At 47.1% G+C, this 71,585-nt stretch overlaps 1 protein-coding gene across 2 annotated transcripts; it reads right to left on the reverse strand.

The window, feature by feature from the left end:
- Positions 1-1,870: 1,870 nt before the first annotated feature.
- DUSP5 (dual specificity phosphatase 5) lies at positions 1,871-28,748 on the reverse strand. Of its 2 annotated transcripts, none has more exons than XM_088791862.1 (6): positions 28,131-28,748; positions 23,722-23,870; positions 20,645-20,864; positions 16,721-17,921; positions 11,591-11,684; positions 1,871-3,015 (listed from the first exon to the last, which is right to left on the reverse strand). In XM_088791862.1, exons 1-4 carry the CDS (start codon positions 28,507-28,509, stop codon positions 17,515-17,517), a joined length of 1,155 nt encoding a protein of 384 aa, XP_088647988.1. In that variant the 5' UTR covers positions 28,510-28,748; the 3' UTR covers positions 1,871-3,015; positions 11,591-11,684; positions 16,721-17,514. The 2 variants fall into 2 exon arrangements, with proteins under 2 accessions (XP_088647988.1, XP_019580670.2); XM_019725111.3 differs by having other exon boundaries at positions 15,040-17,921.
- Between the last annotated feature and the right edge of the window lie 42,837 nt (positions 28,749-71,585).

Consider the following 71,585-nt stretch of genomic DNA (forward strand, 5'->3'; position numbering starts at 1 on the left):
ACACGGGAAGTGATCACTGCCAGACGAAACTTCACTTCTAATTGGTATCAAAGCCTTCAAGTTAGAGGAAGTGAAGTGGGATTTCAAGTGCTGAGGAGTGGGAGGAGAATTTGGGGTCACTGAAATCGCATCCAGGAAGCAATGTCCTGGATACAGCTTTCAAAAGCTCCAGATGCTCTCATTTGGTCATTTCTTATAGAAACTTGGAGTAGAGCTATGCAGTTCTCCTTGGGCCTCCGTTTCCTCCCACAGAAATGAGAGAATTGGACAAGAAGACCTCTGAGATCGTCTGCTTTTTTCAGGTTCTAATGTTGCTTTGGAAGGGGGAGGAGGTGTGGGTGGCAGGGAAAAGGACCATTTCATTTCCCTTTGCCGTCCTCATACGCTCTGGTCACTTCACTCCCACACCCGTTGCCGAGGCAGAGACTGGCGGCTGGATGTGGGACCCTAGGCAGGACCAGGGTGGATTCAGGATCACGTGGGTGTCCCAGCCCCGGACACTGCGGAGTAAAGGTTAATGCTCCGCCCCTCCTGCCTATCCAAGCTTGTCAGGCTGGGGCACATCCTCTGCCTGCTCGCCCCACCCTCAGAGCCTGTGGGTGCCCATTGCACAATCGCTGCCTGGGGAATGCAACCGGGGCAGTTCCCACTGGGCTCCCAGCTCAGGGTGGGCCCCTCTCCTTTGCGGAGCGATCAGAATCACACTCGGCAAAATCTTAATTGTTGTTGCTTCCAAAGGCCCACCACCCATGCCTAGCCCTGCCCAGGAACTCCAAATAATCACCCGCGGTGGGGAGCTTGGTCACGTGATCCCCAGCTGCCCCCTAGGCATGAGCCACATCCTGGAACCCAGCCGGAGACAGAGACCCGCAAGTGCCATGGGGGTTGGGGGTGGGGAGTAAGGGAGAAGGAGAGGAGAGTACTCAAAGAAGAAGAAAGAAAGAAGAAAAACTTACTCTCCAGAAAAGGTGGAGAGATATAAGAAAATCGCCTAAGTCCCAAGCTGGCAAGAGGTAGAGCTGGGGAACTTTTCACTACACTAATGGCCGGAAATTTCACAGGCAGGATAAGCCACCCCAGTCTAACCAGCGCTTGAGCGTATTGAGAACGTGAGAAAGCAGTGGGCAGGCCAGCGGTGTCACAGTGACAGTGGGACTATGGGACTCTCATACTCTTGGTGGCAGTGAAAATGTACCATCAAAACACAGTGAGGTGATGTACAACCAGGCAGATTTGTGGGAATTTTAGGAAACAGCTTCTTGAATGTTCCTTGAAACAAAGTAATGGATGGATTTCAATTCAGCATCAATTGGGATTCCAAAGAAGCATTTTGGAATCAGAAGCGTTGTTTGAAAAAACACTCATAATTTATACATGCATGCCACTCCCTCTCCTCTCCCCCACCCCAAACAGTGGAAACAACACTTGGGGGATGATTCTATCCACTCCACAGGATATTTGTAGCTCTTAAGAATGACCACAACAAAGGGTCTTTGATAACACAAGGAAGTGCAAACGCTAAAAGAAAGGGTACACAACTGTACACACAGATGGTCACAACTGTTTGAAAGAAAATAAAAGAAGAAAGAATGAAAGAACCAAGATCAATATCCAATGAACAGATTGGTAGGAAACACCAACATATTGACAGTGGTTTTCTGGGGGTGGTCGGTGACTTCTTTTTCTTCTTTCAATTTTTCAGTATTTTTCAGCTTTTCTGTCTATGGCATACGTGTATATTACTTTATATGCCATATGTAACCATATACAAAAGTATATTTTATATTTAAAATACTGTTTGTATTTTACTTTAAAAGAGAGAAAGTGGCTAATAATAGTAACAAAAATAATAATTACAATAACAACAATAATGGTAAACTAACATCTATTGAGCACTTACTGGGTGTCTGGCATTGTGGTAAGTAAGCATTTAACTTGCTTTTTTTTTTTTTTTTAATTGGAGGAATATTGGGGAACAGTGTGTTTCTCCAGGGCCCATCAGCTCCAAGTCATTGTCCTTCAATCTAGTTGTGGAGGATGCAGCTCAGCTCCAAGAGCAGTTGCCGTTTTCAATCTTTAGTTGCAGGGGGCACAGCCCACTTCCCGGTAATCTTGCTGTTGAGAGCTCGCAGTCTAACCAACTGAGCCATCCAGCCGCCCCTCCAGCAGCTCAGCAGCAGCTCGTTGTCTTCAATCTAGTTGTGGAGGGTGCAGCTCATTGGCCCATGTGGGAATCGAACCGGCAACCCTGTTGTTTAGAACTTGCGCTCTAACCAACTGAGCCATTCGGCCACCCCTAACTTGCTTTTATAAAAAAATACTCGTAGCAATACTGTGAGGTAGCCAGTATTGACACCTCCATATTACAAAGACTCTGAGATGTTGGAGAATGACCTGGACATTGAGTGCTTGGCTGTCCAGGATCCGGAGCCCCCTGGATAGTGTGCAGGACTTGTCCTTGTGTGTCAGCGTGGAGAAAGGGAGCACCCTACCTTCTACCAATGAGGTCCATGGGCAAATCTTTCCCATTCCAGCTTCTTGGCACTGGGTATGGGTACATGATAAAGGCCCAGCCAGTTGGATGCTCCTGCTTGAGGCCTGGTCCTTGTCTCCCCGGGTGCTGGAGGATTAGAACTCCATTTGCTGGGATCTATCTGGCTGTAGTGGCATCAGTAACCTGATTAGATGCTTCCCTGACAAAGAATGGTTTTGTGCCTCCTGCTGCTTTGGGCCTTGAGGGCTGCCTTAATATCTGCTGCTTTCCTAAGATTGTCCCGTCTAGAAACCCTGTCAATTCTATTGCATTTGATTCCCTTCTTGGTTTAAGACAGTCAGGGTCCATTTCTGTGGCTTGTTACCAAGAGCTTTGACTGACATCAGTGATTTTCCAGCAGTCCAAGAGCAAGTGGGAAGCGAGACTCCAATCCAGCTCTGTTCATCCAGAGCCCAAGCATTTAACCAGTCTTGTTGTGCCGTCTCCTCTTCCCCAGAGTATGATAAACATTTCCTGACCTCCTAGAAAACAATCGGAAACATCGTCTTGAAAATATTCTCAGAAATTATGGGTTCATCACCCCACCCCACCACCGTGGGAGCCTGGCAATCCATTTTATGAAAGGCAGGAAGCTCAAGGAAAGAGCCAGGTCAGGGAGGAGCCAACCCCGGCTTTCAGGGACTGCGGAGCAGTGGGATCCGGGGAGGACAGGAAGCAGAGGTGGTTTAGGCCTCACTGGCACTTCCTGACTGATGCCAGAGGATTGACTCAGCATAGAGTCTCCTCCCGCTGGAAGCCTTCTTTGATCTTTAGAGGCTGGGAGAAGAACCACTGGTTTGACTCCCATGGCACCTTGTATTCCCTCTCCCACACCAGCTTATAGCTTATTTACACATCCATCCCTTGCAACTGAACTTCTAGAGGACAAGAACTGGGTCTTTTCCCCCTGAAGACCTCATGCCTGGAACATCAATATTATTGGAACAAATGAGAGAATGAATGAATGAAGGGGTCGCCTCATCACCATGCCAAGCAGTGGGAATTCTTAAACCCTGGGACTTTTCTAAGGCATCTTGGCAAAATAGAACTACCCTGGGCTTTGGAACTGACAAACCTCGCTTCAAACCCTGGCTCTCTTACCTACAGACAAATTCTTCCTTAACTGCTCTGAACCACAGTTGTTTCGTCTTCAGGATGGAGTTAACTCTCACACAGAGTGACGGGGAAGATAGCAAAAGTGGTTGGCACACAGTAGGCCCCCAGTCAGTCCTAGCTTGCTTCCTCCTCCCCACACTTCATTCTGACTCACTTCCTTCTCCTCTACCCCTCACTTGAGTAAATGCCCAACAACAGAGAAAATATTAAATAAACTGCAGCATACCAATCAGATAAAAACGTTAGGCAGTCAATAAAAATGTTGTTTAACCAGTAATTTTTTTTCCATTTTTTTCTTCTAGTTTTTCTTGTTATTTGTTTTTGCTTTCTTTAACCAGTAATTTTTAACAGAATCGAAAATGCTCATGTATTCAAGAGAAGCAAAGAAAAGGCTAAATTATTCATGCAATATGACCTCAGCCATGTAAAACGAGTATGCATATACATGCTTGTATGTACGGTAGGCAATTTCTGGAAAGATACATAAGAAACTCTAACAGTGTTTTTCTCTTGCGTGGGAATAGAAAGTTGGGATGGACTGTGACTTTTCACTTTATAACCTGTCCTATTGTGTGTGTGTGTGTGTGTGTGTGTGTGTGTATAAAATATTATAATATATATAATTTTTGCTATGATTATATATTAATTTTTAAATAAAACACACAAAAAACAGAAAAAATGGAAAGGAAATATAACCAGATTTCAACAGTGGTTATTTGGGGAGTGGTGGAATTATGCGCTTAACAAAATAATTCTCTGCTTTATATTTTTCTATATTTTCCAAGTGTTCTACAAGAGCTTCGAGTTCTTTGATAACCAGAATTAAGGCAAACGTCACTTCAAGTGGCTCCCTGGGGGAGGGGGAGGAGAGAGGAGGAGCAGGTGACTGGGTCCAAAGGGCCAAGGGAGCATGAGGTGGAACTGGGCAGAGGCAGTTGTATTTTGGGAGCCATGTGGTTCCTGCTGAGTCAACTAACTAGTTGTTTGGCCCTCGCCTGCCTGTGGAGGCCGGAAATGCTCCCACTCCTGCCCTGGTTCACTCTTAGTCATCCTCTGGGAAAGAGGGTAGGGGTGGGGAAAGGAGGCTGGTTGGGAGCCTTCTAAGCCCTGGAGCCTTCTAGGCAGAGAAGTCCTGGGAAGGAGTCTAAGACCGACGCGTCCTATCCACCTGGCATTGTCACCTTGGGGACAAGCAGCAGCTGGGAGTGAGCAGGAAGAATTGGGGGAGAGCTACTGGGAAAATGCCCCTCTGGCCTTTGGCAGGCAAGCACCCCATCCTCCTTGGAAGCTGCTATGAAAATTAATTATCATTTGTCCACGGCTTTCAGATTCCCCAGATGAAAGACATGGTAGGAGTGTCATGATGAATATGTGTTTACCGTATTGACTTTCATCCCAAACATCCCTCTTGAGGATCACATGTCCCTCCCCTAACCTCCCACGGCCCTGACATCCTGGCCTCAAAGCACTGAAGTTGAGCATCAGTATCAAATGCTACTGATGGGACGAGGGAAGGGCAGGGGACCCTGATCCCCATCGTCCTGCATTTCAGATGGGTAAACTGGAGTGCTCCATTTCCCCTCAAGTTAAAAGGAGGAACTATAACAAAGTCTAGGAAACAGAGGAAGGAAGCCTTGGAGAGAGGGGCTATGGATTACTCTAGGCCAGAGCCCAGGACTCTGCCTTTCTTGTGGATTGAGGGATGGGAGGAATTCCAGAACTCTTTGGCTCAGGCCACAAATTGCCAAGCAGATTCATCCCTAGATGCTCAAGGTAGATGGCGTTTACTCTAACTTCTAATTCCCCTAAAGAACTGACTCAATCCTTTGTTGATTGTTTCTGAACACTTGCTCATCGCTGAATCCTGTCATCTCCTGGCTCCATGAATTTGGGTGGGAAACTCTTTGGTTTTCTCGATTCTTCTCATTCTATTCTTTCCTTCTTCATTTTATACAAGAAGATAATTGATCTGTAAAGCTGCTGAATGTGTTTCTGGGCAGATGTACAGAGCAAATCCAATGCGGAGAGGATCGTGATGGGGCCAGCCCCTCCCTCAAGGAGACTGCATTCTTATTGGAGAGTCGGATCCTTGCTTGTAAGTCATTTAAACAATCAAAGAGGGCAGGCAGACAGAGAAAAGGCCTGAGCTCTGAGAAGAGTGGCACACTTGTGGACTAGAGAACTCAGAAGACTTTCTTAGGACCCAATTATGGAGGTGCAAAGGGACACAGCCTAAGTAGAGGCAGTGAAGAGCCCTCTGAGGCCAGAACGGAAGGTTCATGTGAAGATGGGGGCAGGTAGATGGGCAGGTTGGGAGAGATTGTGAAGGCCCTTGAATGGCAAGCTACAGAATTGGGATTTTGTCCAGAGGGCATAGAAACCCATCAAATGTTTCTGAGCCCGAAAATGATGCAATACTAAGTTTGAGAGGAAGTTGAAGTATTTTCACCAGGAGGTGAATCTTAGCATCTCTGTCTGAGTCAGCAGCCCTTACCATGAAATTCACCATCCTCCCCCTCGTTCAGCCCCTGACTTCTATTTCAGCTGATGACATGGAAGCACAAATGTTACCTCCACGGCTGCTTTCTGACACACTACCCAGTGTTATTTTCTTCATAGCACTTACCACCTTTGGAAATGATCTTTATGGACTTGTTTACTTCCTTTTTCTCTGTTGTCCCATAGAATGTAAGCAATATGGGGTAGGTGAGGGATGGTATCTGTTTTGTTTGCTGTTTCGTCTCTAGCACCTATGACAGTATTGGGCTGGTGGCAGACACTTGATGTGTATTTGTGGAATAAATGAACAGATGGTTTGATAAATGACTATTTTCTCAGCCATCCTGGCCCCAAACACCTTGGTGATTTTGACTTGTCCTTCTTTCTCTGCAGAATCCAATCATTCATTCCCATGTCTGTGGCTCCCTCCCTGCCCACCCCCTCCCCTTTGCATTTCAGCCTCGTCCCCACCCCTGCAAACAACTCCAAGCTCCTTGAAGGCAGAGGTTCCTCCTCACCATTCCCCCCTGGGGCTCAGCACAGGGCCTTGGCAATGACAGTTCCCACTGGTCCTGTCTTTACAGTTTTCCCATGATCCTGATATACCTAGGTCAGGTTCAGGCCTCGAACCTCAGTCCTCAACTCTAAACAACACACTTATTCCAATATTGTTCTGATTTACGCACAATTTATGACGGATGAATAAATGAATGAGTGAGTGAATGCTGGAAGTGCTCAAGACAGATTGTGGAGAAACTGGAAGTGGGAAGACCTGTTGGGGAAAATGTTGGTCCATATTGACACAAAAAGAGAAAAAAAGAATAGGAGACTGAGGGAATGGGGGTGGGGGATGTGAGGGTAGCCAAAAGCTGTGGCTGGAGAGGGCCGACTCCTAAGCGGTTAGATAGCTCTGTCCCATGGATCACGTACCCCTCTCCCCACTGTCTTGTTATTTATGAGAGAAAGACAAGTAGCCGACCTGGGAGAAGACACCAGAGACAAAGTTAAAGGGGCAGAGAGATACGAATTCCAAAGGAGACATTATTTATTGGTTTGTGATCGATTGTGTTTGTAAGTGATAAGTATTAAAAATATAAGCAATTTTATTGGACAAAAATTGCAAAGGACAAAAATGTATAAAGAAAAAATAAAATGAGAATCACCAGTGTTTTCACCATCCAGAAAAAGTCATTCTAACATTTTGATGTACATCCTTCTGGACTACATAACTGTAAACATTAACATAAATATAAGTATATATTTATATATACTTTGTATTATATTTATGTAATATAAATCTATTATACGTACATACATAGTTTAGTGTATATTTTATATAAAGTATACACACACATTTTAAAAAATAAAATGAAATACATACAGTTTTGTAAGCTGCTTTTTGTCCACTTAATAATATGTAGTGAACACAAAGCAGATTTTGTAAGCCCAAAGGGTGGTTTGAGAAGATAACCTTTGGAATAAACAGGAAGCCAGAGAAGATATATGAGCATAAAATGAGTGGCTAAGCTCTGTGGTTTTGATAAATATTATTAAAGTAAATAAATTTTAGCTGTCCTGCCAGGTTAGGTAATTATTAGCACTATCAGCAAGGCCACTAATTCATAGACTCATAGGATGTTGGTACTTGAAAGAGCCTTTGAGATGATCTAATTCGATCCCCTTCCCTTGGGTATTGAAAGACCACAACCCCAGAGACATTAACTAATGTGCCTAAAGAACCATGACTGGTAAGCCACAGAACTGGAATGAGAACAGAGCATCTCAACTCCCAGTCCAGTGTTCTTGTCACTAAACCACACAGATCAACATGTATGTGCTCTTCCACCAGGGGCACTGACATGCAGAATGGAACAGGGAGAGGTGATGCCCCAAACCCATTGGTTCCCTAGGTATATAACATCAATGGAGATGTGTTTGTTAAGAGGGCAGCAAAATGCCCTGGGCAGGTCCCTGGGCAGACACAGAGCACAGCAGTTGAGAGTGCTTGGCTCTGATGTCAGACCACTGAGAACCAAATCTTGGTTCCCTTATAGACCTTGCTGTATGACTTTGGGCAATTTATGTAAACCTTCTTTCCTTCATCTGTAAAAACGTAGCAGTATCTACCTCATCAGATTGCAGTGGGAATTAAGAGATAATGCACATAAAGGGCTTAACAAGGTGTTCGGCTTATAGAAAGAGATCACTTAGCGTGAGCCATCATGATTATTAACAGTCTGGCACGAAGGTCAACGTCCTCGTAAACTTTAAGAAGAGCTTAAGGGCACACCACAGCTGTTCTTGGCTGCAGGCATCTGTAGGAAAAGGAGACTTAGCAAGAAGCCCAACTATGGAGTTCTGTGAGCCCTGTCCACGAGGAGGGCAGTAACTAAGAGACACCGTTATCTAAAGGAGGACATGTGGCCTGGAGTGAAGCTGTAGGCAGCTGGGGACTCAGGGATTATCTAGTGTTCTTACTGGAAGTGGCCCCTAAGATGCAGTAGTGAGGCCATCTGCATACTCCATGCACTAGCCAATTATTGCACAAATCAAGGATCTAGACAATTTTCAATCTATTTGAAAGATAATCAACTACTTAAAGCAAAAGTAATAGCAAATTATTTATATTTTGAGGTTTATAAATTATATAGAACTAAATTCATTACAAGAGTACAAAGACTAGGATGGGGGACATGTAAAGATATTGTTACGCATTCTTTTACTACACATAAAGCTGTATAGTAGTACCATTTGAAGGCAGTGATAAGTTAAAGATGTGTGTTTAACCTTAACACAACCATTAACAGCAACAAAGTAAGTATAACCAATAAGTCAACAGAGGAAAAAAAATACGAAATTATAAAAAATACTCAATTTAACCAAACGAAGTCAGGAAAAAAAAAGGGGGAAAGGTACAAAGAACAGAGGGGACAAATAAAACACAAATAGTAAAATAGTAGATTTCAAATCAACAATATTAATGATCACACAAATGGTAATTTAAAAGACAGATTGGATAAGAAAAGCAAGACCCTACAATATGCCGTGTATAAGAAAACAACTCTAAACATACATTCACAGATAGGTTAAAAGTAATAATAAAAAGATATACCATGCAAACACTAATGAAAAAAAAAGCTAGAATAGCGGTATTAATATCAGGCAATATAGACAACAGAACAAGGAATAGTACTAGAGACAAAGAGGGACATTTCATAATGATAAAGGGTCAATTCATCAAGAGGACACACTAATCCTAAATATTGTTGCAACTACCAGAACTTCAGAATACATGAAGTAAAAACAGATGTGACTGGAAGGATAGGCAAATATCAATTTTAGTTGAAGACTTCAACACTTTTTTCTCAGTAACTGATAGCAGAGTAGACAGAAAATCAGTAAGAATATAAAAAACTTGAACAACATTATCAATCGACTTGACCTAATTGACATTTCATAACATTCCACCCCCAAACAGCAGAATACACATTTGTTTTCCAAGTGCACATGAAACATTCACCAAGGCAGACCATATTTTGGGCCATAAAATCAGTCTTAGTAAATTTAAGGAATTGAAATCACACAAAATATGTTCTCTGACCACCACAGAATTAAACTAGAAATCAATCAAAAAACGAAATATAGAAAATTCCCCAAATTTGGGAAATTAATCAAATAGATCAAAAAAGAAATTATAAGGGAAATTAGAACATATTTTGAAGTAAATGAAAATGAAAACACAACATATCAAAATCTGTAGGATGCTTAGAGGAAAATTCACAGCTTTAAATGCTTATGTTAGAAAAGAAGAAAGTATAAAATCAATGACAGATTTTCACCTTAAGAAACTAAACAAAAAGAGCAAATTGAACCCAAAGTAAACAGGAGGAAAGAAAAACAAAGATAAGAGTGGAAATCAAGGAAATAGAAAATGGACAAATAGAACAGAAAAATCAATGAAACTAAAAGCTAGTTCTTTGAAAATATAAACAAAATTGATAAAACCAAAACAAAAATTACTAATATCAGGAATGAGACAGAGAACACTACTACAGATCCTAAGACCTGCAAATGGCAATAATGGAGCATTATTAACAACTTTATGCTAAACAATTCAGCAACTTTGATGAAATGAACAAATTATTTGAAAGACACAAACTATCAAAGCTCACTCAAAAAGAAATAAGTAACTGGAATAGCTCTATATCTACGAAAGAAATGGAATTTATAGCAAAAAGCTTCACAAAAAGAAAACCACAGGCCCCCATGACTTCACTGGTAAGTTCTACTAAATATTTAAGGGAAAAATAAAAGCAATTCTATACAATCTCTTACAGAAGAGGAAGAAACTCTTCCCCAATTATTTCATGAAAACAGCATTACCCTGATATGAAAACCAGACAAATACATGACAATAAAAGACTACGGACCATATCTCTCATAAACACAGATGCAAAAATCTTTAACAAAATACTAGCAAGTCAAACCCAGCAATATATAAGAAAGATTATAATTCATGGTGAGTAGAGCTTATCCCAGAAATGCAAGGTTTGATAATTGATAAACACTCAAAAATCAATCCATACAATGAAATTAAGAAAATAGAACTGAAATGTGCTTTAAGAAAAGATAAAAATCTGTAAATAAACTGATTTATAAATTCAAAAAAGAAAGAAAATACCTCCATTTACATGGCATAAAAAACATACTTAGGAATACATTTAACAACAGAAATGCAAGACTCGTACAGTGAAAACTACAAAACATTATTGAAATAAAGAATATCTAAAGAAATGAAAAGACTTCCTATGTTCATGCCTCAGAAAACATAACATTGTTAAGATGGCGGTACTCCCCAAATTGATCTTCACAAGCCCTACCAAAATCCCAGCTGCCTTCTTGGCAGAAATTAGCAAGCGGATACTAAAATTCATATGAAAATTCAAGGGACCCAGAATAGCCAAAACAATCTTGAAAAAGAAGAATAAAGAGTTGAAGGACTCACACTTCCCGATTTTAAAACTTACTACAAAGCTACAGTAATCAAGATAGTGTGGTATTGGTAAAAGTATACACAACGGAATATATAAGTAACTCTTAAAACTCAGTAATAAAACAAACAGCTTATTTAAAGAAAATTTTCAACAGATACTTTACCAAAGAAGATATATGAATGGCCAATAAGTACATGAAATGATTCTCAACATCATTAATAATTATGGAAATACAAACTTAAAAATTCAGTGAGGCATCACTATATACTACTAGTGGCTAAATTCAAAAACAAAAAAAAAAACAACAACAAAAAAATGGACAACACCAAGTAGGAGCTAGGATATGAAGCAACTGGAACTCTCATTCATTAACGGTAGGAATGCAAATGGGTATAACCATTTTGAAAAACAGTTCGGCAGTGTTTCATAAAATTAGATATATACTTACCATATGACCAGAAATATGTCCATGAATGTCCATAGCAGCTTTATCCACAAGAGCCCAAAGCTGGGAACAATCCAAATATCCATCAAAGGGTAAACTGAAAAACAAATGTTGGCATATTCATATCATGCAATATTATTACAACAATAAAAAGGAATGAATTATTAGTACTCGTGACAATATGGATGAATCTCAAATGTATTATGCTAAGTGAAATCATCCAGACTCAAAAACCCACATACTGTATGATACCATTTATATGAAATTCTAGAAAAGGCACTATTATAATGAAGAAAAACAGATCAGTGATTGCCAGTGGCTGGGAAAAAGGAGTGAATGCAAAGGGACACAAGGAAATTGGAGGAGGGTGAATAAAATAGTCCATAGCTTGATTATGGTGGTGGTTACATGACTGAATATATACATTTGTCAAAACTCATTTAACTGTAAAATTAAAATGGGTGAATTTTATACTATGCAAATTATGCCGCAATAAAGCGGATCTTTAAAAATTATGAGCATCATTATTTAATTCCCATTGTGAGAGAGTTCTGAAGAGAAGGTACACGTGCCAGGAGAACATTTACGATAGAATCCTGAAATCTGAGACTTCCCTGAAGAAAAATCATGAGTGAGATAACAAGGAGGCTCATAAATGAGCAGGTGAAGGAGGGAGGGATGAAGCAGAGGGAGGGATGTGTGCAAAGGCCCTGAGGCTTGAATCCTCTCCACAGCAGCCTTTCCAATGGCAACCCCACTTCTGCTTGCCCAACCCTCATGCCAGTGGGTAGTTCACTGCCTAAATTATTATCATTAATAATCATCACCGCTATTCATTGAGGACTTATGTCTTTGACCTCATACTAGGCAATTATTTCTCATCACATTTAGTCTTCAAAATTGTACCCACGAGGTAAATTCAATTAGTGTTCCCCTTTTATAGATAATAACTGAGGTGTAAAGAGATGAATTAATTTGTCCATGTCCACACAGCTAGCAAGTAGCAGAGCCAGAATTCAAACTCAGTGTTTTGAAACTCCAGCCCCTGAGTTCCTAGACTATACAACTCAAGTTACACACTTCATTGGCTCTCCCTTCCAGGCCAGACATTACTGGCTTTCCCAAATCTTCTTCATACAACATAGTCTCTAATCCCTTCATTGCCCATTATCTGTAAACACATAGTTTGTCGACATCACACTTGAAATTCAGCTCTCAAATCTAAACTTAATGTTGGAAGAAAAGGCTTTATAAAGTTAATGAACTATTACAACCAGGTCACTTGAAATGCTGCTCCAAAAAGCAAATAGATTTCATAACCACATTTAGGGGATATAGACATGGAGATACATAACTAAGAAGCATTTGAATTTCCTCTCTGGAAAGCAGTGTAGTGTAGGGGAAAGAGTACGGCCTTGGGTATCCTGGCTTTGACATTTACAGGCTCTAGCTGTGGAACTTTGAGCTGGCTGTGTAACCTCTCAGTTTTTTTCACCTGTAAACAAGGCTAACAATATCCATCCTACAGGATTTTGTGGCTCTTCAATGAGAGAACATATGCAAAGCACCTAGCACATATAGCTTGCCCATAGTAAGTGCTTTTTTGAAAATCTTTTTAAAGGTCCTAAGCAATTAGGTTCCCTGAGGTCTGGTAGTTATGCTGCCCAATTCTAAGTCTACTGTTCTTTTCCTTGAAGGCTGGAAATAATTTTTTTTTCATCTTCCTACCATAGAGATATACTGGAGGCTTCACTATCTGGTAGGTTTGTTCCTCTCAAGCAGCACATTTTCTCCTGGCTGCTGGAGAAGCCTAGAACGAAACGTGTACAGATGCTTCAAAGGTTTATTTTTAAGCTCCCACCTAGTGGCTTGTAGGTTTCTGTAAACTTTATAAGTGGATGGGAGTGGGTGTATGCGTGAGAAGGGATCTGACCTGCCACTACAAATAAGTACTACCAGGATTTTAAATTGAGGAACCATAATCTATCACCTTAGGGTACTCACAAGAGGGGAAGGGTTAGGTTTTATTGTGGTCAGGCTATATGGCAGTCTTCTGGGCCTTCTGATCAAAGAGTCTGCTGGTGTTAATCGAACACTTTACATGGCAAGTTAACCAAGTGTGTGGCAGGATCCCCACGTCTTGTAGCTGAAACTGCTCCATCTACAGCCCCAGCTAGGGAGTCTGAGCTAGGCAGGTCCTTGAACGTAGAGGAAACCTATTGGTCTTGGGTAGACACCTGATGCAAGGGCCGCCCACCCATAGGCTGGCTGACTGGTGACCAATGAGATGATGTGGTGACATGAACTCTGACCAATAGGGTAGCACTAATTAAATCTAGGAAACCAGTTTCCTCTAGGACTGGGGAAGAATTGGCAAATGGCATAGGGTAAAGGCGCTCGGGTACAGAGGATAGCATGGACTTTAAGAGAGGAAGAACAGCTTCTGGTTCTGACAACTTTTTATTCCCAGTTTGTCATTCATTCCCTCCTTCATATGACCAATACCTATTGAACACCTACTATATCAGGCCCTGTGTTGGGTCCCTCTTTATTTGCAAGGTAATCTCTGATTTCCTGGTGTTTCTAGTCTGGAGAAGACAGACATTAATAGAATAATCAGATAAATGAATATTTTTTAAGCTTTGGTGAAATATGAAGAAAAGATATAGATAGGGAACTATGAGAGATGGAACAGGGACATCTGACCTACTGACCTAGTCTGGGAGTCTGGGAGGGCTTCCCTGGAGAGGTAAAGTATGAATTGAGATGTGACGGACCAGTAAGAGTTATTTAGTTGAAGAGTGAGATATAAGTATAATCTTAACATATAACATCCTATAAAATTGCCAGAAGTAGGCTAAAAATTTGCTTCTGAGCTGCCTAGTAGCCTGAGCAAGGAGGGAAATGGGCAATCATGAGCTTCATGGTGTTCAGAAGATAAACCACCAGAGATACAACCTTTTGGGGTATTGAGACCTGGGGGGCATTTTCCCCAGGTCATCACAGAAAGAACCATGGGAACACAGGGCTCCTGTCAGCGCATTTGTGTGAGGCTGCTCATACATTGCTTGTCCATCAGGCCCAGCTCAGGAGCTAGGGTGGGCCTGAGGCTCACCCACAGATCCAGCTGGGAAACAGAATGGGGGGAACTAACATTTCTACTCTCCCAGACACATCTCTTCCTGAAACGTTGCTGGAGACCAACAAGAGGTGTTTCTTCAAAACCTGGGGACGAAGAAACTGGAAAACACCAACTTCAATTCCCCACCCAGCACTGGAAGCCAGTGTAAAGTTGGTCTTGGCCACAATGGAGCTGTAATTAATGAGGAGACTATTAAAGGAGTGAGAGTTACAGAGCCATCCCCAGCTGTGGGGCTTCACTTGGCTTAGCCTCCAGTGACTCACTGGCTTATGAGCAATCCTCACAGGCCTGATTTAGAGGACTTACTCACCCTTCAGAGAAAGACTTCAATGCAATAAAGCAAATGTCAGCAAGTGGGTTGCAGCTTAGCACATCACCCCAGCCTGCACCCAGCTTCCCACTCTGGTTCTCCCTGCTTGAGGCCCCTCTTGCCACTCAGCACCTGGGCAGGCCCGAACAATGGGCAGGCTTCCAGGACATGTTTCAAGGCTGAGCACAGGCTCAGAGATGTGAAACCGAGGAGGGAAGCTCTGGAGAAGTTTGGTTCGAGAGGCAAAAGATTAGCTCCAAAGAACTGAAGGGCGGGGTGAGGGCGAGCAGCCTGGACCTCCCCTTCCCGGTCCAGTGCTCTTCACTCCTTTCCTTCCATAGAAGCCCGGCTTGAGTTATGCAGATGAAGGGCATGGGCTGAAGGAAATGCAGCTTCCCCGGTCTGGGTGGCATTCTTATCTGAGGACTTTCCAAGGAAACTGTGGAAAGGAATGTGGAGAGCAAGGTTTCATGCAGAGCTTTTGAGGTGAGACATTCAAAGCTGGGCTACCCCGGGCTTGGCTGCCCCCTTGCTATTTGCGGACATGGTGTCAGCTGGGGAAGCTGGAGGACTCTTTGGGCCCTCCACAATCTAGAGGTATGGTTGGAATCCCCACGTCAGGCACCAGCTGACTGGGATGGCATAAACCCCAGCCACGTCCTGGTCCCCTCTGATTAGGAAACAGGCCCCAAGAGTTAGGTTGGCAATATAGCTAGCTGTGAAGACTCTAATACTGCCTCGTCCTTCCTCCACAGAGGCAATGAACTCAGAAGGCAAGTTGATACAGCCTTAGATTTAAATCCACTCATTGAGGGATTTATCTGAGGACTCCGGAGGGAATTATCTGGAAGAATTAGTTCCAAGGGGAAAAACACCAGAAGCAGGCCCTTAGCGTGAGCCTTCATAGGTCACACCTCTGTCCCTTGGCGTTTTTCCAACCTTTTCTGAGTGTCTGCCATGTGCCAAGCAATGGAGGGAGGAGACTGACCACAACCCTTGCACTCAGGTTTGCTGGAATCCAGAGCCTTGAGCTTTAGGGACTTTCAGGATCATCTAGCTCAGTTCACTCATTTCATAGATGGAGAATCTGAGGTTCCAGATGAATTCCTTGCCTGGGCTAACTGGAGTGAAGAGCCCAGAGGGGGCAGACGCGCCCACCACGTCTCCATGTGGCCTGCACCCGAGGACTTCTCTTGTAAGTGAGCTTAGGGAAGCTTCTCAACTGGAAAGCAATATTCTGTGTTGTTAAGATCGGCTCGTGAGCAGGTGCACGTCCATCACCATCACCTCAGTTCCTTTGGAAATAAAACCCAGTGAAACAGGCTGGGCCCCCACCTAAGTGCATTCATTCCTTCCTCCCTTACCCCAACTCACCAACATCAAGAAGTGCTTTTTTTCTTTTTACTATTTTTATTTTACACTATAAAAAACAATGACGACAACTAGCAACATACTGCTTTTCTTCACATTCGAATGGATTTTAGGAAATTATTGCCTTTTCCCCTGGAGAAACAACCTATAGACGAGAAGTAGTAGTACCACAGTGAACTCTGCAAATCCCCGAAGTCAACAGCTTGAAGACAATCCCCAGGGGCAGGGAAGAAAACAAGTGTCACATGAGACAAGACACGCACACATAAGGACAGCAAGCTGAGGAAACGACCACGTCAATGCCACTGACCCAGACAGTAGGTACCCTTTTTCTTCTGGCACCCACTGCCACCACCTCAGAGGGGTGATTTGTGGTCTACGGTCTGAAGAACTCTTTTCAAAATGAAACAAGCTGCTCTGAGGAGAGGTGCGACAAGAAAGGTTCAAGTATGAATGAGAGTCATGCCAAAGTCCAAAGTCAGGGAAGAACCCACAGTGAAAAGGCAACCCAGAAGTCTCAACGTCTTGCTACTTCAACCAACTGTGTGCACTGGATCCAAGAGGGAGTCTCAAAAACACGAGGGTTCAAATCAGCATATCTATTGGGTCCCTACAAACCCTACACGGTGACTTTACTGACTCGATGATCAGCTTATTCCCTGAAGCAACAGAGACGAATATGGAGACTGCCACAGTTAAAAAAGTAAGGTGGAAATTGTGCTTCCTTCAGAATGAATTGGCTTCGTGACTGCCTTTTTTCCTGGTCTAGCAACTGCTTTCTCCCACGTTGCTGCCGGTATTTATTGCGTTACGCTTGAAATGAAAAGGTGAACTTTGAGGTGCCAGGACTGAGCGGTCCTGAGAGGGCAGGAGGTCTGGAATACAGTAGTCAGCACACACTGTGCTCTCATCATGGCTTGGCCTTCCTTCGGTCCCGAGAACCTGAAGTTCGTTTGCAAGCCTGGTGACCACTGGCTATCCCACGGGGGCAGCGGGACAGAATGCGGTCTTCAGTATTGCACAGGCATGAAATGTCCACGCGTTATTTTTAAAAAACAAAATCACAGTTGTTCTTGGGGCCGGGCTGCGTCCCCCATCCCCATTTTAGCAGGATGTGGCTGTGGCCATAGAGCTCCTGGTGAGCTCTGAGACTGTCGAGTGGGTGGGCACTGGTGCCAGCACGGAGGTAGGGAATGTGCAGTAGGAAGCCTGCACATCAGGGCTCAGTGTCTGCAAATGGGCTATGAATGAGGAGCTGGCGGCCTCCCCTTGGCAGGAGGGAGCCTGCGGGGTCGGCGTGGAAGGCAGGATCTCAGATTCATACTGCAGGAGCTGGCCCATGAAGCCAAAGTTGGGCGAGACCACACTCCTCTTCTGCTTGATGTAATCGAAGGCGTCCTTCAGGCGGAACTGCCTGGTCTTCATGAGGTAAGCCATGCAGATGGTGGGCGAACGGGAGATCCCAGCCTCACAGTGGACCAGGACCTTGCCTCCCTTTTCCCTGACACAGTCTGGAAGGAAGAAAAGATTGCAAATAAGCCGGGATTGGAACCCAAAGGCAATACCAAACATAAGAATTAAACACAAAAGTGAGCTAGTTATCAAACCATCATGCCTGCTCCATAGCTGTGATCCTACACCAGACTTCTGCCAGCCTTTAATCCCCACTGGTGAGGATAGAGCTTTCGGGGTCCACCAATGTCTTTCCCTTTCTAACCCTTAGAGCTGCTTCCTAGTTCTCCAGGATACTTGCACAGATTCTGCCACTGGAGATTCTAGATCTGGACTAATCGCTTCCTGGGGATGCCAGCTTAACATGGATAGGTTTCAAGAGACACTGGAAAAGCCTTGAAATTGCATGTAAATTTTCATTGGGTATGCACATTTTTCTCAGACTCTACTGACTTAGAGAAGCAATTCCTGCCTCTTGGGGTCTGAATCTTATGATGACGTAGTCCCCACCTTGGTAGAGGCCTTGCGGCCTCCCTAGGCACCCTGTTTGGCTGTGCCAGGGCGGGACGCTTGGCTTAGCTCCCAGGGTTCCCACTACCAAACATACAATATATAGTGCACAGCCACTAATTATAGCCCTGGCTAAGTGACGCTTACTAGGAGGGAGGATATAAATGGCTTTCGCAAAGTCCATCTTGCACAACAATGGGAGTCACTGCTATAAAGCTACCAGCATCAGTTAGCATTCTTTAGCTCAATATGGCAAAAGGGGGATGCCCTCCTTTTCCGCTCCATTCCTCCTCCCAAAAGAGCTACAACTGTTAAAAACTAGAAGGGGTAAAAGGTTAAACATATGTACACATTAAATAAGAACCACAAAAAATAAGTCTTTCCAATTCCCTTTCTTGCTACTAAGGAAACAATTACATCACAGGAAGTTAGAAGTAGGTGGCACTATGTAAAGCCACGGTATGCAAAAACATTTAAGATTGTGAAGGGCAAATAAAAAGTCAGCCTCTTTACCCACCTCCCTCTCAAGTTCAAGGACTTTGCAAATAAAACGGTAAGATCTAAAAGATCAAGTTTCTGAGGAGTTGGGGAGTTTCCCCACCTAAGGACACCCCTCTGTAGCCCATGAGAGGTGCCCCCAATCAGTCTGACTCAAAATGGAGGAAAAAAAATGTCCCTGTAAATTAGTTCAAAGGGGACCCCAAGTCCCTAGGATTCCAGGGTCATGACTCCGATTTTCCCTTGTTCCTCTGGTAGCCTCCTTGCAGTCTTTTAACGGGCCCAATGCCACATTCAGAAAAAGCGAAGTGCCGCGAGTGCATTGCTTCTGGATCCCACTCGACCCCTCGGGGCTTGCTCTCCACATGGCCCTCTGGTGGCCTTCCCCGCGGATGGGTCAGTGCACAGTTCAACCTCAGCCCCTCCTTCCATCAGCAGGGCAAGGAGTCTGGGGAAAAGCATCCTGTGCTTTCAAAACGCTGTGGGTTAAGTGTGGTTGTGTACATAAACAGACACAAGACACACACAGGATGGGGAGGGAGGTTTCTGAGAAATGGATAGGGGCAGGTTTCGTGACCTCACTGAGTAGCTATCTAGGTAATTAAATAACAGACTGAGAAGGGCAAGGCATTCCCAGGGACAGGGAGAACAAGTCAAGGCTTTCCCACCCTGAACCCATCATTTTGGCTGCCTCTCAGATACTCCAAAGGAACCATCTCAGCCAAGAGGCTCAGGGGACAAGGACAGAAGGACAGGCTCAGCCTTTTGCCTCTGGTGAGTTTCTCATTGGGTTTCCAGTGGAGCAGAAATCGTGGGTAATCAGCAGAGGGCCACCACATGGCTGAAAGGGGCCCTTTAATTGCTACCTGCACTAAGTAATTCCTGCTGTGCCAGACACCTGCCTTTCCCCTCCAACATCCCTCACAACAAGATCTAGGAAAATAACATCTCGTCTTCAACAACTATGCATGTTAATGGGAGCAGACTCTGGAAAGCAGGCAAGACCACAAGGTTGGGGAGTGGTGCTTGCAAATTTGAGACACAAAATAGTCAGCCCAGCCTCCAGGGAGAGGGAGAGGGGAAAGAAAAGGTGTCAAATGGGAGATCAAGTTACACCAAGGAGCTGGAAACCCAAGACCCAGAGCTCTTTCCAGACAGAGGGACCAGAGGTTTCCAGGCCTACACAACTGCTTCATGGAATAGAGAAAGGATGCAAAAGATGCCAACTTTTCTGTGCAAAGTATAGAACTCGAGTCTACTGCTATCTTTAATCCAAAATCAGCTGAAAATGCAAAACAAATTGCCCCCAAAGTGGTTTGCCAAAAACTGTGGAAAGCTGCTAGGGCCCTTGGGGCTTCGTGCCCAAGCAGTGCTCCCTCAAACCTTCTGTTTGCTTTTAAAAATATCCCAACCGACGTAGAAGCACAATTTAGGGTGATTCTTTCCCTAGGCCCTGCTTCCCTGGCATGGAACATGATTACACACGTACACTCTGCTTCCTGCCCAGCTAGAAACCACAACGAGAGCGAGCGGCAGTGAGGATTGCCATAAAATTATATTCATTTATCTTGCAAATTAAAGCTCCAGTTAATAGCAGCTCAAATCTTCCCGTCTTCTCAGTGGCTGCATCCCTTCTTGGCTCTAACTCTTGGTGGTTGCATATACAAGATACTTGTCTTCTTCACGTAGGCAGCCACCATCAGTACCTCAAAATCCAAAATGACATGTCCCTACGCAGTGCTCAGAACAAGTGTGGGGTAATGGCTGAACCTACCAATGAAGTCTATTGCTTCTTGAAAGTGGGAGCTTATGTCAGCTGTGTGGCTGTCTTCCACGGGGATCCATTTGTAGTGTAGGTGGCTTGTGCAGGCCTCCGAGGTCCGCCGAGAGACGTTCAGCAGAGCCGTGACGTGCAGGTTGGCGAGGAACTCGCATTGGGATGCGTGGTAGGCACTTCCAAGGTAGAGGAACGGAAGGATTTCAACTGGGCCACCCTGGAAGCAGGGGCAAAGGACAACCAGGAAATATTGGATTAGCCTGCCCACTTGGGAGAGGAAACAAAACCACCCTGACCTATTTGCTTTAAGGTGGGAGGGTCCCTTTCTGGTTTCCAGGTAGAGTTCCAAGCCAAGGCCATTCAACCAAGAGTGTGGGTGAAGCCTCTGTCCTTGCAGACTCTCAAGCCTACATTATTTGCCAGTGATGGCAAAGCCCACACAGCAAAGATTTTCATTTTCTTACACATATTGAGGAGATAGGAAATACCAGCAGCCTTCCTGTGCTGACAAGGGTGGGGACAGTGTGGTGTGATGGGAAGAAACAAGACGCCTGTGTTGAATTTCTAGCTGACCTGATACCAGGGCAAGCCCTTCAACCTGAGGGCACCCTCGGTGTCTTTCCAGATAAAATGGAGAAGCGTTCAACAAGGTGAGCTCCCCGCCTTACAGTCTTGATGTTTTATATAGTGTATTTCATCAAACCCAGGACACTGTTGATCACAAGATACATCGAATTTGAGACGTTAAAATGTGCCCTCTGACACCCCCCCCACAAACAGTATGTGTCTTCGAGGTGAAAATACCTACTATCTACCCAGAATCCTCAGATAAAGAAAAGGTGTTAGGCCCTGAACAGAGGGGCTTCCCCCACCCCTGATCTTCTTCATGTGGGGCTGAAGGTTTTGGTGAGAGATGCTTACATCCTCCCCCTTTTGGGAAACCACCCACACACCAGGTTTCTACTTAAGGAGGATCCCTGTTGGGACTGGAGACCACCTACCCCGAGGCAAAGCTAAAAAGAACAGCTGGCTGGTCTTACTCAGTTTTAGCACTTCCAGAGTGGCAAGAAAAGCCAATAATAAAACAATGGGAGCCCTCGAGATTCAGAGGGAAACACGGGGCTGGAGGGATAGTGGCGGTGTATTTGGGAGTCTTTTCCGTATCATCCGTCTACTTCCTGTGTTTCCATTTCCTGTCCTGGAATAAGAATGGAATGGAAACTCTGCCAGATCCGTAATAGGAAAAGGGGCATGGGACGAGGACCAGCAGCAGGCAATTCCCACGTTCCCCACATGGGGGGTTTGCTTTTTCTTCCCTGAGAAGTGACGTGCTTAGGCAAAGGCCAGTTTGGCCACTTGGAAGAAAGTTATAGAGGATTTTGCCAAAGGTAATAATAGTAACAACCAGTATTTTTTATTAGGACTTACTATGGCTGGCCCCTGGGCTTAACACTTTAGTTAGATATACCTACAGAGAGCTCATCCTCCCTTAAGTGCCTGGAAAACGCTGACACACCAGACCTGGGATCCTATCCAATTTCTTCTGGAGCTTAGCCCAATACGCCCCTGAAACCATGCTTCTTTCGTTTTCTGAATCTTCTGTTTAAACTCAAGAGGAAGAAACCAAGGGCCTTTAGAAACCCCAAAGGTTAACACGACCTCGCCTGGCTTCTAAGAAGTAGCATTTGGGGGTTCCCCAGATGAACCCTGGAGACACATCAGGGCCTCCCCAGTCCTCGCTTGGTGAAAGGTCTGCAACGCTTTCACAACATCCTGCCAATTTTTGTTTCTCTTTCATTTTCTGAGAAACAAGGGGGAAAATACAACCCAAACAAACAAACAAAAATAGAAATCCAGCTAAGTCGGATGCCCATGGCTTGTAAGCTGAGGGCTCATCTTATAGTGTCAGTATTTTTAATAAAGGAAAACAAAATAAAAACCTTGGCAAGTCCCCAAGCAAATAGACTTCCTGACCAACGATCCCATTCAAGGAAGGGTCACCTGGCTTTACTTGGAAGTTTATCCCCAGGGCAGAACTCTGCTCATGGCAGGAAGCTGGCATTTAGGCAGAATCTAGAGGTCTTCCTTTTCTGATTTTGGATATGTTCTTATTTTGTGGGGGAAAAATCCTGCCACAAAGTCAGGGGCCTAGAACAGAATGGCCCTTTTCCAAAAGAAAGCATGTGGAAAACAGAACAAGGTTCTGAAAAGAACCAGAGCGGAGTTAAGGGGGTTCTGGGTCTAGTGCTGTCCTGAATCCAGCTTCACGATTCTTGGCATATCCATTATCTCACCAGCCATAAAAGTTTTTTTTCCTTTCTGTAAAATGGGAAGGTGGGTGTTGACCTCTGGTTTCTGCCAGATTTGGCTCCTTGCCCATCTTCTCCTCATCCTGTTCCCTTCTACTTTACGCTTCCTTTAATGAGTTGTCACAAAATACAATATTGTGAAGGGAAAAAAAAACCTCACACTTTTGTAGAAACATGCAATCCCCTAGTGTCTATTGATCTCCTTTGGTTCCAGCATTTATGGATTTATAAGCATTAGGCACCCTTACATGAGCCTGCTTAGCCATCCAAACTGTAGTTTCTCAACAACCTTCCTTCTAGCTCCCTCCACCCCCACCCCATTTCAGTTTAAAATACCAACAAGACACACCTTGCCAGGTACTAACTGGGTTGGTCTGCAGAAACTGCAGAGCATGGACAATTACAAAGATCCACACAGGAAGCCTGAAAGTCAGCTCTGAAACATCTTCAGAGAAACCTAAGCCAACATTTCGAAGCTTCTCTGTACTACTAATAATACATCGTTCACTTCCCCTTTTCTCTAGAAGCTGTCACGCATCCTGTGTCTCGCTTGCTCTACAGTTTGTTTGCTGGAAGGAAGCCCATTTACTCTTGGATGGAAACTCAAGTCGGCAAGCCAACACAGGCTCTCTGAAGCTAGAGGGCTCTGCCAACGCCCTGATCCACAAAAGAACCAACCCTGGATGCTGAGCAGGGAGAGGAAGAGTCAGGGAGCCGAGGAAAGAACAGGACCAGGGGCCGGGATAGCACTTCCACACCACGTACCTGGTCATAAGCTGGCCTGTGGCTGACACTGAGCACTGACTTCCCACACGGGCTGATGAGGGCTCTGTCGGTTTCAATCTTCTCTTGTGAAATGGGTTTTACGTCCACACAACACTCAGGATATTCTGAGTAGAACATCTCATAACCCCCTACAAGAAAAAAAACAATAAGCATTGATTTCTCGGGCTATCAGAAAATGTTCAGAATTAATCAATACCCGGAGTGTGGAATAGTCAAAAATATTGAGGTAATGTAGGTTCTGATCATATAAAAAACGGAGCCAAACCAACTAATAGTCTTAGAATATAAATGGGCTCAAAAAAAAGAAAAAAGTGGGCTCTACACACACGTGCACAAACACACCCTCTCTTCTAAAAAAGTTATAGTTCAGGGAGGCAATGATTAACTTTTTGTGTCTATCAGAAGCAGCTTAAACTGTGAAAGGAAATATATCTGACATCTGGCAAACATTAACCAAATCCCTCAAGAAAACAAGCTTTTTTCTCTCTCTTGTTTATCTAAAATGCACGTGTGATTATACGGAATTTCATTAATTTGCAAGAAGAGACTCCTAAACTGGTCTGTTTCATCCCTAGCCCATCAGCTCTAAACTGGATTATATATGGAGCCCCCCTCATTCAGAAGGGAATGGGGGCTCATACGAGGTTCAAACTCGGGTAATAAAACAGCCCTGCCATTTCTCACTCCCAAGGTGCTAAGAACACTGGTGACAATCCTCCATAGGTCCAATTTAGAGTAATCAATCCAGGTTATTACTTTCTAAACCAAGCTGGAGGTACGGGGGTCTTCTAACCGTAAATCTCAACCCCCATAAGTAAAAACTGTCTCTCTCCCCTTGATTAATACCTACCCTCCCTTTCTATCTCCTTATTACCCTTCCCTCCTGAACTCTCTGCCTTCTACGTGTCCTCAAATCGGTATATCTGATTCTGTAAAATGCCTTAATATTACACTTAAACTTCTCCAAATGGATTGCTTATGGTGAAAACTAATCTCTGACCAAGTCACAGAAATGTAAGTATACATATAAATAAGCCTTCCCGGGCCCAGTATACTAAGTGGGGAAGAACCAAGTGAAAACCTGGCTTCTTAAGACTCAGAATGCCAAGGGCTGCTGGGTGAACAGGCCAGCCTTGCTTGGGGAAACCCTTTGCTTCTAATACGAAGGGACAATAGGCACTTCCTAGAGCCTTCAGAAAACACGCTTCTGTCTTTTTCTGGCCCAGAGAATTCAGTTGGGGTCAAATCATCAGTTAAAAATATGCATTCTGAGGCCATGTATTTTCCAAAATCCCCCCCCTCCCCTTTTCTTCTGTCTTTGGGTGGTGTGACAGCTCCACAGTAGAGTACATGGTAGCTTTCTAAAACTCCTGCAGTAGACAAGCGGTTAATGGATTACATGGCAGTCTCCAGCTCCCTCCCAGAAGCAACAGCCAATTCCTAGAATGAGTCATCTTGCCATTACTGCTTCCTCTCCGCTTGCTGGAACTGCCCCCCCGCCCCCATTTAGTACACCCAAATCTCCCCTCTAGTCACTTCAACGAATAGCCCACTGGGGCTCCCCAGGTGAGCTTTTGGTCCTCCACAATGACCACGTTCCTGGTCATGATGACAGGAAGCCATGCCAGAGGGGAACGGAGGTGGCTATTTGTGGCTTGGCTTCCCCTCCCCCTAACCATAGCCCCTGGCCCCCTTCTCTCCTAGGGGGCAGAGAGAAAGCCAGAGTTATACTGACACATAGCTTTCGCGGAAGAGGAAGTTAGTAAATCACTTCCTGTACCTGGGCCTCAACATTTTGGATTCCAGAAAACAAACTGAGTGATATGGGATGGGAATCTGGAATAAGAGTGGCCCATGTCCTTTCAAACTTCAGGATGAGGCTTGGGAAAGAGAAGCCTTCAGGCCACCCCGTCTCTTGGCTTTAAATAGAGCACTTAAGAGTTGGCTGCCAGAAGGACAGAAAGGAGGTGTGGGTATGGGCTGGGTCCGGCCTGCCTGTTGACAAAATAAGGCAGGCAGACAATGAGTCTCTGTAGTTGAGGGACAGATAAACAGGGCCCTGCCTCTTCAAGCTGGGGTCAGGAGGAGTCCTCCAGATTAGATGGTCTCTGTCTTTCACCCACTCCCATCAGAGGCGTGGAAAGACAGAACATTCCTCTCTGGTGCCTCACTTGAGAGCCTTGGCAATTCTTTTGGCTGTCTCAACCCTCTTCAGAATGATTCTGCGTGCATCACTAGGGGAGCAGAGCAAAGTGCATGGACACTATATATAAATATGCACTTACAAGGCCATTCAGTAATCAACTCATTTTAGTAGGGTTTTTTTTTTTTTTTTGGGAGGGGGGGATTAAGGGAAGTGCAAAAGGCATTGCCCCTGCAGAGCTAAGATGTCACTAGATTAAACCTGAACTCATATCTGGACATGAGTTAGGTATGGAAATAAACATTTTGTTTGGCAACAACTTAAAGTTTAGTAGTGTTATACGGATAAGTGTCAAGTACACATAACTTTCGACCTGACAAGTCTCATAATTTACTGATAGTGCACACGCAAAAGCATTTGGACAAAAATATCTATCTCTATCACATTGTTTCAAATAGTGAGGCTGGAAGCAACCTACTGGCTATCACCAGGGACTGGTAAAAAAAAGTGACATGGAAATGTATATATTCTCTGATATGGATAAATCTCCCAAGAGCTAGTTGGGTGAAAGTGGCAGGAATAGGAAATATATACCATTCTATTTTTTAATCATGAAAAATTAACTTTAAAGATAAACAAGAAATTGGTGGTTGTATCTGAGTGAAAGTGGGTTCTGAGTGTGTGCAGAAGACCCACTTTTCATTGCACAGCCTTTGTGCTGTTTAACTTTACCTATGTATGTGACTTGCATTAAGAAAAATTTTAAACATTAATTTTCCTGGGAAGTGAGTCTATAGAGCTGCCTACTTCCTGTGGTAATAACATCTGAACTGTTAGCATGGTCCCCTGGAAAGGGGTGGATAGCAGAGATAGGACCTGGAACATATCTTTCATTCTACTGGGAAGGTGGAAGCTTTTCCTATACTCACTACTAAGAACAAAAGATAAAAAGCACATCAGGAAGAAAAAGAAATCAGGGGCCATGTGTGAAACCTCTGCAGAGCTTGAAGGGTGTCCCTCCATCTCCTGGGGATTGAGGCAGCCTGGAGAAGGAAGAGGATCATCACCTGCTTTTGTCATCTCCCTAACAGGATCAACAGGGGACAGTCTGCAAGAGGTGCTAATAGAGGTGGGAGCTGCCCAGGTGCCTCAAGAATCTCCTGGCCTGGAGGTGTGTGAAATTCCCCAAGCAGCACGGTTTTAAAACAGGGCCCTCACTCTCAGCTCACTGAAGCTGAGTTCTGAATCTCAGCACTGTTACATCTTAAGGTATTGGCACTAGGGTTAGCAGGGCTTTGGGGCGTGACCTGGCCTGAGCCCTCAACTCTGCATTGCAGGGCTAGGTCTCCATACATTTGAGGTTACAAAGGACTCAAATACAAGGTGGGAGGGAGCAGTCATAGGAAGTCACCCAGAAATCAATGCTCTGGAGTTTATAGAGTCAATCACCACCCACCACCGGAAGTCTGTCATCTCCCCCCCAGGTATAATGGGCACAATTTCTGGGGGTCTCAAACCAAAGGCGACAGACCTCTCCACCACCACCCTGTAGGCACCTCTCCTAGGTCCTGGCTTGCCAGCAGCCCTGGCTAGACTCAGGCCCCAGAATCATCTCTGGGCGAGGGAGAGGAGGTGAAAAGGGTGGAAAGGCTGTCAGCTCCAAATTAAGCTAGAGAAAGGCCTGGGAGGAGGAAAGGGGAGGCCGGAGAAAAGCAATAAAATAAAATGGAAAGGAAGGGGAGGGGCTCGCCAGGGTCAAAAAGGCAACAGGGGTCGGTGAAGACACAGACTAAAGTATGTTAATTGTCCAGGCGGGAGGAAAGGGGACACCAAGGCGCCACGCTCCTGGGGGGTCTCGACCTGCTGAATCCGCCAGATATGTCTATCAGGAAAGGCTCAGAGCCCAGGCCCCAGCAAGACCGGGGCCCGCGCCCAGCACGAGCCGACAGCCCCCAAAATGCTACCAAGCAGCGCCCCCAGCTGCGTAACCAACCCCACCCAGCCAGGCCGACAGGCTGTCAAGCGCTTTCGAGGAACGCGGGTGGGGAGGGCGAAGCTCTGAGCGCTGACACTGGCAGTGCCCTCCCGTGCGCGCATCAAGACCCAGTGTGCAGACTCCGGCAAGTGAAGACTTCCCGAGTTCCAGGGCTGGGGAGAACGCCCCGCGCCAGGAGGGGACCCCAGAGTCTGGGGCCGTCCCGGAGGGGGAAGGGTGACAGGGAACCCGAGACCCCAACGCGCTCACCTTTGAGGAAGTAGACCCGCGGACCCGCGGGCAAGCAGGCGAGCAGCGAGGTGAGCACGACGCGCGCGGCACTCTCCTCGCGCAGCTTCTGCCAGTGGCGGCTGCCCTGGTCCAGCACCACCACCGCCACCACGCCGCCGCCGCCCTCCTGCAGCAGTCGTGCTCGCGCCGCCTCGTCGGGCAGCACGTAGCGCGCGGACACCGCGCCTCCGCGAGCCCGCCGCAGCACCACGGAGTTGAGGTTGACGTTGAGCGAGCCGCGCACGTTGGAGGCGGCGAAGGCCAGGTAAGGCCGGCAGTCCAGCACCACGCAGCGCGCCGCCGCCTCTTTGCGGAGCATCTTGCGCAGCTGGCGCCCGTCGAGCGACGTGACCTTCATGTCGCCGCCGCCGCCCAGCGGCCCGGCGCTGCGCGCCCTGCAGGTGCCCACGGCCAGGGTGCTCGCCGGCTAGGCACGAGAGGGCGGCCCGCGGGGCTGAGGCCGGCCGACCGAGCCCCGCGCCGGAGCGGCCGCTCAACTCTTCTTTCCTGCCCCGCACGTTCTGCGCCCAGCCCGGCCACACGCAGCCCCAGAAACCGGGGATTCCGCCGGCAGCGCCGCGTCTTATGTGGAGTGTGTGTCCTGTGACGTGGCTGCCCATATAAGGCCGAATATGGGTATTTCCCCGCCCCTTCGGGCTGTGGCCACGCCCCCGGGGAGTGGGAAGCAGAAGAGGGCGCTGAGGGTTAGTCAGCCGAGAAAGAGGAAGTGCAAGGCGCCTCCCTTGAGTTCTCTGTGGCATTGCGCGGGGAGACTCACTCGTGCATCAGCGGAGACCGCCAGTGGGGTGCTAGGATGGAAAGCCACGAGGCCGAGGTGACCCACGCTGTGCGGGAAGAGAAGGAAGCGGAGGAGGCCGGCGCCGCACAATCAGGCTTTGAGTTTCATCGACGTAGGTTCAGAACCTACTAGGGGCCGTGCCAAGCACCACGCTGGACAGGGCAAGAGGGGCCACTGCCCCCATATGAATCAGAAATGTGTTCTGATCCTTACTAAAGCCTTTACCCGTGAAATAAGATGATAGCTGGGATTTACTTCAAGGCATGGTTTCTAGATGAGTCGGTCGAGATTGGGTTTGTGCTGGTAGAATTGAAGCTGGGCAATGGGTACCTAGGTGTTTATAACACTTTTCTCCACTTTTCTGTATGCTTGAAAATTTCCGTAATGAAAATACCTAAAAGTAAAAATGGAGAGAGAAGAGCCAGCAATTAATCTTTCCAAATGGATTCTGCTCTCAAAGGATTAACCGTCCTTTTCTCTGTCACACGCCAATAATAATTAGAATAATTGTTTTTTGAGGAGTGTTTTCTGGCTCCTGGAAAATCTGTCGTGAAATCAGCTGCAGCATCACCATACATCCTTTGATGGAGCTCAGTCCAGCCAACTGTCCAGGTGGCTTCTGGATTTGGAGGATTATCTGTGGATCAAGTATAATCCCAGGCTGTCTTCCCCACCAGTCCCCAGCAGCTTCCCGCCCTCAGTCTTGGGGAACTGGACGCAATTCACTCAGTCAAGTATTTTTTGAGGGTCAGCTTTGTGCCAGGGCTCTGTTAGCTACAGGGACACCTGTGAAGGAAACATGTCTCCACCCCCATGTTCACGACCAACGATTTCATTGTTAGCCTGGTGGGGGAGGGGCTGTTTGATGGAAAACAGCTTGCCTCTACTAGCCAGGAGCTTGTCCACCACCGACAGAGGGGAATGAGGGTTTTAGAAGGAAGAAATCAAATCCTGCAAACAAATGCAATCAAATGGGACACCAGTAGCTGGCATTGTCTCTGGGTCACAGATGCATTCAATCAGAGACGCTGTCCTCTCCCAATGGGATCTTAATGAAGATGTGATGTGGGATTGTCTTTCTCTTTGGGGTTACCTGTGCCAGCCATCCCTTCAATCTGCTCCTCCTCTAGTGTCACCGGCACCATCCACCCCTAGACATCTCAGCCCAGAGCCACACATGTGTGGAGCACCTACACGGCCAGGCTCTGTATTTGGTGCTGACCAGCAAAGCAAGCAGGACTCTCTCTGCTCCAGCTGCCCCCAGCCCAGAGGGGGGCCTGGCTCAGCCACGGCCTCCTTAAGTTCCTGCAGTCAGGGTGTGTGGGGGGGCGGCTGCAGGGCCCGGGAAAGCCTCCCAGCATGGAGGAGAGCTGAGGCAAACTTGGAAGAATGAACTGAGGTTAGCCAGGCCACGGAGTGGAGTGGAAGATGGAGGGCATTCCAGGCAGAGGAAACTGCTTGAGGTAAAGAAAAGAAACCTCCCTGCGTGGTACGTGCTGGAGGTGTGTGGAAGACTAAGGCGCTGCTGACACTTATTAGAAAATTAAGCAGGGTCAGGTGACTGAGGGCCTTGTGTGCAATTTAAGGCATTTTGGTTTTATCCTTCGGCTGGAGCAGCTCCAGATGAGGGGTCTTACTCGGTGACATGGCCAGGTGAACAACTGCGGGCCTGCGTAATGCAGCAGTGTGGAGGGTGGATCTTTTTATTTGAGAGTGGGGTTGGGGTCCAGACCAGAGTCAGGGAGACAAGAAGAGGCTTTTGTGGGTAATCCAGGCTGGAGCTGATAAGGGCCTGCGGAACTTGGCAGTGATAGCAGCGACTGCAAAGGCCACACAGATGGGAGAAACATTCAGGAAGTACCTTTCCAGAAGGGAGGGGATGGAGAGAGAAGAATAGAGGATGACCCAGAGTTTTTAACTGGGGTGACGTGACTGGTTGCATGGTGATACCTTTCGATAGGGACCCTGCAGGAGCAGGAGGAGGAGAAAGGGTGAGGTTTAGACATATTAATAAGTTAGAGTTGGTCATGGGCCACCCAAAGGGGTGCCCAGTAAGCACTGGGGTGGTCAGGCAACCAGTGCAGGAAGGTCATCTGTCAGCTGGATTATTCCCTCACTTCCCATGTTTAATCAATCAGCAGGTCCCAGAACTCTGCCTTCCAGATCTCTCTTCTGACTTGTCTTCTCTGCTCTCCTGGTCAGGGCCTGCTCTGTGGGTATGTGACCTGTGCAGCTGCCAGGTCCCCATACTTAGAAGGGCCCATGCTTCCTTTAGTGCTCTGCTGTCACTCTTTTGAAATTCCTAATACTTTTTGGACAAGCAACCCTGCGTTTCCCTTTTGCACAGGACCCCACAAATTATGTAGCTGCCCATGGCTGTAGTTAAAGGGCCCCAGTATCCCCTGTACTGGGCCCTACCTTAGCATCCTGTTTCCCAATCTCCAAGCGCTGTCCTTGCTCTTGTCCTCTGCAATGTGATCTAGAGCCCACCTGCTCCACTCAGAAACCTTCAGTGACAACGTACACACTGTCTGATAAAATCCAAATTCCTTAGTGGAACACCAAGATCCGCGTACTGGCCAATTATCCATACATAAGCCACCTCTAACCTTGTTTCTGTCCTTCCTTGCTTCCTTCCCCCTGCACCCCATTCTCAGGTTCCTCTGGTCACACCAAGTTGCCTGCTTCCTAAACTTGCCAAGCATTTTGCTCCCTCCACCGTTTCTACAGGACTTGAGTGCCTCCCCCTTCCTTTGTATAGAAATCCCTCTTCAGCTTCACACACCAGCTCCAGAGCTACTGTTGCACCTCTAAGAAGCTAGGCCTTAATCCCCCAGCCTGTTAATCAGTCACCCTCCTGGGGGCTCCCCTCCCCCAACCTGTTGCATGAGTGTTATCTAACCTCCTGTTAGCCTACAGGCTCCCAGGCCACTCTTAGGACTTATCCCATCATCTGTGACTCCGTCAAAACAACTAGCACATGGTAGGAGTTGAAAGTTGGTGGAATGGAATTCAGTGCTTGCTTAGACTTGAGAGCAGCTGGCTTTTTAGGAGTCGCCTGGGAAGAAAGTTGGTCATGGCATAAGTTAGGGCCTTAGACCCTGGGTAAGGAGGTCATAGGATGCTGTGGATGCACAGTCCTCAGGATCGGGAACTGGAGTTCGTTAGGCACAGGCCTAGGAGGAAGAGGAGGGAGTCTGAGACTAGAATTGTATAAATAATCATGCCTGTCCCCCTACTGCTTTGGAATGAGGCTGAGAGGTAGGTTCAGGGAAAAATCAATTTAAATTAACGCCTTGTTCCCTTTGTGATTCTTTCCCTCTGCCAGTTATTCTCAGAGGTGGACAAGAAGATTTTTATGTTTCTTGGACCTCATTTGACCAGTCATCCTAACCCTCAGGCCCTGGTTCATTATTGTGATCTGGGGTTTTTACCCTTTGGAGGGTCATGGGTACCCTTTTTAAAAAGTTGTAGACCCGCTCCTTGGAAAACTGCACACACAGCATTCAGCTTCCAATGTCAGGGAGTTTCACAGACCTGAAAACTTCTGTGTCGGCCCTTGTCATTGCATCCTTAGTGGGAGCCTCTGGGATTCTGCCCCAGCCCTGCTTTCCCCATCTGCCCATAAGGTGGGGCCAGTACCCTATGGGACTAGATCAGAGGGCACCCCAAAAGGCCGGGGCAGGGGTCCAGAGCAATCCCAAGGCTACCCCAAGTGTCTTCCACCAGCCCCAGCCCTCTCAGAAGGATACATTTTGCCCCCTCTCTTCATTGGCTCTTTTGTTTCTGGTTATGAAAGTAACACGTGATGGTTGTTGAAAATGTGGAAACGGCAGAGAAGTAAAAATGATGTGTTTTGTTTTGTTTTTTTAAAAAAGAGCATTGCTTGCTCTGGTTAAAGATCCCAAATCAAGGCTGCTGCCAGATCTGGACCCAAGACTTGCTTCTCACTCTCTTGGATAAAGGAAGGAGCACTGGACCAGGGGTCAAAGATCTGGATTTCTGTCTATTCTCTGTATGTTCAGCTTTTCTTCATTTACTTAACATTTATAGTGTGCCTTTTGTGCGCATAGATGTTTTTCTCTCCTTAGCCTTCCCATCTACCTCGCTCCCAGGATCTTAGAATGGAGCAAATACAATGTTCACTCAGGGCTATAGACAATACTTGCTATGTGGCTGTTGAGACTCACACAGCCTCTTACAGCCGGGGTTCAGCCTCTTCTATAAAATAGGGACATTAGTGCCTGTCTGCTAATAGTGAGAGCGACGATGACATCATGTACATAAAGCTGTATTGCATGATACAAGCACAAGGTATTTGTATGGTGGTTGTGGCCAATATTATCCATCAGCAAAGCATCGCTCACTCATTTACTCAGTCAAACCTAATGTACTGGTCCATTCAGTTTCCTGTTCCGTAAAGTGGGAGTGAAAATAGAACTTGGCTCATAGGTTACTGTCAGGATTTCTTGAGTTAATAGATGTAAAGCACTTAGAATAGCGCCTGGTATATATTAAGAATTCAGTAAATGTTAGCTAGTTGAACTAGCTGTAGCGTTTTTTCCTGCCAAGAAAAGACTGTTTTCTAACGGCACAGGAAAACAAAATGGGAGTAGTCATGGCAGGGGAGAGGGAGTTACTGTCTAATTCAGCTGGCAGTCAAAGAAAAAGTTATTAGAAGCCCATGAATCTGTTCTTCTGAAGGCCTGCTGAGTATAGGGAGATATTTAGAGTAACAATCCCCAGACCCATTTATAGTAAGGTAGGAGAGACAAGAAGCCATTCACACAATAAGTGCAGAATTGGCTGGTTTTGATGTAGAGAACTGAAGAAATTTTAGAGGAGAGAGAGCAATGAAAGCTGGAGTATTAGAGCAGGAGAGCCTGGGAGACGCATTTAGATTTGTTAAATAACCCACCTAATTCTGAGAGCAAGGCCTGTTTTTGGAGGGTGCCACCCCGAGGTTTAAGTCCCTGGTCTGCCATTGCTGATTGTGTGAGCTTGGGCAAACTACTTCCCCACTCTCAGCCACAATTTTCTCATGGCGGAGTGGGGGGCGGGGGGGGAACGGCGGTAATAAAAGTACCTACCTTGTAGGGCTGATGAGAAGATACAATGAAGTACCTACAAAAAGCCTTTCTCTGTGTGCCTGGAGCTTGGTGGGGGCCCTGTGTGAGCCAGGATTTTTCTGTATGAAAAAGTCACAGCAGCACCGAAGCCCACAGAATCTTGGCATTAACAAATTACAATTCTATCTTGAAATTATCCAGAGCGGGAGCTTACTGCCCCATGAGATTTTTGTACGAGGCCAAAAAAGGCAACAGGCATCTCCTGGGATTTTTATGAAGAGCCAGGTGTGTCCTCTTCACAACCACCCTATGATGTAAGCACTATTGCCCCCATCTCACAGTTGACCAAGGTTACATCGCTGAAGCTGACTTCCCTGTATCTCCTACCCTTTGCTTCCAGGTCTTCAGAAATACAGTGTAAGTCTGTACCGTCTTTGAAATATTTGAAGATGGTCGTCGTATCCCTTCCCTACCTTCTCTTTTGTAAGAGCCCTCGTCCTTACCATCACTGTTTTCCAGACTCCTAGAAGACTTTTTGTTTGTTTTTCAGAACTCTTTACTTGGGATCCCTGCATGAAACTGGGGTGCAACAAAGAACGTCTATTTACTCAAAGTTCAAAGATCCTACCAAAAAAACTGGCTGGTTAGAGAAAGGAAGAGGCAGAAGAGAGCAAACAATGGAAAGCAAAGAGCTGCCATTCTTCCCCCTTGCACTGAGAAGCCACAGATAGCACCTGAAGATGGGGAGAGGGATTGTATTCCCAGTTCCAGCCTCCCTCATACAGCACTCCCTCAAGACTGGTCTGGATGGCACAGGGCATCCTTGAAAGCTACAGGAAGTGGGCTGGGGTTGGGAGTTTAGAAGGAGTAAATTTGTCATCTCTGCAGCCTCAGCCCTAGAGATTCTGCCAAGAAAGATATGGCCAGTCCAACGTGGTCTTTTTTTTTTTTTTTTTTTTTTTTTAATGGGGAGTGTGTGCCCTGAAGTGAGCATTGTACTCCTTCTCCTAAGAGCCTGGAGGCAAGGAGGGTGGGAGGGCCTGGGGGAGAAAACCACCTATACATGAAATGTCAATGGCCTCTGGGTAGAGCTCTCCTGGGCTGCCTGTTGTCTGCCTGCCTCTCTCTCTCTCTCTCCCCTGCTTTCCTCCCTCCCTCGTTCCCTCCCTCCCAGACTTCAGTCTTACCACCTTCATGGGTTTTGCAAAATCTTGAGTACCACCTTCTCTATTATTCTTGAAATTCACTTTACAGAGACTCATTAAAAAACCCTTATTCTGTCTTAGACAATGTTATCTGGGGTTTGGTAATATAATTCTATTTTTGTAGTAAAAATTAAAATACATGACAATTACAAAAACAAAAAAATCTTACAAGTTCTCTCTCATCGCAGAAAAAAAATTATATAACTATGGTGAAGGATGGTAACTAGACTAATGTGGTAATAATTTCTCAGCATTTACAAATATTGAATCATTATGTTGTACACCTGAAATGAATATGTTATATGTCCATTATGCCTCGATACAAAAAACAAATAAAACATGTGACAATTCAAGGGGAGACTTTCATCTGTGTACCATCTACAGTTGCCTCTCCTGCCATCAGGATGCCGCCCTGCACTTGGGGAAACAGTAATTGGGTTCTGGAGTAAAGGAGACCAGCATTGGGTCCAGGCTCTGGAAATGGCTTAAACTATTCTGAACTACAGTGTCTAGTTGAGAAAAGTTGGGATAATTAATAAAATATAAAATAGAAACAAAATAATACACATGAAAGTACCTTGTAAAGTGCTTCAGATATTCTTTGTCATCAACTTCCTTGTTCCTGGGTGGGGGTTGGGGAGAGATGTCTAGAATCCTTTCTTCCCTGGTCTAGAACTGGTGGAAAAACACCTCTAAACCTCAAGAGTACAGAGCAAGGGCTTTGTCTAAGATTTCACCAGAGCCCTGCCACCTGACTTGCTGTGGGACAGTGGGGGTCACTTCTCTCTGTATCTGTTTCCTCATCTTCAAAGTGAGATTTGCTTTGGCAGAACTTCTTGAACTTGATTGTGCATAAAGCCTCAGGAGCCTGTTGAAATTCATATTCTCATTGTGGGTCCTGAGATTCTGCATTTCCAACCAGTTTTCAGGTAATACTGATAAGCTGGTCCACAGGCCACACTCTGAGTAACAAGGAGTTATAGTAATGAACTCCTATAGGTATTGAAAGGCTTAAATTAGAGAGTACATCCTAAACATTTAGCCCGGTGCTTACTCAGGGATTTAGCCAATAGGTAGTAGCTCTATTGTCACTATTATAGTGATTGGTACATATAGGGAGTAAGGGTGGGTTGAGAGGTAAGCCCAAATAGAGCTGAGGATGATAAGACTTATGGCATCTGTGTGGTTTAGAAAGAGCACTGTTCCAGGAATCAGGAGACCCAGGTTCAAGTTCCAGCTTTGTAACTCATGCCATAACTCATGAGCTTGGGCACGTCTCTTGACCTTTCTGAGCCACAGTTTTCCCTTCCACAAAAGGGGAAGGGAGTAGAATTAGATGGTGTTTAAGGATTCACTCAGCTTTAAATAAAAACCTGAGACCAGCAATCCCTGTTCCACTCCCAAGCATCAAGACACCTAACAGGCCAGAACTTGGCCATAACCTTGAGCTACATCTGTTGCAAGGCCTGCTCTGAGCCTGCCTTGACCGCAAAGGTGGGGGCAGAGGGGGGGAGGCAGGAGGGGGAATGGGATGAATAACTGGAGAGCCCAGCCTGGTGCCCTTGGCGTTCCTTGAGCTGTGGGTTACATCACCTCCAGAAACCTCCATCCCTCGGGCTTTGTGCGTAGTTCTCCCTGGTAGGGAGGGATAATTTGCAGCCTGGATCGGAGCAAGTTTGTGGCATGCCCAGAGAAAGGATGTAAGAGGAAGCATTTTCAACATTCCATCCCACTGCTTCACTACACTGGAAGCAAAGATGATTCATAAACTCTGTAACCATGTATCACACCTGGCTGATTCCACCCCTCCGCATGGCCCCTGGACTCAAGATCCAGGCAGCTAGACGCTGCAAGAAACTTGCCCCTTGGTGGAGGAAATGGGCACCCAGCAATCTAGTCCTCACGTGAGAAGAACAGTCCCCTTGAGATGTGTAAGTCCTGTGGCCCCCCCCAGAACCCTGTCAGCGCAGCTCCAGACAGTTTATTGATCCACAAGTCTGTACTGAGCCCTCACCATGAGTAAACATTTATGAGCACCTGCTACATGCCTCTGGCTAGGCAAATTCACCTGAATAACTTACTTAACTTCATTACATCCCGGTGAAGAGAGCCTGGTACAGATGGGGCACCCAGGTTCAGAGAGGTTAAGTGACTTGTTTAGGGTCACACAGCAAGATATTCAACAAGTACCACCCCTGAGCAAAGCCTACCAGGTTGAGCTGACCCCTCCCTTCTCTCTCCTCTGTTATGAACTTTCATCAAAGGCCCAGTCCTTTATGGTTACATTTGATTACTTACATTTTCCTCTCTCCCCCTGACCAAGGAGCCTGCTTCCAAGGCCCCTGCAGCCATAGCCCCCAGCTTGGCCCACCGATGACCCTGGTAAGATGTTTCCCCGATGAATACCTGAAGTGGGGATTCAGGTCCTAACCCCACAGCAGTCAGCCCTGGGCTTACTATCCGGTTGTCAAGGACTGGAATTTGAATCATAAAAGGCAAAGAGGGCCCACAAATGAGGTGGTTTGGGCTATTGATTCAAGGGGCTGGGTCAATTCAGGGGAAGGGGAGATGGTTGAGGGCCCGATAGTCAGGGCAGGCTGGGGAAAAGTGTAAGAACTGAAAACCAGGAAGGATTTCCTCAGGCGGCGAGAAGGGCTTGCCGCTGAAGGAGACATACTAGACGGAAGCACAGGAGTGGGAAGGAAGATCCTCCGGGTCGGGGGCAGAAAGGTCCTGGGAATGGCAAGTAGGTGGGGGAGGTCAGGGCGAGGAAATAACACCTGCTTTGTGCAATCAGGCAGTATGTGTATAAAGTCTAAAAGTGTTTATTACCCATTGACCTAGTAATTCCACTTCTGGGAAGTGATCTTAAGGAAAATCTCCAAAATCCGGGGGAGGTAAAACTATATTCACAAAGTGTTCATCACAGAGCTATTTATAAGAAGGTAAAAATGGAAGCAGCCAAAACATTTCTCATAACAGAATGATGAAGAAATTGGAGTATCCAGCAGTCATGAAATGTGATGTTTTCTAAGACTATGAATAATATTCAAAATCGATTATGTTAAAATGTTAAGGGAAAAGGCAGGTTAAAAATAATAATAGCTGCACGTACTGAGTGGTATTTCCTAGGCACGCCTGCTTTCCATATTTGGCCTTATTTAATCAATGCAACAACCCTGAGAGGGTGGAATTACTTCCACGGAACAGATTTGGAGACTGAGGCTCACCTAGGTAGGGGCTGAAAGAGCTGGGAGGGTGCCCTGGTCACACTCAAGGTTTCTAACCACCACCTCCTATAACGACCACATCATCCAGGAGACCTGAGAGAAATAGATCAAATATTAACAGTGGTTCTTTTTCAGGGTGGTGGGGGTTATTCCCCCTAATTTTCTGTATTTTCCAAATTTTTCCTTGTGAAGTTGTAATACTCTTCTTGCATCCTTTCCTAATTTTCAGTTATTTATTCTGCTTATTATTTGGAAACTTTTTTTTTTTTCCCCTTTACCCGTAGGTCTCAGTGATCTTACCATCTTCTGGATGCCCTGTATTCTTGTGGGGGGGGGGGCAGGGGGGGTCTCAGGTGATTCTGATGTAGGATCTGCCCACAATTTCTGGGTGTAGGCCGGGATCGTGTCTCATGAGACTGAAGAATGGAAACACGGACCCAGGAGAAGCAAAGAGTTTTAAACAGAGGCTAGTTTATTGAAAGCAAAGCGTCAGAGCTCTCGAGTGGGAGGGGCTCCCAAATGGGGGTGCCCAGTGACTGAGGCAAAAGCTCTTACTTTTATACCTTCTCTTGCCTGCTTGGGGAAGGGGGCTGGAGCCCTGTAATGGAATTATCTATCAGGTTTGTCTTGTTTGCCCACCCTAAAGGGATTAACGAAATTACCCATTCCTATCTATCAGATCTGCTCCTTTGTCTGGCCAAAAGGGATTTGAGATAATTTATTAACCTCAAGGCGCGTTCTCATATCTTTGTCCTGGAGTGAAGGAGACATTGCAGAACCTGGAGTTTCAGGTTGTCATGCAGGGTGTCATGCGGGGTCTCTGGTCCCACTCTACACATAAGAACGCAGGACACGGTGAGGCCAACAAGGAACACCCACGGAGCCATAGATGGGGGAGTCATACCACTATATTCTTGCTGGTGGCTGAGTTGGAGACACAGGAAGCAGGAGCCACACTATCCGCAACCTGCCGTCCACTTCTCTCTGCCAACCAACCTCACTTGCTAGCTGCAATCCCTTCTTGCTAGCTCAGCCACCATCTTCTTGCTAGCCCCCATTTACTGCTAGCATAGCCACGGCAGTTATATTAGTGGCCAATGGCTCACTGGTTACAGCTGATGGCCAACCAGCCACAGCTGATGGCCATCCACAGTTGATGGCCATTTACTCCCAGAGTGAGCACCTTTCCACGTGAGGGTGAGAGCCTGGAAACTGCACTCCTGGCTCTGTCCCCACACAGGTTACGGCCGCCTTCTGTTTATTTCACTGGGGATCTTTCCTGTCTGCCTAACAACATGTTAACTAACCTGTCTCAATTCCATGGTATTTACAGATTGGGCATGATTTATTTACCTGGGTTTCCTATTGAAGGACATTTTGCCTACACCCCTTTGGGCAGACGGTTTTGTTTGTTTTACACAGAAAAGAATGGACTGAAAAGAAAGTTCTAGATCCCTATACATGTGGCTTTGGCAGGTTGAGGTTGGAAGGATTTAATTAGAGGCTCCAGGTACAAGGACGGTCCCTGTTGCTAAAACGGCTGGTGGGAGTGAGTGGGTCTATTTGAAGGATTAGTTTCTCTGGTGTCTTAGGTTCCAGGTACTAATATCCCCACACCCCACAGTCCCCTCAGGGCAGCTCTGTCGCTGGCCATCCTTGGCAGGTCTAGGGCTTTTCTCTTTGGGACAAGTTATTGAAATAACTTGATTCATTTTGACAGGCAGCTTAATTCAGTTTAACTGTGGGCCAAATCCTCTTCAGGAAGTTAGTTATTCCGATGTCTCTGGGCCACCATGATGTAGAACTGACTCCATTCAACTCCATCAACTTCCCTGGGGATCTTTAATAGTGAATGTAGTTTGAAAATCCAGAACCTCTGCCAATTCTTTATACCTGCTGTGTGGCCTGCAGCCAACTTTGTGTGCTTCATTTATACAGAATTAGGGGCTGGAGTTAGAAGATTTCCAACAGCTGCTACCTTCTGCTGTGATTCTTTGAGGCCTTAGTGAGAAAGACACAGCGCTGCCTATTACTAGCTGTGCAGCCCTGGGTGAGTTATTAACTTCTCTGAGCATCAGTTTCGCATCTGTAAGATGCGGGCAGTGAGACCTACCTGACAGGGTTCTACAGATTAGATGAACTACTGCCACAAATTTGGCACCTAGCATGAGTGGCTATGCCCAGAAACTGAGCGCTGAGTCATGGGCCTAATTCTTAAGGATCCTAAGAATGGAAGCCCCTCTGCCCCCTTTAGCCGCGACTCCAAAGAGTTACCTGGGACTGCCCAGGAGAGCTTGTCTTTGAGAACCTCTGATCCAGGCACGGAAGCTTATTCATTTCTCAGCCAATGGGATGGTACCCTGAAGCCACCTAAGCTAAACAACAAACACCGATTCTCAGGGCAGCTCCTGAACTTGTAAGAGTCCAAACCCGACCAGCAGTTGTCCGGCTAGCACGTTGTGTCCCCCATCTCCTTTCATCCTTAGCTTTGTCTCCATCACATCACTTCATCCTCAGCCCTGTAGCCAGAACATCAATCTAAAGGTTATCAGAGGCGAGGCATCAATTTAGTGAAGTTTAAAGGTCTGGTCCAAAAACGTATTATTAGAGAATGAAAAAACTAGGTGGAATAAAGAGTCTAGCCCCACTCTTTTGGAAAAGAAAAAACCCAGTTAACTAGATGCGTGCGTGCTTTTATATACGTATAGACCTTATTTTTATATGCTTAGATACATTCAGCTAGTCTAAGAAATTCTCTAGTATAAAAGCGTTATCAGCTAACAGCAGCTCCTTTTGGAGAGCGCGGTGGGCTCTTCCTATTTACTTTATTGTTTGACTCTCCACTAACAAATCCACCTTTTGAGAGAGGCAGTTATTGTAGCGGTTAGGAATGATGGGGACGTTAGAGTCAGACCATCTTGGTTGGCTTCAAACTCAGATGTGTGTCTCTGGATCTGATGCTGCCGCTCTTGCTGCTCATCTGTAAAGGTGGGAGGACAGTGATAACAAAACCGACCTCACAGGGTCTGTTAGAGGATCAAACAAGGAGATGCTTACGCGTAGCACAATGCCTGGCATTCAGAAAGCTCTCAGAAAAGGTCAGCTGATATTATTACTTGTGTACCTAAAAACAATATGTATATGTAAATCCCCCAACACCCACCCCTGGATTAGAGCTGGAGAAGTGATTGGGTTCGTCCTGTCTTCCTGTCTCTTGACCCAGGAGCCTCTGGGGCAGGAAAGAATGAGAGCTATCCAATTCATTCACTCATTCAATGAATATTTATTGAGTGCTTGTTGTGTGACAGTCATAGCTCTAAACCCAAGGGTACAGCAGTGGATAAAGAACACCAAAGCCAAACATCCATCAAACCAACAAAATCTCATCATCAGAGAGTTTACATTCTACTGGAGGCAGATAGACACTAAACAACATGAGTAAGGCTTGTGGTATGCAGGAGAAATGCCAGGGAGAACATTTAAGCAAAGAAGCGTTTTAGGGATTATTGGGATGGGTTGCAATTTTAAATAGGGAGGGTCTCCATGTGCAGATAACATTTAAGGAAAGACCTGGAAGGCAAGAGAGAGCCTTGCTGCTGTCTAGGCAGAGGGCAAAGACCTTGGGGTAGAGAAAGAAGAACAGCAAGGAGGGAATCGGGACAGAATGGGGTGAGTCTGGACCAGTGGTTCTCAATAGTCTGGGGGTGGAGGGACCTGCCCCTTTCCCCCAAGAGACATCTGGCAGTGTCTGGAGACATTTTTTTGTTGTCACAACTTCAGGAGAGGGTGCTGCTAGTGTCTAGTGGGTAGAGGCCAGGGAGGCTGTTCAAAATCCTACAAGGCACAGAACAGTCTACCTCCTACCCCAAAGAATTAGCTGCCCCAAATGTCAATAGGCCCAAGGTAGAGAAACCCTGCTCTAGACTTAGAAAGAGTTATAGATGTGGACGAAAAAAGGGGTTCTATGGAAAGTAACCTCACAGCGTGACCTGATCATAAATTCCTAACTGGGCTGGTCATGGTGGATAGTCATGCCCCAAACATATACATTTTTAGTAAAATGTTTATCTTTGCCTTAAGCAAGCCCTGTCCATTGTTTCTGTGCATCTCAGTTAACTAATCTTTGAAATAAACAGTAACCACCCTCAAGAGAGCACATAATCTTAACTATCCTGCAGTCCCATCCTCAAATTGCTTTCTCCCACCTTTGTGTAATCTACTTTATGTCCCCTCCTTAATTTCAAATGCATAAAAGAAGCTGCAAAACTGCTATTCTCAGGAGCTTTGAGATCTTGTTCCCAGGCATACGTTGTCTGTTTGGCTCAGATAAACTCTTATAAAAATTCTCTACAGGTTTGGACGTTCCTAACGTCAACCTTGTGGAGGGGGGTTGGGGAGAGAGACCACCAAGAGCCTCCTCACAGGCATGTAAGAACCTTTGGGTCAGATGGAAACCCCTTGGTCATAGGCTTAACTTAACTAGTGTGTAGCTGGTGGTCCTTGACCTTGGTTCCAGGCACTGGCTCCTTTTGACTTCCTCAGGGTGGCCCCATCTCGGGCTGGAAGACAGGTTATTTTCAGTCATTAAATAAGAGGGATCAGCATGTAAAAACCCTGCTTTGCTAGGAAGTTGTTGACTTGGATTATGTGAGAATAGCTCAGCCTTCCTCAGTGCCGAGGAGCCGTGGGAAGTCCTGACTTCAGCCAGGAGGTCAGCCTTTCATTTCACCAAGTATTTACTGAAGGCTGGTGGTTGTGTTTGGATTTAAACCTTGCCTTCTAAAATTTTTATTGTAAGGAAAGATGAAGGGAAGGGAGGAAGATTAACCCTCAAATGTATACCTGGAACATTCAAGCAGCATGCACCGCTTGCTGGGAGCTGCGGTTACAGGGATGAATGAATGGACCCAAGTGGGAGGGAAGGGTCTTGGGCTGAGGGGAGAGGACATACCCTCAGGCCTCACAATATGGTGAGATACGTGCAGCTACAGATGAGGGGTGGGCACAGGGCAAGAGGACCAGCTCAGCCCTGGGGCTGAGTGGGACAAGAGAGGTGGCGTTTAGTTTTGGAATACAAAGGAGCTCAGGAGGTGGAGTTATGGTACCCCAGACAGAGGGCAGAGGGAGCCGGTGTTCTCGGGAGCTCAGCTCTCTGGGGATAAGCACCTCATCATCCTTGTAGGTTCTTATTGGGAAGGTCTCCTGGGATCCCAGAACCAGCACTTACACAGCCCCTAGGGTCTGTGAGCCAGGTGTTTCTCCAACTGCATGTTGAAATGCAGGAAACTGAAGGCAGTGTTAAGGCATCTTACCTCCAAGAGAAAGGCATCCACATGCTGTTGCTTTGAAGCACAGAAACCAGGGGAGTCTGGCCTGCTGAGCATGGCCACACCGATGGCAGTGGTTTTCAGCCTGGAGCAGCCGAAACATCCTCGGGGGATGCTTGTTACATTATAGATTTCTGGATCCTGGCACCGACCCCTTGCCTCTCAGTCTTTCAGGGTGGTCTGCTGAGGACCCCACCTGGAATCCCCACAGCTCAGCAGATTGTCTGACCCAGACATTCGTCTCTCGTTCACACTGACTTCCTCTCACCCTCTGAATCTCAAAAACACTGAGTCCCACCCAGTGTCCCATCTACTTATTTTAATAATAACAAAAATGTACTTTGTACTTATCATCTTCCTTTAAGCCTCGCAGCAACCTGGTGAAGGAGGTAAAATTCTTATAAGGAAGCTGAGGCACAGCGGTTAGTGGCAGAAGAGGGGCAGGGACCTAGGCTTGCCTGACCCCAAAGCCAAGCTCTTAAGCTGTTCCTTGCACCATGTCCCTCCAGATGCACTGCTGGACGCTTCTGTTGCTTGTCTCCACAGCTAGATTGCAAACTACTTGGGGCAAAAGCTGGATCACGGAATTTTCTTGAATTAATGAGGATTGCTTTCTCAAAAAGAGCTAAGAGAGCTTTCTCTGGACATTTGTCCCCAGCCTGTGGGCCCTCAGCTGCCTTTAATAGCATCTTCTCCTCCTCTCTGTTCCCAAGCTGAGTCAGTCATCTCTCAACTCTCAGGTTCTACTCCCTCTGCTCTGTGGTGTGTACCTCAAGGGCCTTATATTTGAGTTCTCAGCCTTCCCTTCCTTTTGATGTGTTCCCGCTGGAGTGTGAGCTCCTGGGATTCTGTCTGCACCCTTCCAACAAGCAGGTCCAGCCCTCCGCTGATGGCCATCTCCTTTCTTTGGTTGTATGAGTATGTGGTGAAATCTGTTGTGAGGGTGCAGGTCTGTGTGCCTCCTCTGGAAGTTCAGAGGGCAAGCAATTCATTCGGGTCACTTCTGCCTTCCTGGTAGCCAAGACAGGGACTGGCTCAGACCAACTCCAGTCTCTGTGGGTTGCAAGAAGGAGATGTTCATCTAACCAGTACTTCTCGTGCCTATCATGAGTCAGGCCCTTTCTACGTGCTCAGTATTCAGCAGTGTAAAACCAAATAAAAATCCCTTCCCTCAAGGAGCTTACATTTTATGGCTGAAAGGTACATGTGAAGTGATAATGGCCTCTGAAGGTGTGCTGGGAAGTAGATGAAACAGACTGTAGGTGTGGAGAGAAAGGTAAGAGTGCTGTGGAGTTATGCAATCAGGGAGGGCTTCCTGCAGGAGACTTCATTGGCACCACCTTCCTTATTGTTGAAATCACCTAAGACAAAGTCTGTTGAAAACTTGGATTTTCTCTCTAGAGGCTCATTCCCACTGGCCAGTGCTAAGGCCCTGGTGTATCAGGTACTTGACTAGGGAAACAAGGATGGAGGGGCAGAGGGATAGTTCATAGTAATGTTATTTCAAGTGAGATCTTTGTTCTGGAATCTAATCTCTTGGGTTGTTGTGAAGATTAAATGCTTAACTCAGGCAAAGGAGGAGAGGTCAATTAATGGAAGGCATTGTTATGTTTGCAGTAGAAAACACTCTCAAATAGTCCCAGCTCATCTCCTACCTTAGCGGGCAAGAAAGAGAGGTAGGCGATGATCTGGTGACCTCACAGATTATGTGGGGTTTTGCAGATCACGGTGAGGAGACTGGAATTAATTCTGAGACAGGAAGCCACTGGAAGGTTTTAAGTAGGGTGATGATGAAAGATCATTTTGAGAATGGACTGTGGAGGGGTTAGAGCTGAAGCAGAGACCAGTTAGGAGACTACTGCCAAGGTCCAGGTGAGGGACAGTGGTGGCTTGAACAAGGGTGACAGGAGTGGCAATTGAGAGAGATGAGACATGACTTTCAGATGCATTGGATGTGGCGGGGGTGGGGCGTGAGGGAAAGAGGACTCAAGGAGGAGCCTAGGTTCGGGATAGGAAGATGGGGTATCACATTCTGAGCTGGGGAAAGTAGAGGACGAGCAGGTCTGAGAGACAATTCAAGAGTTCTGGCATGCTCATGTTGATGGTGGAGGGCTAAGTAATGCCTCCCCGACAAAGACGAAAACTAAATATATGACCTTACATGGCAAAGGGATTTTGCAGACATGATTGAGTCAAGAATTTTGAGATGGGGACGTTACCCTGGTGCATCCAGTGTCCTTATAAGGGCCTTATAAGTGAAAGACGGATTCAGGAGAGTGAGAGCTACTCAATGTGAGAAGGATGCAATCTATCATCGTTGGCTTGGAAGACGGAGGAAGAGAACCATGAGTGCAGACAGCCTCTAGGAGCTGGAAAGGGGTAAGGAAATGGCTTCTCTCCTAGAGCCTCCAGAAGGAATACTGTCCTACTGACACCTTGCCTGTAGTCCAGTGAGACCCATTAGGTTTGGGATACAATGGTGAACAGGTGTCTGTACTCAGTGACCTTATATTCCTGAGGGGAATCAGAGAATAAGCAAATAAAATATATAAATCAATATCAGAGGGTAATAAGATCAGAAAAGAGAGTAAAGGGATGAAGGGCCGAGGGTATTTTTTAATTAGGGTGATCAGAGAAGGCTGTTTTGAGGAGGTGACGTTTACCCTGGGCTTGGAAGATGAGCCAACTGTGTAGGATCCAAGGAAAGCATATTCCAAGTGTAGGGCACAGCATGTGCAAAGGCCCTGAGGTGGGAAAGTGTGTCATGTTATGTAGCCTCTGTGTGGCTGTCTGCACTGTCGGAGTTCACAACTCTCACCTCAGGGACTCCGTAAGTTCTGAAATCATGGCATAACTATACTATGGCAAACATTGATGGAGAGCCTCATGCCAACCATAACCTTTTCTCATCGGAGCCTCCCAATCTCTCTTCAGGTGGGTACTACTACTGTGTTTGGGGGCATTTCACTGATTGGAATGCCAACGCCAAGATTCAGGGAGTAAAGCAAGTTGCCCAGGTCATTTGTTGGTCAGATGGCAGAACATGGATTCGAATCCAGGTTACACTCTTGAGCCCTGGACTCATAATGGATACGTGGCATGGTTAATTTGATGTGGTTTGGCACCACTTCCCTTCCCCCGGGCCCCCTCCTCTCCCTCCTCTGTAAAGCAGGAACTCTTGAGCCTGGAGGTCCCTGCCACTCCTTAAGTCATTAAAGTGGCCGCAAAGCCTGCTGGGCCCTGGTTCCCACACTGAAGGCTGCCTTCTGACACATAACTGAGTGGGGATTGCGGAGGGCTATGATTTGGGGCTGGTGAGCCAAATCAACCTGGCTGGAAACCATCCTTCTTAGGCAACTTCTTCTAGAAGGAAGAGTTCCTGGCCCAGAGCTGTGTTCTGTTCCCAGCCTGCCTCCAGCCTGCCCCCTCCGTGGCCCCAACGTCCCTGAGTCAGGAGTCAGCCCGAGGCCTATGTGGGGGCGTCCTCTGGGCTTCTGCAACATCCTGTGTCTGCCTTCTGCTACCTATTTTCCACTCCCAGGGACTCCCTCGCATCAGGGTTTGTTTTTACACCCTGGAGCCAACCAGCCCACAGAACAATTAACATGGCCCCATTCCTGCATTACTTAGTCTCCTGCCTCCAGGGTCTGGTTGGAGCCTCCTCCCCTCCCCACCAAGTCCTCAAGTTCTTCAATTGACACATTAGGACTTTCTCTTCCAAAGAGCCTCACTGCTGTCCCCCTTCCCCTGAGCCCTTATCCCCTGGATGTCTGAGCCCAGGGAGTGGACATCTGTTATGTTTGTCCCTCCAACATCCCTTCTGCTCCTTCTTCTGATGACCTTTCCTCTGGGGAGCCACCCCTCTTCAACGCCCTGAGATTAGATGGAGCCTCCAATCACATAGTACCCTTTATCCTGACCACCACGATTGGCCCAGGGATGGGCATGTGACCCACGCCAGGCCAATCTGAATCCTTGCCTGGGATTTTGTATATGGAACATAGGAAGAAAAACTTCTCTCTCATTTGGGTTTGCTACACTGGCATGATGCAAGCCAGGCTAGCACTATCTGCACCCCTTCTTCTCCTCCCCTTACCAGATGGGAGCCCCTTGTCTGCAATGGGAGAAAATGAGGCTAACGCAGAGAGAGAAGCCGAGTGAGGAAGTGAGTTGCTCATTATTTGAGTTTTTAGAGTCCCTGGTCCCAGCCCCACCTCAATTAATGAGCCAGATTTACTTTCTTACTTTCTTATTTACTTACTACTTACTTTTGCTTGAACTAGTTTGAATTAGGTTTCGGTCACTTGTACAGTCACTCATAAGGTTCTTTCTTGTACTATGACATACAAAATACCTTTTTTGGGGGGGTCTGTGTTTCTTCTCATATAGATATCAACCTCCTTCAGAGCCGGAGTTATTTCTATATAAATGTTTATTATGTATTCTTGATAGAAAAGAATATATGCAATGAATAAGACATAATAATAAATTGAATACTTGTAATCTACTACATGGCCCAAGAACTAGAATCTGACTGAGACCACTGACCCACCTGTGGGTCTCCTGTGGGCTCACCTGTGGGCTCCTCCTGATTCCATAACCTGTCTGCTCCCAGGAATAACAACTATCCTCAGTTTTATGATTAGCATTCCCTTGCTTTAAAAAAATTTTAAGATACATTTGTATGATTTCATTAGAAAATGTTGTTTAGCCTTGCTTGTTTTTAAGCTTTAGAAAAAGTGGTATAGTGCATGTATTCTCTGAAACTTGCTTTTCTAATGCATCATTTGTTTCTAAGATTCACCCACCTTATTGCCTCTCACTATAGTTCATTCATTTTCAGTACTCCATAATATTTATTACATTGTAGGAATAGACCACAGTTCACAATTTATTCCTTCTCCTGGTTAGGGACAAACTTATAATCTCCTGGTTATAATTTTGCTGTTATAAACAATGCTTTTTGAGCATCCTTGCTCATATCTTTCACACAAGTGTGTTTCCAGGGTATACACCTAGGAGAGGAGTTAATTACTAGGTTATCAATGTGTGCAAGTTCACCTCTACGAGATAGTGCCAAGTTGTTTTCCGAAGTGATTGCACCTACTTATACTCCCCACTCCCTTGTGTAAGAGCCACCACTGCCCACATCCCCACTTGCAGCCTACTTCTGAATCCCCATGGTGGGGAACGTGGTCTCTGATTTGTCATAGGCTCAAAAATGGCTTATTTACTGACTGGCTGAGACAGTGGAATGATTGGGTAGGTGGCACTGAAGACAGACTATCAGAAAATTGGAAAGGGAGTAGAGGCTCTTTTCACCCAGAAAGATGAACTAGAAACCCCAGTATCTCTGATGGTCAGTGCTGGCTACAGACCACACCCTGCAGATCTCTTGGGACGCGCCCCCTCCCTCGGAGGCCTTGGTAATGGTCTGATTCTGTCCTCAGTGCTCAGCAAGCCCTCTCCTTATTGACACAAGCGTCTAGTCTGAGCCTGCTCTGGGCGCCTCAAACCTGGACCTGCCTACTTTGGAACATTCCATAGTGGGCTTTTCAAATTGCCGCTCAGCTTGTGCCATGAGCCTGGGAGGGGAGCTTTTGCAAACCCACTCTTTTGGGACTCCTTTCTATGAATAATTCCCCCTACACTCAAATGGACCCAAATGTCAGTTTCAAAACTATCAGGTTTCCCTGCCTGACTCTAAATTTTTTTCTTAAAAGTTATTTATTTATTTATTTTTTTAAATAGGCAAGTCTTAGTTAATTAACATGGGAGAACTTTCTCACTTTTCAACCACACCTGAAACACATCACATACACACACACACACCCCTCTCAAAGTGTATATTCCTCACTTCAAGTCCAAGGCCTACAAGAAGAGTTTTCTGCCGAAGGTCAGTAGCTCTGATTGCGTTTCTTTATTTAGAACATTGTTTTTGCTGAAGCTGATTCCATTACCTTTGAGTTCACGGAAGTTGAGCCCATTAGAAGAATAGGCAGTCAAGAGGCTCCCAAACAGGCATAGACAGTGATACTAAACTTAGGTTCATTTGGCTACACGGTGGTTTATTGATAAGTACCTCTCTCTCTTTCTCTTTCTCTCTCAATTTGAATGGAGTCTACATTTTCCTGATTTGCAACTGCCAATCTGTTTATGGTGGGAAGAAAGGAAACTTGGGGCTTTAGTCCCAGATGTCAACAACCACTCTTATCTCTGCTCCTAAATTCTCTACTCCTCCAGCAAGTGACCTATTTCCCATAGCCCTAATATGGCTCACCGACACCCACATCCGGGCCTCCGGCTGGCCCAGGCAGGAGTGCAGAAGAGGCAGTGCTGTGTCGCTGGTCCTGGTGGAGTAAGTTTATAGACCTGACCATTGGCTGGTCTCTTGGCTTCTGACCTGTATGCTCCCTTTCCCCATCTTGACTGCTAGAGCCTTAGCATCTGTGGAGGCCACCATTCCCTCATCTGGCCTCTGCTTCCCCCAGGCCTTGCCTATCCTTTCTCTGGTGGTGGTTTCCGCCCTCGCTGTTGGTCACAGTAGGGCTGGGACACTGGTTTGTCTTGGGGCTGGTGAACTGAGCTCTCCAATCTGCATACGACGGGTGATAACATTCATTACACCAATGAAGGTGGGTTTACCTTCAATACGTGCAAACTGGAGGGTGTCATGAGGTTGGCAAAATGAAACATTTGGAAAATGCCTCGTGTTGACATTGTGAAGGGGGTACTCTCAGGGTTAGCAGGGAGTGGGAGCAGGGAGTAAATCAGTCCAACTGCTCCAAACAGCAATTTGTCAATATTTATCCAAACAGAAAAAAATGTAATTATCCCTTGAGCTAGAAATTCCTCTTCTAGGAATTTATCCAACAGAAATATCAAAGACCTACTACATATGAAGATGTTTATTGTAACATAGTTTATAGGAGCCCAAACCTGGAAACCATCTAAATACCTATTTTCCTATATGATATGGCTGTGCAATCGTATACGATGCAGACACTGAAAAAGAATGAAATAGAAAACAGTGATTTATGGACTCATATGAAATGATATTTAAGAAATATTGTTTTGGGGGAGGCCGGATGGCTCAGTTGGTTAGAGCACGAGCTCTTAACAACAAGGTTACCGGTTCAATTCCTTCATGGGATGGGGGGCTGCCCCCCACCCCCCGCAACTAAGATTGAAAGTGGCGACTGGACTTGGAGCTGAGCTGCGTCCTCACAACTAGATTGAAGGACAATGACTTGGAGCTGATGGGCCCTGGAGAAACACACTGTTCCCCAATATTCCCCAATAAAATTTATATATATAAAAAAAGAAATATTGTTTGGTGAAAAAAGATACAAAACAGTGTTCTATGCTATTTCCATATCTAAAAATAGGATATGTAATATATATGTGTGTATATGCTGAGAATATTTCTGGAAACACTAAAAATGAACAGATAACAGAATGTTTTCTCGGGACAAGGGTGTGATAGAGGGAGAGTTCTTTTGCTGTGTGTTGCTGCATGCTGAACTTTTTATCATGTGTACGTACAAGTGAAACAAAATTTTGAAATATAAAAATGAATATAAATTGTTTTTATTCTAATTACTTCCAGGTTTTTATTTCTGAAACACTTATGTTGCAGATTCGGGCTCTAACAATGACTTTTTATTTAAAAATGGAAAGATCATACACATTAGGGAACCGAAAGAAGGATGTGGGATCCCCAGCGCTGGCCCTTGCCTGCTGCCACCCCAGGGCTACTGGCCTCAAGCCCAGGACAGGTGGCCTCCTCACCTCTCTGTCACTGTCACCCAGTCTCCTATCCCTGGCCACACATGTCGCCACCAGCACCCACTTCTTCTCTGGCCCCCAATTCTGTGTTCTGTCATTTGGTGCATGCCAGGCCCAGTGCTCAGGACATGGGTTAGCATCAAGGTATCTGCCTTCTACTTCCCTCCATCCCCACAGGTGACACTATGGTCCAGGTCGCTGTAGCTTCCTCACAGCTGCTTGTGCCTCTTTAATCCACACAGCTGTCTGAGTGATTTTTCTAAGCAATAAGTCATAATGGTCATAGCCCTGCTTATAAACCTTCCTATGGCTTCCTGTTGCTATTAGAATAAAATCCAAACTTGTTACCATGGCTACGAGGCCAGGCATGATCTGGCCTTGCGTCCCTCTCCTCCTTGCCTCCCCCAGTGCCCCTCACGCTCACTGCTCCAGACACACTGGCCTTCTTCCTGTTCCTTGAAAGAGCCCAAGCACATTCCTGCCCCAGGGCTTTTGCATTTGCTGTTCCCTCCAGCTAGACGCCTCTTTTTCCACCTCTTCACAACCTATATCTCATCATTCATTTTTCAGCTCAGCATTACCTTTCAGAGGTCTCCCTGACTACTCTAGAGTCTCACCATTGCTGCCTCCTTTGGGATAAACACTTGGGGTCAAACTCTTTTCTTGAAGACTGGGAGGAGATGACACGAAATCTCTAACACCTTCCTGGAAATTTACCCAGTCAAGGGGTGAATATGCTGTTCGGGGGGCTGAAGGGGTTGGGGGTGGCACAGGAGAGGTAAGGGTGGACTATACTAGGAGAAACAGGTCCCAGTCTGGCCTGGAGAACAGGTGGTGGAACCTGGAGGAAAGAGGAACTGAATTAAGTGCATTTTAATTAGACCATTGCATTTTAGGCACTACCTCTGCTGGAGAGTTGGTCTGCTTTAAAAACCGGCTGAAGTCTGTCAGGGTTTGGTGCTTTGGGAAAGGCCACAAGGGGTCTGAATGTGTCTTCTCCCCCCATCCCACCCCCAGCTCAGGCCCCCTTCCCAGAACCTCCCTCCCCACCAAGGTTCCGGAGCGGCCACCCACAGAGCAGCCTCAGGACTGGGCGCTGAGTCATAAGGCTGTGGTGCCTGCCATGGGGGCAAGGGTGGCAGATGGCTTTATGTGGGTGTGAGTGGCAAGGGGAGGGCCAATGAGAGGGGGCAGTGACCCAAGGAAGTCACCTGGGAGATGCATTGAGTCCTGTGACAAGCCCTAACTCTTCCTTTCTAGTGTCTTCCTTCCCATTTTCCAAGAATGCCATTCTTACTAGGGCAGCCAGGGGCCAGGTTGGGGTACAAAGTGACCCTGGGGGCCTGAGCCCTGAGTCCCAGGGCTTCCGCTCAACCCTCCTGGCCCTGTTGGCCTGGCCGTGGGAGGCAGAGTCTGGCTGTGTTTATCCAGCCGGGCACTTCCGGAGCAGATGGGCGCCTGTCAGTGCTGCCAGCCAGGAGCTGGGCTGACGTCCTTGCATTGCCAAGTGGCAGGTGACTCGGGGGCCTGAAGGGGAATGTGTGTTTGGTTTGGCTGTTTACAGGAGAAATCTCTCCAGGCTGAAAGCTGACTGCACACCTGAGTGAACACAAGCCCAACTAGTATGGGACACAGCGCAGACTCTGACCCAAAGAGACCCGGCCATGTCAGTAACTGAGACTTGGGGACTCTGAGGGGGCTTCAGGGTCTCCCTGGAAGCCATTGTGGAGCTGTACTTTTTGCCGCCTCTATCGAGTTGTATTCATGTCCTAGGGCTACCATAACAAAGCACCACGAACTGGGCGGCTTAAACAACAGAATTTATTCTCACAGTCTGGAGGCTGGAGTCTGTCTGAGATCAAGGTGTCGGCAGGGTTGGTTCCTGAGGGAGACAGTTCCATGCCTCTCTCCCAGCTCCTGCTGGCTTGCAGGTGTGTCGCTCCAGCCTCTGCCTCCATCGTCACATGGCGTTCTTCCCTCCGTGACCGCTGTGTCTGTTCTCTTCTCTTGTATAAGGACACCACTCCTGCTGGGTGAAGCGCCCACCCTACTGCAGGATGACCGCTTCTTAATTACATCTGCAACAGCCCTATTTCCAAATAAGGTCACATTCTGAGGTTCCAGGAAGGAGATGGGTTTGGGGGGGGGGGGGGGGACATTATTCAACCCAGTACACTTGGGTTGCTCGCCTGCCTCACTTACCCTCTCACCTGTAACTCCTCCTCCATGTCACTCTGTCACTTGGAAAGTGGGCACCCTGTGTCCAGGTCCAAGCTTGTGGGAGGGTCAGGCCACCATTTGCCCAAGAGCCGACTGACTCCTGAGCCTGTGACCGTGAGTTAGAAAGTACTCTAGAAAGGGAGGGATTGCTCTCTCTATTAAGAGGCAATCAACTCACAATTGTAGTTATAATCCTTTTTGGGATTTCAGACGCCTTTGGGAATCTGAGGGAAAGCTTTGGACTCCCACTCAGGATAAATGTACGTACAAACATATACAACTCTTTTAGTGGTGACACACACTTCCAGTGCGGAGGCCCCAGAGCCGTGGCACCTTGGTGCCTGGGATTTCAGGGGTTCCGTGCTAGGCTAGGATGGAAGGGATTCCTTAGATCAGACGTGTGTGTGTGTGTGTGTGTGTGTGTGTGTGTGTGTGTGTGTGTGTGTTCGCACCTTGAATGCTCTGGGTAAGGTAGGCATGACTAGGGAGGATGTGGAGGGCCCAAGAAAAGGGACAAGCTCTGATGTGGTATGAAATTGCTTTTTTCTCTTGCCCCAGTGGCCACCACACTAGAGACAATATTGAGAAAAGGCCCAGAGCTCGTGATGTGCTATTACATGGGAGGGAGCGGGGAGTAGAAGCACAACCCACCCTTATCCTCTTGATGTAAAAACATCCAAACCTTGTGTTTTTGTACAAACATACCAATGTACAGAATGTTCTCAAAGGATAAATGCCACACAGACAACAGTGCTATTTCTGAGGGTGGGGGGTGTCATGTCTAGCAATGGGGGGAACCAAGGGAAGACTTTTCCATGTTGTTTCTTCTGTTTTGATTTAACTTTTTCCAGGGAGAATGTATTAAAATGTTAATTGTGTATTAAATAAATAAATTAAAAGCTTTTCAGGAAGAGGTTTTGACATTCTGAGGGTTTCAGATCCCTTTGAAAAGCTCATGGAAACCAGGACCTACCTGGTGCACCTGCCACCACAAGATCCCAGCCTGAGGGAGGGCAGAGCCCTGGCCCCGAAGCTGACCCAGCTCCATCTTTCAGAGAAAGTCAGCTGCTGGACTTCCCATTCCCCTCTCCCCATTTCACACCCAGCCCCCAGCAGATTCTAGCCTCAGTGTTCTCTGCAGGCCTGGGGTTCCCACCCAGTGGCATCAGAATCAGCTGGGGGGCTTGTTAGAGGGAACTGCTGGTCACCCCCAGACATGACATTTACTTTTCTAACAAGTTTCCAGTAATCTGATAGGGCAGCTCTACCCGCTATACTCTCAGGGCTTACCTGGAATCCAGGGAGGGGCTCCAGCTGAGAACAAAGAAAAGACAGTATCTCGGGGAATCTCTTGGGGGCAGGGAGACCTTTCTCCTAGGGGTTAGGACTAAGAGATGCTTCACATTGGAAGACTGATTGTCCTAGCTAGGAAGGAACTGGGGAGTATCCGGCCCCATCCCAGGGACTAGGGGAGGGGGCGGCTTATTCCAAGACCCCCACCAGTCTTCAGGACTCAGCTCTGCTCCTTAGTGTCCCATCAGCACGTGCCCCTCCTCTGCATTGTGACAGAGGCAAGGGCAGGAGGGTGGCGGGTCGGGAGGACCTTGCAGTGCCTCAGCTTCCCCTGACTCCCGTCCAGACTCGGTGGTTCATGGGCAGTAAGAGAGAGAGTCTCACGTCACCCTCACCTCAAAGAATTTGATTGAACAAACAGGGTGTCACCGGCACCTGGCCCAGTGACTGGCACGGAGTTGGTGCCCAGTACATGTGCACTGAAGGGAAGAATAGTGACACTTAGCTCTGCCCCACAGTGCTGTCACAGAGCTGTGTAGGAGGGAAAGAGGGAAAGGTTTTTTGTGGTACTTTTCCACTCACTAGGCTTTCCGCATCTCCCCTCCAGCAACACCCAGTTCTCACTGTGTCCAGAGGGACTGGCTGTGGGATTTGTTTGTTTTCCCTGCAGTGACTGTGTCCTACCCCCTCTCCCCCAGGAGGAATCACCGAGGACTCAACACCCAGTGCATTAAACCCGAAAGGTGGAATGCAGGGCCTCAGGGCGAGCCAAGTTGTGCAAGGTAGGCATTCAGGAGCCGTGGGCTCTAATCGGTCCCTCCACCCCAACTCACATCACATCAAACCTCCTGCATCTCTCCGGGTATAACAAAGATGCAGGTTCCCTGGAGGCTCGCTTTGGAGGATGTGCCCTCGGTGCCACCACCCAGGTGGCCTGGTGTGTGTGTGGTGCTTCTGGGGATGAGCTCAGCTGCTGTTTGGAACGTCTTTGTCTGCCAGACTGCCCCAGGAATGAGGAAAGAGGGTCAAAGTTGCCAAATTCTTCTAGCAGCTTCTGAGATAAGAGCTCCTACCAAATTGAGGGGGCAGCAGCTTTGGCTACCTGCCAGCTGGTGACAAGTTAGCCTGAGAAAGGGAGTCAGGTCTGCCCCTTGGGAAACTCAGTAAGGGTGCAGCCAGATCTCCCCTGTCCCCCAATTCCTTTTACCTGCTGGGGTGCCGGTGGTGGTGGGCAGTGACCTGTGGAGGGACAGGGAAGCCTGGAGAGGCTACAGATCCTCTGTCAACTCTTTGAGGACCAACTGCAAACAGTGACCAGTGACTTCTTATGAGACAAATCCAACTGCCCCTTCTCGGGTCTCTCCTCCTCTGGAGAAGTCATCACCTCAACTAGTGTTTCTTTCACTCCACTAAATATCAACAAGCACTCACCCAGCACTCACGCTGTGCCCGTCACTGTGGGGCTCTGGGATACGAGGGGAATAGGTTCTGGTACCCACTCCAGGAGCTCCCATTGCCCTGGAGGGAGAGGCATGGCAACAGGCTGTGAGTGCAGCATTTGGGGAATGCGAGGGAGGAAGCAACGCCTTCTGGAACTCCTTCCACATCTACACAGGGTATTCTAGCTCTGTTTTCCCATTTGACTAATAAACACTATCTCATGCCTGGCACTCAGAGAAGGGCTTCCCAAGTATTCTCCATCCCCACCCCAGCACAACACAAGGAGACTGTGAACCCATTTAACAGAAAAAGTAACCAAGGGAAAGAGTGGCTCAGAAGCTTGCTCCCGTCCACACACAGCTCTACTCCTTGATTGCCCTTCATCCTAATTCTTCCTCACATTGCAGTAAGATTCTCACTTCCCAAATTATGGCCTCCATTCTCTTCTCCGACCTCTTTCTGACCCCCCAGTCCCTCCATGATTGCATGTCCTCCCACACATTCAGCGGCCACCCCCTATATCTGGATCAGAGGCTCCAGCACCCTCTTGCTTTGTACCCACATTTCCTTTCCCGCCTTCTGGGCCCCTCTATCTGGGTATCCCACCAGCACCTCAGCCCCACTGTGCCCAAGCCCACCATCCCTTTCAGACCTCTGACTATTAATAGTGCCCCCTATTCCTGGCCACCTGGATCCCAAGGCATTTCTCTTTCACCTCCACCTAGAACACACAGTGCCTGGCAGCATGGCAGAGACAGATGGGGCAGTAACACCCCACTCAGAACTCTTTTGGTTGCAACTGACAGAAAATTCCTTTTCAAACTACCTTGGTCAATAACGGACTTTTTTTTAGTAGAGCTGGTTTGGCTCCACTCCTAGGTCGCACAGGGCAGCAAAATGGTCATCAGCTCAGGCCTACACCCCTAAGGAGAAGCAGAAGAGAGAGCGTTTCTTGTTCTGCTGAATTGTACACAAGTCCTGGGATTTGCCCTGTCTGCCCCAACTGGAGTCATGTTCATGGTTGCTGGGCTAGGAGGACTCAGTGCTCTCATTGCCCAGGCTGGGTCCTGGGCTCCACCAGAACCAAACAGACAGAGTAGGGTTACGAATGAAGGCTTTAAGACACCCAGAAGCTTCCTGAGATATGTCCCTTCCATATTTGGGGAGTGCTGGGGAAGAAGAGAAGTGGCCCAATTTGTTCTGAGGATTTTGGTGACCATTACTAAGTAAGATTCATTCCCAGATACTCTAAGGGTTGAGCCTTAGAATTCATGGTTAAGATGGAGCTGGATTGAGCCTGGATTCCTCTACTGTGTTACTCAGGATAGGCTAGGAGAGGTATGATGATAGACAATCCCCAAATATCTGAGGTCAACACAATAAAAGTTTGTTTTTTTCCCCATGCTACATGTCCCATGTGGGACAGTGAGGGACTCTGCTCCACACAGTCACTTAGGGATCCAGGTGATGGAAGGTGCCATCATCTTGGAACCACACCATCTGCACATCTCTGCCCTTTTCAAGTCAGAGGAAAGGAGAGACTAGAGAATTGTGCCCGAGCTTTTTACTGCCTCTGTTGTTTGGAAGTGACAGATATCCCTTCATTCATATTTCATTGGCTAGAGCTAGTCCTTACAGGAAGAGGACAGGAAACAAAGGGAAACACATGGACTATTTGGAGAGAATTAGTACTGCTGTCATACCCACTCACTAGCTGTGTATCTATGGGCAAGTTTCTTAACCTCTCTGTGTCTCAGTTTCCTCGTCTGTTAACTGAATACTACAATTGTTCTTTCCTCATAGGTACAGTGTCAGGATTAGATTAGTTTCTACATGTAAGTGTCTCGGAAAAGTTCCTGATGCATAGAAATAGGGTTAAGGGTTAATAGGGTTAATAAGAGTTAAATAGTAGCAACAACCCCTCTCCTTAGGGTCTCATCTGTGCAAATGCCCCTGCCCCTGCAATGAGAATAAGAGTGAACATCATTCAATAAAGTTCTGGTACAGGACACGAACTTAGAGCTGAGTAATTTTTGATAAGTTGTTTAATATCTTTGAACCTCAACTTCATCTTTCATTAAACCAGATTCCTGTTTGCCTTTTGGAGCTCATATGAGAGTCTAGTAGAAAAATGGTTGCTTAAGGAAGTTATGCCTACATGAAACTTATTTTGCTTACCACAATGGTAAACATGACCTACACATTTGAAAGATTTGCATTAGGGTTGAAGCCAACAAGGGGTTTTTGCAGCTCATCCCACTTAAGTGGGAAACTCTGGGGACCAAGACCACCCTCATCCCTAGTCCCTGTGCACTGACCTCTCCAGATCTGCCCACAATGCCTTTTTGGCTTCTTGCCAAGTACATTCACCTGGGGGAGATTTTTTTGTTGCAGCCACCTATGGGCACAGCTTGTCTTTCCCAGCCACAGAGGGGCGGGAGAGGCACTGGCCCCTGAACGATTTCATTGGTCCACAAGAAACAAGATTCACTGATTGGGCCCTTTATTCATTCTTTCATGCAGTAAATAATTGTTGATGGCCTATTATGTGCCAGGCCTGCGCAACTTGCAGGAATTCAGAGGTAAACAAGGGAAAGCTGTCTAAGTGGGGTGGTGGGGGCAACAGACAACAAACAAGGAAAGAAGTAAATACCTTTGGGAACTGATAAGGACCACAATGAAAAATAAAACAGAGAGAGTGAGTGGGGGTGGGGGGAGAAAGAGAGAGAGAGAGAGGCAACATCAGATAGAGTGATCAGGGAAGGCCTCGAAGAGGAGGTGACGCTTGAGTTGGAAAGACAAGAATCCAGCCCTGCAGAGCATTCCAGGCACAAGTGCCTCAGGACAGGAATGAAGAGATCAGGGTGCCCGGAGCTGTGTGAACAGGGGCGATGGGTCAATCACGAGGTGGGAGAGGCAGGCAGGGGCAAGTCCTTAGGACCTCCCCTTCTCCCCTTGTAGAACCCAATGAGTCTGTGCATGTCCACCTCCTCCAGGAAGCCCAAGCCCTCCCTTGCCTCGCTGGTCTAGTCTCACCAGTTCCCCCAGCTCCCTATGGCAATGGGCTAGAATGGGAGATCTGCGAGAATTGCAACATGCTCTCTCTGCCCTCGAGGAACAGGGAAGATAGACTTTTTATGGACCCCCACAAGAGGGTTGGCAATACAGCTGGACAGGAGCACCAGGTGAGGGCTGAGGGGAAATAATAGGAGGTGTGGGTGAGCACTGAGGCTGGAGGCAGGGAAGTGGGCTAGAATTTAGCCTCGACAGGAGTGAGAACTAGAAGGAGAGAAGGGGTGGGAGTGATGTTCCACATAGGAGGAACACAGAGCCAGGCAGTCCTCAAGGGAGGAAAGGATCAGAGGACAGTCACGCTCAAGTCAGTTTGACTGGACCCAGGAGCTGGAGGAGAAAGTTGGGAAAGCAAGGAAGACACCAGCTTATGAAAAGGTAGCCAGGGTGTTGATACACAGCATTCTGGCTATAAATGCCCACAGACAGGAATGAGGACTCTGGAGCTGGTCAGACCTAGCTGGGTTCAAATTTGGGTTCTGTCATTTACGAATGATGTGACTGTAATAAGTTACTTTACCCCTCTGTGCCTCTGTTTCCTCATCTGTAAAACAGTGATAATAATAGTACCAACCTCATTTTATGCTCCTTAAATGAGTTCATATTTGCAAACTGCTTAGGCTAAATAGTACCTGGTCCAGGGCGAGTGTTGACATAGGTGTTGGTTAAGTTAAATGGATGCTAGTGAACAAGTGGGACCCTAGCCTGAAGGTGTCAGGAAGCTCTCACATGTTTCTGGGCATGATTATGCATGGATGAAGAGGGGCTCTACCCTGTGCAGGCTGGATTGGAGGTAGAGAGCCTGGAAGCAGGAAGGCAAGTCAGGAGTCTACTGCAATAGTCCAGGCATGAGGTCAGGGTGCCTGAGGAGGGAGATTGGAGAGGATGGAAAGATGGGCCTGGTGGAGGAAGTGCTCATGACACCTGGTGATTGCAGACTGGATTTGGGGAGTGTGGTGGAGGCTGAGGCTGTGGGCTTGGGTGATGGGGTGAATGGGAGTTTATGGTCAGAGAGGGAAGTTGGAAAATTCATCTGGTTTGAAGGAAAATGGTGCACTCACATGGAGACGTGTTGCCTTGGAGGAAGTGGCATGCCCACAGTTCTGTGTGCTTTCTCATCTCCTGGGTCCGAGGAAAGGAATCCTGTAGGGTTGGATTCTGGCTCCCAGAGAGACATGAGAATGAGGGTTTCAACTCAGGCCTCCGCACACCTGCATGTGTTGGGAGGAGGGTGAGTAGACGGAAAAGAGCAGTAAATATTGAATGAGGCTGAGCCCACACATCCTCTGTGTGCTGTATTGAAAGGGCAGTCAGGAAGGGAAGACCCTGCCAGGCACTGGACAGTGACGGGGGTCAGTCCCACCCTTCGAGGGGGAGGAGAGCTCCCTTGAAACCCAGCCTAACTCTGACACTCATCTGCTGTCCCCACCTGGATTAGAGACATACCTGGGCTCCAGGGAGGGTGGTTGGGGTCAATAGCATTTTATCATTCGTTTCCATCAACAAGTATTGACTGGGCACCTGCCATAGGATCCAACAGACAATTATCCATTAACCAATGGATTTTTGGGGGTGCGTCTACTATGTTCAAAGCTCCACTTAAGGTATGGGGCTCAAAGTGAAATAAAATGCTTGGTTCCAGAAACCACATTAGCCTAAGTTTTTGTTTTTCCATTTTTAATTATTGATGACAACATCTTCAATACAGATGTCAGAGAACCGTATTCTGCTTTCAGTCATGGAAATCTTGGTTTAGCCTGTCTTTTACATATAAATAAACATTCGCTCTGATCTTCCCTACAAAGAATTCTTAATTATAGAAATAAATGTATTTGTGAAATTTTCTTGGGATTCAGTCAGCTTTCATCAGCTTCTCAAAGTCTTTTTTAAGAAAGAAATACATATGTTTTATTTCAGAAAAGAATCACAAAGAAAATTAAAAATGATCCTTCCACGCAGACGACCCTTTGTTTCTGCATTTGTTTCTTTAATTAATTTATTTCTAAGCCATTTACGTTTTTTATGGACCCATTTACCCTACAGCATCAGGTTTTGTTGTTGTTCTCATTTTGTTTTGTTTTTGTTTTATTTATCCCACCCCCACACCTCACCTCTGACCCCTGCCAATCTGTTCTTTGTAACTATGAGCTTGTTTGCTTCTTATTAGATTCCACATATAAGAGAAATCATACAGTATTTACCTTTCTCTGATTTATTTCATTTAGCATAATACTCAAGGAAATTATGTTTCTGCTTTTAAAATGCACGTGGAAAATAGTTCAAATGCTATAGAAAGACAGAATAAGAAGCAAAATCCTCTCATTGATCCCTCCCCCAATCTCGTTTCTCTTCCTAAAGGTTTGTACTGTTAATGGTTTCTTACATATCCCTCCAGAAAATGTTTAATGCTTTTATCAGCATTATAAATGCCTTATGTATATCCTATTCTTAGAAGCTCCTCCCAGAAGGTAACAACAGTTGCTTTCTCTGATTTTTGATAGTCCACTTTTGTGTTTTTATTTGATTTTATTTTTTGGTCCTGCCATATCTGCATTTAAAAAAATGACAGTCAAAAGAGCCAGGTTTCTAATGCTCCTCTGCCTTGGAGTAGCTGGGTGACATCAGCAAGTTACTTTACCTCTCTGATCTTCAGTTTCCTTGTTACCAAAATGGAGGTTCTTGTGGGGATTCAATGACAGTGTGAATGCAGAAAGGCCTGGTTAGCCAGTAGGCATTCCACAAATGTCAGAGCATTCCCTGAGTCCCTTTTGGAAGGAGAAGCTGCCAGTTCTAAATAAATGTTACAGAAGAGCCTGTCAGCAGTTGCCCCTCAGAATGACCTGTCACTTCATTTCCCGGCTGCAGGAAGAAAAGCGTGGGAGTCTCCTGACAGGAGATGACAGGGTCACATGAATTCCTCACCCTCCGTGTCGGCTCCCAACCCAGGTGCCCAATCTATCTGCATTCTGGGAGGCTGGTCCCATCTGTCCTTGGCTGGGAAAGAATTCCTGCCAACAGCTGGGACAGTCCTCTGATATATGGCCCCTGTCACCATCCCCCTCTTTTTTCTCTGATCTCAGGTTTTAAGACCTCTGTGACCCCGGCATCAAGGGGCAAACGGCTCACAGGAAAGGTCTCTGTATTCTCCAGGGTCCAGAAGGCAATGTGGTTATTGTCAGCAAGGCTGTGTCCAGCCCCAGGAAGTCAGAAGGAAAGGCAAGATTCCAGCTTAAGGAGGGAGAGCTGTGGTGATGGCAAATGATGGCAAAGGGTGGACAAAGGCCATTCGTTGCATGCTGGGAAGTGTCTGCCATAGTGCTGGGTCCTTTGCAGGTGTTTTTACTTGGCCCTCCCAAAAGCACTTCCATTTGATGGATGAGGACACTGAGTCTCAGAGATGTGGGCCAACTTGCTATTCAGTGAATAAGAGGCAGAGCCAAGACTAGATTCTGACTGTTGAGTTCAGAGCTTATGTTCTGCCCCTTGTGTCAAGCATCGATGAACATGAGGAAGGGGACCAAACAGAGCCCCAGAACCCTAGGCTACAAGGTGGCTGCTAATTCACAGACATGGGCACACTTTTCTTGGGGTCTCCTTTTATCAATCCTGCTCTCTCTATATCCTCAGTACCTAGAATAGCATCTGGCACATAGTAGGTACTCAGGAAATCTCTGTGGGATGAAGAAAAGAATGGACAACAAAAATGACTGATTAGCTAACTAGATGGGCCTACCCTATACTCAAAGTCTGACACTCCCTAAGTTGTTTCAGGGCCCTGCAACAAATGCTGTGAGCTTAACACTGAGTTACCAGCAAGATTTTGGAAAGCAGCACAGGTTTCACCCTATTCAATAGCTTCCTTGCCAGAAGGAAGAAAGAGCAGTACCCAGCCTGGGGAGGTAGAGACCATTCCTTCTCTGTAACATGCAGTGGGGGCTGTGAGGCACCAATGCTGGGGGCTGGAAGGCTGTGGCCTCTTGCTGACTCCTCTCAGGCCACCTGGGGTCTGGAGCTGGGCTGGTCCAGGCAGGGAGGCACTGACCGGAAGGAACAGGGAATTCAGCAACATGGCACCTTGTGACAGGTCGCACTGTGGTTACAGCTGGCCTCTCAGGGCTGTGTGACGCAGAGAGGAGCAGGCTGCAGGTCACAGCAAGGTCAGCCTTGGTTCCCTCCTACTGAGCTGAAACCCCAGCTCACGATGGAGTAAGCAGTCCACAGCCTGGCCTATGAGGAACACATAGGCGTATTAATAACAGTAAGAGCAATAACTAGGGAGTGTTTGCCATGCATTGGACACAGGTGCCTTCCGTGTCTTTTTCTCATTTAACTCTCACAACAGACTTAGGAGCTAAGTACTATTTTGTCTTGATTGTACATATAAGAAAACGGAGGTACCAAAAAGTTAGGTTGTAAGTGGGATTTGAACCATGACCCTGGCTCCAGAGCCCTTGTGTTTGACCCCTGGGGCCCACTGCCATGATCAGGGCCAGGTTCCTGAGCAGCCTTTCCCCCCCGGCTGCTTCCTCGGGCCTCTGAGAAAGGACCTGCAAGCTTCGGGCCCTGCCTGCCTCCACTGTGTAGCTTAGCCACTGTCACCTCTGAACAACTTGGGGAAAAGCAGAGAAAAGCAGCTCTGGGGAAGGCTCAGGGAAGGCGTCGGGGAGGATTGGCCAGATGGACAACTGGAAGAAGGGCATTCTGGGCAGAGAGCTGAGTGCAGAGGCACTCAGAAACACAGGGTGTGTTTTGTGGAGTGTAGTTCAGTTAGGTAGAGAGTAGTGGGGTGTCGCGGGGAGGAGCTTTGAAAGATAAAACTAGCAGGCCCCAGAGGGAGCATTAGGGCTCCATCACCGGTCTAGGTCGGGGAGGCCGTGACTAAAGACACAGCAGCACCAACGTGAGCTGATGGTCATGTAGCCAGGCCTGGATATGTACTGCACATACACATTCTGTCCCCGCACCCTCAGAATACCCTGAGAGACAGGGGCTGGGAGTCTTTCTTTCCAGGCCTCATTGTTTTGCCATAGGAGGCCTGAGCTTCCAGGTAAGAAGCCCAGCTCCTCTGCAGGAGAGGCCACGTGGTGAGGCCATGTGGAGAGGCCACATGAAGAGGGGGTGGCTTTGAGGGAGAGGCAGAGAAACCCAGCCATCTCAGAGTTCCAGGTCAGTCCAGGCCTCAGCCAGCCAGATGCAGCCACACGCGTGACACCCCCCACCCCAAGATGAGCAGAAGAACTGCCTAGCTTGATGCCTAAGGAGCGGAGATGAGTGTTCCACCAAGCCCTGCCTATGCTGCAGAATCCTGAACAAATAAATGATAGTTGTTGTTTGAAGCCATTATGTTTTGGGGTGCTTTGTTACATACAATAGATATTTGAAACAGAAATTTGTCAAGAAGCGACCCTTGGAGATAGATGAAAGCATCAAATGCAGGTGAGTCACAGACTAAGATGCAAGAAGCCCTTCTGGGTGGATCGGCCCCAGCCGGGCTCACCCAGGTCCCTCCAGTCACTTTTCTTTGTTTAGATGCCATTAATTGACTCGTGTGTGTCTGTTTCCTCAGCTCTGGTGGCAGGTTCCCTGTTCTTTTTGCCCTGCAGCCTCAGCTAGAGTTCTGCACATAGTGGGAGCCCGTTCTAAGTGCTGTCTGTCTCACACGAGTCAGCTTCTTCTAAGTCAGGCCTTGATCCCAAGCCAGGTGGTAGCAGAGGAGAAACCTTCAGAGCCCCAAAGCCTGGTTCAAAGCTTAGCTCTACCACTTGCTTGCTATATGATCTTGGATGACTCAAGTCACCTCCCTAAGCTTCTATCTCCTTATCTGTAAACGGGGAGAATAATACCCGAGCTAGTGAGGGTAAATAAAATAATATTTATAAAGAGTCTAACACAGTGCCTGGCCTATAACCGCCCCCTTCCCCCATAACATCCATATTCCTTAAAATAGAGTGAGCAATTTTAGGTTCCAATGACCCCTCCATATGCAACCCCTAAAACCTCTTCTCCATAAGTCAAGCTTGGGTCTAGCATCAGTCATCATTTTTGGCTGAACTCTCAGTGTGATTGTAGGTCTGCTGGAAAGAGGCTAGTAATAGAGTGAACCCCACTTTTCGAATGAGAAGAGCTGGGCTCCAGTCCCACGTCTCTAATGGCTGGGAGACCTTGGGCAAGTCGCTTGACCTTAGTAATGTCTGCCTCTGACTGGCAGAGTTGCTGTGAGGCTCCAATGAGGACCAACGGACCTGGAGGAACTGTGTCATTGGTATGGCATCAGCATGCCTCTGGATGGTGACACCATTTTTAGTCCCTTCACTAGGAAGTGGTTCACTAGAGGTGCGATGTCCAAAATTAAATGAATAAAAACACAGTTCCTGAATCACACCAGCCACACTTCAAGTACCAATTGCCACATGTAGCGAGTGGCTACCATATTGGACGGCATCCATCATTGCAGAAAGTTTCATTGGACAGCATCGCACTAGAGTTTTTCCAATGGGACAACCACCATGGGAATAAGAGGGAGAGATGGAGACAGTGGAAGTCTGAGCAGGAATGGGTGGGTGCCATGGATTTTTTAGTTTGCTTTCACAGACCCCGTTTGGCTGGTCAGATTCAGGGATAGCTACCACCCTCAACCCCTCCCTGCTTACAGCCATCCTGGGCAGCTTCTCTGGAAGTAGCATTTTCTCACCATGAGATCAGGGAGCCTGAGGGCTGCCTCCAACAGGAAGTGGCCAGAGCAGGCTGAGAACACGAGGCCAGGCTGAGCACTGAATACTGATTCATTCCCTGGCCTGGCTGCTGGGTGCATGGGTCTGTGGGCCGACAGAGATCTTCTCTTCCTGTCCTCGGTGCAGCCTGGTCCAGAGGATGTGGCAGGGAGCAGGGGTGCAGTGCCAGGCTGATGGCTCCTGAGCTCAGTGCTAAGGGACCAATGAGACAGTCACAGGGTACATCCCATTACCCTGCTGCCAATCTGCAGAGGCTCCCTGAGCCTGGGAACCTCTCTTCGCTCCAGGCCACGGCACAGAGAACTCAGTGTGCTCAGGGCCACCAGCTCTAGAAACTGTAGCGTAATCAACAGGGTCTATGACGGGAAGCCTGGAGAACAGAGGGACAGACCCCAAGGGCCCCTCCATAAGCGGCTCAGCTGTGAGAAGACCCCAGGGGATCTACATTTCCTGACTTGCTCTATAGCATTCCTTCTTGCCCACTCCAACCCAACACGCGAATCATATTCATGTATGTACATGAACAGACTCACAGACGACAGGCACCCAGACATGTACACACAGCTCCACTCAGAGATGGATGCAGACATAGGTACCCAGACATGCAATGCAGCCTTGCCTTCCCTGGCACAGGCACATAGCCATAGTTACACATGTGCAGGCACCAGCTACCATGGGTCAGAATTCCCCCTCCGCCCCAAACTAATGACACCTTCCATTAGCCAAAAGTTTAAACGGAATCTCTCCAAACAAAGTTCCAGGGGCATCCCTGGTCTTCGTCAACTACAAATTAAACACCCTGACGTGCCGCAAGACCCCCACGATCGCTCGCTGCACATGGGCTTGGGGAGGAGGTTCCCCAGTTGGCCATGTGACATCCCTGTGCTCAGCCAGAGGCTCCTTTTCTCTTGGGATCATGAGATCGTGAGAACAGAGCACCTGTTCTCACAGGGCTCTCCCAGGCACACCTGCCCCTCCTCGTTTAATTTTCACAACAGCTTCAGTTTCCCATGGCCCTTCCGGTGCCCTCCCCACCCTCTGGAGCAGGCAGGCAGCATGACAGGTGACAAATCAAAAGTCATTGTTTCTTAAACAGGTGTGTGCCAGGCCTGGGGGGCAGGGAGGAGAGGCCAAAGTTGGGGTGGGAGTTAGAAGTCTGTTGAGACCCTAGAGTATCAAGGGCCCATGGCTGAAACCCTGTTTGTAGCAGTTAGTCAGTTGGAGCTGCCAGAAGTTGTGGCTGATTTCCTCCCCTGCCCCAATGCCAAGTTCACTCGCCACAGTAGCCTTAATGAACTTTAGCCAACTACCCAGGGCCAATCTTTCTTCTTAGACCAGAGTTTCACAAAGGAGTCTCAGAAAAAGACTGACTCCCATCCTCTCTGCCCCAGCTAGGCAGACCACCCCTACCATCTACCCCATGCTTTCTCTGCCCACCCAGCTGCTGGCAGCAGGGCTTCCTCAAGCCCCAAATCTATAGACTCAGTTGGCCCCAGGCTTTTCAATCCATCTACCTTGAAGCTGGTGGGTAATCAATAGCTTCAACTCCCATACTCAGACCCAGTGGGGGTTTAAAATAAAGTCCCCCACCCATCTCTGAAACCACAGGAAATGTCCTTGTGCCGACTCAGATTAATTCTCTCCCTGCTTTGTCCCCTCTTAAGATCAACAGAGCAAGATTTATTAAGTAATAACACATCATTTAAAAATAATAATTTTAAAATGTTAAGGTAGGGGAGGTCGTTAGCTCAGTTGGTTAGAGCGTGGTGCTAATAACACCAGGGTTGCCGGTTCAATCCCCGCATGGGTCACTGTGAGCTGCGACCTCCTTAAACAAACAAACAAAAAAAGTTAAGCTAACATTATTTATGTAACAATAATTCATTTAAATTAATAAAAAACATATATACAAAGAAGAAAAACAACACAAAATAATAATAATAGCTATCATTAGAATGTAAGCAACAATACAAACTCTACAAAGTCATGTATTTTTGTGTATTTTGTTCACTGTTATGTCCCAATAGCCTACACCAGTGTTTGGCACATTGCAGGCACTCAATAAGTATTTGTTGAATAAAGTGCTTACTATGTACCAGGCACTACCTAAGTGCTTTTTCAAGTATTAATTCATTTGATCGTTAATAAAACATTGTGAGATAAGGAATATTATTCCCATTTTGTAGACAGGGAAACTGAGGCAGAGAGAAGCCAAGTAACCCACCTAAAGTTACACACCTATTAAGAGAGGCTTTGTGCCCAAAAACCTGGCGCTAGGGCCCGGTTTCGGCCACTATGCTCTAGGGCCTCTGTCGACAGCAATATCATGTTACAGCACTTACGCCATTTTATCACTCTTTTGCTATCTCTCTCTCCCTCAGACTATCACATCCCTGAAGACAGTGGAGGGGGGCAAGTCTCAAACACAGACAATGGTTCAAAAGTTGGTGGAATGAATGAATGGAGTTTCTTTCCTCTCACTCTATATATGTCATTCGCCAAATGTCTTGGATGCAGTTGGGGGTTGGGAGAAAGGGTGGGGGAAGGAGCCAAGAGATCGGCGGCTAAAAGCACAGACTGCAGGGTCCAAATGGCTGGGTTTGAATCCCCACCTCTATCCGTTTCTAGCAGTGTGACCTTGGGCAAATTACTCAACTTCCTAGGGCCTCAGTTTCATCATCTATTAAATGGGGATAATAATACCTTTTGCCTTCTAGAGTTGTTGTGAGAATTAAATGAGATAATGCTTGCTCAGTGCTTGGCACATAGTAAGGGCTCCATAAATGACAGTTATTATCACTGTTAATATGATGTTGGTATAGCTTCTACTTCCCTTGGATCTGATGTGAAGTCAAAGCCTCCTATTAGCTCTTCCTCAGGCCACAGCCAGCAGCCTGCCGGCAGGCGCCTGTAGCAGGCGTGACCCACTTCTCCCCATCTGTCGGGGTGAATCCTCCACAGGTTCCGGTCAGAGCTTACAACCCACTTATTAGATTAATTAGACGCGACACCTTTCCAAAGATACCCTGGCTCCAAAGCCAGCCTAACATCTGGTGAGGGCTGCAGCTTGCCAAGGATTTGGGGAATGACAAGTTCTCACCAGCCTCTGGTTGAGGCAAGTAGGGCAGAGGAACCATCCGTTCCTTTCTTGGGATTATTGGCTGGCACCGGGGGCCTTCTCTGGATAGGATTGCCAGATAAAATACAGGATGGCCAGTTAAACTTGAATTTCAGATAAGTGTCAAATTTATTGTTTAGTATAAGTTAGTCCCAAAGATGACCCAAGCATACTTATATTAAAACAGTATTTGGTGTTTGTTTAAAATTCAAATTGAAAAGGGTGTGCCCCCTGCCTCCCCCCACCCCTGGCCCCCCGCCCCAATCTGGCAATCCTATCGCTGGGGCATGCAGGAGAGGGGGAGGGAAGGCAGAAGTGTTTGAAGGAGCAGGAGCAGAACTGGGTTGGGCCTGGCTCTCTCTGCTGCCCTGGCATCGGGAGCTCCACCCTGGGCCTCCTGGTGAGGTGAGGTTCCCTGGGACCTATGCGAGCCTACCCTCTGAGGAAGGCTCTCTGGGAGGAACAGGGCAATACTGCCAACTCAAAGTTGTTTGCATTTCACTGGCTCCCTGGGGCACAGGCTGCTGCCTGGTTAACATCCTGGATGGGAGGACCAAGAACAATAGCCTTTCTCCCCCAGGGGTGTTGACATGCAGTCCCAGGAGCTCCACTGGTGGGGATGAGGCCTCCAAGGCCCAAGTGTGCAGGACCTGGAAGGCCTCTGGGAGGATCCGGGCTTGTCCAAAGTCACACAGGGAGTCAGTGCTGCAGGGAAATCCAGAACATGGTCTCAACATCTCATTCCCCTTCCCCCACGCCTCCCTGGCTACCTTTCTATGCCTGTCAAGAGGGAAGCGCTGTAGCCAGAACAATTTTGATCCTCAAACTTCACAGGCTTCACACTAGACCCATCATCTTCCCTCTCCAACCTGCTCTTCTACCTGGTTCCACAGCTCAATACATGGTACCCCACCCACCTGTGCAAACTAGAAACTCAAGCATCATCCTGGATACATCACTCCTCGTTTCCTGTAAACCACTAAGCCCTGTTAATGCCACTTCCGCTGTAGTTCTTGAATTCGCTCACCTCCTTCCATTGCTACCACCACCTGAGTCCAGACAGCCGTCGTCTCCCACCCAGACTATTGCATCCGCCTCCTGACTGGGCTCCCTGCCTCACTCTACTCCCCTCCGATCCATCCTGCACCCAGCAGGAGGCAAAACAAATCTGCGCGTGTCAATCTCTAACGTCCCATCTCACAAACCCATCCTTGTCTTCTTGTTAATTTCAGGATAAAAATCGGCCCTCTTAACATAGCTTACAAACTGCCCTATGACCTAGCCCTGTCCGCCTTTCCCATCGTTATTCCAGCCATGGAAAGCCCTCCATCCACAGTGCGGCAAACCTGAACTTCCTTCACTCCTTCCATGAACCAAGCTCTTTCTTGCTTTGGGGCTTTGCGTGTGCTGTCCACCTGCCTGCTTCACTCCTTTCACCCTGCCTTCCCCTGGCTAACCCTTACCTGTCCTACGTGTCCATTAGACTCTGTGTAGGATCTACCCCCATAGGAAGCATCCCCTCAGCCCTGCCAACCCTCAGAGGCTGAGGTGGGGGCTTCTCTCTGTATTTTAATGATTTGTAATCATTACTAGTCTGTCTTCACCACTAGCCTGTGTCTTCACCACTAGCTTGTGTCTTCACCACTGTGGCATATTCCCCGCTATCTCTATAGTAAGCAAGGTGGTGCTGGGCATGTACGAAGGGCTCACTAATTATGATTATAAATGTGTGGGTAACATCAGCCTGGAAGCACTGGGAGGAGAGGAGAGGAAATGAGGGGCTAGCCCAGCAGTTTTTCGATTCTAGCCACACAACAGAATTACCTGGCTTGCTTTACAGAAATATCAATGCTTGGGCACCACTCCAAAGATATTAATTCTTTTGATCTGAAGTAGGCCTGAGAACAGATTTTTTTTTTTTTTTTTTAAACCTCCTCAGACATTTTAATGTGCAGTTGAGGTCGAGAGGCTCTGGGTGAGCTCTAAATCAGAGATTACAGTCTCAGCTCAGTAAATTCTTACTGACTGGTGTCTACCTCTATTGCCAGTGGAGGAGGTAGGAAGGTATCCCCTCACATTTAGCTCTGCTCCAGCCTCTTCCTTGGGGAATGGCTCCCTGGACCAAAGGGAGAGACAGCCAGG

The sequence above is a fragment of the Rhinolophus sinicus genome, chromosome 15, assembly GCF_057876585.1.
Source record: "Rhinolophus sinicus isolate RSI-liver-muscle chromosome 15, RSI-T2T, whole genome shotgun sequence".
In the NCBI taxonomy this organism is placed as follows: Eukaryota; Metazoa; Chordata; class Mammalia; order Chiroptera; family Rhinolophidae; genus Rhinolophus; species Rhinolophus sinicus.

Excerpts from the sequence above, each read along its gene's own strand:
- DUSP5 (XM_088791862.1), bottom strand. The coding sequence starts at position 28,509 with ATGAAGGTCACGTCGCTCGACGGGCGCCAGCTGCGCAAGATGCTCCGC. Across the intron at positions 20,865-23,721 it reads ACAGGCCAGCTTATGACCAG|GGTGGCCCAGTTGAAATCCT; the intron begins GTACGTGGTGTG and ends CCCTGCTTCCAG. Across the intron at positions 17,922-20,644 it reads AGAAGCAATAGACTTCATTG|ACTGTGTCAGGGAAAAGGGA; the intron begins GTAGGTTCAGCC and ends TCTTCCTTCCAG.